The sequence below is a fragment of the Gopherus evgoodei genome, chromosome 5 (assembly GCF_007399415.2).
Source record: "Gopherus evgoodei ecotype Sinaloan lineage chromosome 5, rGopEvg1_v1.p, whole genome shotgun sequence".
In the NCBI taxonomy this organism is placed as follows: Eukaryota; Metazoa; Chordata; order Testudines; family Testudinidae; genus Gopherus; species Gopherus evgoodei.
In genome coordinates, this window is record NC_044326.1 from 79,002,848 (window position 1) to 79,074,936 (window position 72,089).

Below are 72,089 nucleotides of genomic sequence, written 5' to 3' on the forward strand. Positions count from 1 at the left end.
TGCTCCATGATTTTTCCAGGGACTGAGGTGAAGCTGACTGGCCTGTAGTTCCCCAGATCCTCCTCCTTCCCTTTTTTAAAGATGGGAACTACATAAGCCTTTTTCCAGTCATCCAGGACCTCTCCTGATTGCCATGAATTTTCAAAGATAATGGCCAATGACTCTGCAATCGCATCCGCCAACTCCTTTAGCACCCTTGGATACAGTGTATCTGGCCACATGGACTTGTCCTCATCCAACTTTTCTAAGTAGTCCTGAACCACTTCTTTCTCCACAGAAGGCTGGTCTCCTCCCCATACTGTGCTGATCAGTGCAGTAGTCTGGGAGATGACCTTGTTTCTGAAGACAGAGGCAAAAAAAGCATTGAAAGCATCAGCTTTTTCCACATCCTCTATCACTACATTGTCTCCCCCATTCAGTAAGGGGCCCACACTTTCCCTGACCATCTTCTTGTTGCTTACACACCTGTAGAAACCCTTCTTGTTACTCTTAAGATCGCTTGCTAGCTGCAATTCCAAGTGTGATTTGACCTTCCTGATTTCACTCCTGCATGCCTGAGAAATATTTGTATACTCCTCCCTAGTCATTTGTCCAATCTTCCGCTTCTTGTAAACTTCTTTTTGTGTTTAAGGTCAGCAAGGATTTCACTGTTAAGCCAAGCTGGTCGCCTGCCATGTTTACCATTCTTGCTGCACATCGAGATGGTTTGTTCCTGCAACATCAATAAGAATTCTTTAAAATACAGCCAGCTTTCCTGGACTTCTTTCCCCCTCATGTTATTTTCCTAGGGGATCCTGCCCATCAGTTCCCTGAGGGAGTCAAAGTCTGCTTTTCTAGAGTCCAGGATCCTTGTTCTGCTGCTCTCCTTTCTTTCTTGTGTCAGGATTCTGAACTCGACCATCTCATGGTCACTGCCTCCCAAGTTGCAATCTGTGGAGAACAAAGGGAGAAAATTTTTCTCCCTATCCATGAAACAAAGGGAGAAAAGTTTTTGCCGGGGTGTGGGGTTTAGGCAGATTGCCTGGCAGCCAATTTTGAGCAGCCAGACAACAGGGCAATAAGAAGAGCACAGCAAAGGGCTGTGCATCTCGGTGAGGCTTTGAAAACCAGTTTCAGCAATGAGATAGAGTAATGTGACACTTATATGTGTTGTTCCTTACCAAGCTGTCCCCTCCATTGTATATTCTCCCCTGTAAACTCCACCCCTACCAACCACCCTCTGTTGAAAGAATAAAGAATCTTTTCTCTTCCATCCATTAAGTTTTATCATGCACACAAACACACAGAGATAGCAAACAAAAGTAAGATAACCTGGGGCAAAAGGGCTGATAACCACTGTGGGGAGAGAAACAAGGAAAGCTTGCTTACAGATGCACTGTGTAGAGGTGCGGACACACCCTTGCAGCACCTCCTGTTGGTGACTTCTGGGAATTAGCTCAATTTCCAGCCTGGAGCGCCCTCTGCAGGCCGGTGATCCACCTGTCTTCTGGTCTCCATGTCCCTCCCTGGACCCTGTTGCCTTTTTCCCTGGGGTGCTGCCCCCTGGCTGCAACCCCTCTGTCTTAGGGTCTCCCCTTCCCAGGGGAACCCCCAACTCACTATCCCCACTTTGCCCCAGTTTTTACTACTGCCCAGTCTCCATCTAGCCCCTTTTCACTGGGGCAGACTGCAGTGTCAGACACTCATCATAGGCAAAGGGGTTTGGACCTGTTGCTTTTGCCTACCCCTTGCGCTGCCCCTTGCAACCCGCAGTACTTCTTGGCCTTATGCTAGGCCGGCGGCCTGGGGCTTTCCAGGATGGAGTTCCCCAGCTCCTCTGCCTTTCCCCTTCACTGCTCCACTCAGGTACCCTGTGTCTAGCTCCCTGCAGCCAGGCCCTTCTCCCTCTACAGGCAGAGGGAGACTGACTGGGCTCCTGGCTCACCGCCTCTTATAGGGGCCAGCTGGGCCTGACTGGGGCTTGGCCCCACTTCCCCCAGTCAGCCCAGACTTTTAGAGCTGCAGCCTTCTGCAGGGTTGCTTTTAAACCCCTCAGGGCAGGAGCGGGTAACCACCCCGCTACACACTGCAATAACTATCAAAGGTATGGGAATGGGTGCCTTCTGGTCCTTGTACCCTCCCCTGGTGTTGATTGCAAGGGACACCAAATTCACCCCCACCGCCTCATTTGAGGGTGGAGGATTTAGACCTGGGCAACAATGGCAGCAGGTTCAACAGAGACTGCAGAGGAATTCTAGGATCCAACTGCCTTTCTTTAATCTCAACCAGATGCCTCAATGTGTCTGACTGCACCTTCATTATCCACAGCATCTCTTCCTGCATGGCATGCTCTTGTTCCCTGCATGCTCTCCTGTCTTCCCTGTCCATGTCCAGGTTCTCGGATAGTGTAATTCTCTATGCTCTGAGTTCCATCTTGTCACTCTCGGAGTTGCATTAGTTCACTGAACACGTCCTCCTGAGTCTTCATTTTCCACCTTCTAATCTGGGAAAGTCTCTATACCAGTGCGGAGGATACACAGACAGACAAGATTTCATCTGCAAGGAATTCAAAGCACAGGGATAGATTGATAGTGCATTCATTGTTTCTGGTGAAAGGTATATTTTTTTAAATTAAAAAATTTCTCAATATATTTCACTGCAAGTCACAATGTAATCACAACCACTGGCTATTGCAAGAGTCGGTTTGCTGCTCCAGCCATGGTGAGTAAGGCCAGAGGCATGGGCGAGAGATCTTCTGCTGCTGCTTTGGTGAAGACATCCTTGAGATCACAAGTTGGAACTTGAGAAAAGTCCTCTTTCCCCTAGCAACCTGGATGGTGCTTGAGGAGAGACACCAGTGTAAAGCCCTCTAAATAGTTTGTTTTTTATAAAAGTGGCACTGAGTTGTGGGGGAAGGGACACAAACAGGAAGCTGTCATTCCATTCCCCACCCGCTTTTTTTTTTATGCAATGCTGGTTGCAATATACAATGATCCCTTCCAACCACTTCCCTGGTATGTTTGAGAGGGCATGGTTGTGAGACCCAGATTTCACCAAATGGGGAGAATTACTTGTTGAATTATTTGAGATTTAAGGGTCAGTATTGAAAACTTCCCCTGTTCCCCTTAGGTGACCCTATGCGATATCACTCTCCTGAGGGTATCAGAGGCGAGCAAATGCTGCAAGCGTCTGAGTACTAATGCTGCAATGCTGTGTGCTGCAATGATGCCAGCAGAGTTAATAATGTAGTGGCCCAGGAAAGTGTCCTACTGTGATGGATGAAATAAGGCAGCACTTCCCAGAAACCTCTTTCAAAGAATTGCAGAGTAGCTCCATGAATAGAGGCCTGCATGGATACAAATTTATATCCATGGATGCTGATATAATTTGGTATCCATTGAACCGCAGGGCTCTCTCGCAAACCGCAGCAGCAACAGGAGCAGAACATGGGACTGCCATTCCCAGGAGCCAGCATCCAACACTGGCAGCTCCTCTGGTATAGCTGTACCATTCCAGCCTTGCCTCTGCCCGCCCCCTTCCATGCAGCCCTCTGCATCTCCTGTTTAGGGTGTGTACAGCCGTGCCGGAGGAGCTGCCAGGATGAGGCACTGGCTCCTGGGAGTGATGGCCCCACGTTCTGCTTCTTTCACTGCTGCAGTTCCCTGCAGTTCAGCGGATATCGATTTATATCCATGGATATAAATTTGTATCTGTGCAGGGCTCTATACATGAAAGCTTCCTAGAGATTTCACTGGAGGATTCAGAGGTCACATAAACAGTCTTTTTGGGAGACCACCTCTGAGTTTCTGGAGTGCCCACCAATACCCACTACGCCTATTTTTTTGATCAGATTAAACTTAAAAAATAATAATATGTAACCCCTACAGTTTGATTGGAAATGTATACTTGCCAGGGGTGCCTTCTCTGGCATCTTGCTCCACTGCCAACTAGTCCTGTGAAGGGATGGTCTTCAGCGTTAAAAACAGTTCTTGGCTGTCAGGGAGAATGGATCTTCCTCTTGCCTTCCTCACATTCTCCTCCTCTTCTTCAACAATGTCCTCTTCATTGTTGCTCGAGGTCACCTGTGGCTCTTGGGAGGTATCCACAGAGTGTTTTGTGATAGTGGTGGCATCACCGCCAAAAATTGCATGCAGTTTGTCATAAACACCGCATATTTGTGGGGCAATGGACTGTTCACCTCTCTTGTCTTCTGGTTCGCTTGCCAAAGCTCCTTTATTTTCACACAGCTCTGCTGCATGCCCTGGGTGTAGCCCTTCTCCCCCATGTCCCATGCAATCTTGACCTAGATGTCAGCATTTCTTCTGCTGGATTGGAGCTCTGCCTGCACAGACATTTCTCCATACACTGCAATAAGATCCACTACCTCCTGTGTACTCCATGCTGGAGCGCACTTGCAGCCCTGAGTCTCCATGATCAGCTGTGCTGTCGAGCTCTCCATGATGATCAAACAGGAAATGAAAATTGAAAACTCCCTGGGGCTTTAACAGGGGAGCAACTTTTTTCCTGCGTACCTGGCTGACATGCATTGCAGGTGAAAATGCTCTCCAGAGCAGTCACAGCAGAGCACTGTGGGACATCTCCTGGAGGCCAATTCATTCAAATTACACAACACAGTGTCTAAACTATCCCCATGTCCACCCATGGATGTCGATCAAACACTATGTCTGTTGCAGAGGTGGAGTACAGAGGTTGACTTTACAGGCCACTTAGGGTGGAAGGGACTCAGTAGTGTATACATATACATTATTAGATATACTTAACGTGGCTTATGTTGACCTAAGTTTGTAGTGTAGACCAGGCCTAAGTTGTATCAAAACACTCAGTGCCTCAGGTTATGTTGGAAGAAAATTTATCTTAATTACTCCAAAGCAGGCCTTTTAGATGACTAGTCACATTTAAATGGTGTCCATACATCTTTAAACCATGATCTTTGTGAATCCATGGATCCTAAAGGGAACTGCAATGTCATAACTTTTTAGAGGCGAATCAAAACTAAAGCTTACTTTAATTTGTGCTTGCTATTTGACCAAGAGTTTCCTTTTAGTTTGGTTATTGTTTCAGTATTGTAGCTAGAAAGCTAGATTTTTATCTCCATTTGCAATACATAACTACTACAACCACACTCTTAAAATTTCTATCCTCTCTTTTTAACCTTGTCCCTCCTTTTAAAGTGCTGTCTAAAGGTGTTAATGACATCCCCAAAATCTATGGCCTTTTGCTTATCCATGGTGCAAATACAATATGGATTATAGCAATGTAAACTTTCCTACAATGCTCCACCAAAGTAACTCAAAACTGCCCAGGAGAGTCCAATTTTCCATAAGCAGGGAATGAATTCTCTTTACCTAGTCAGTATTTGAGTTCCTTGCTAGCACTGTAAACAAGACTGTAATGTTTTAGACTGACATCTTATCATATTTCACTCACTTTAACTAAGAAAGACTAAGACTAAGATTGGAGGTGTCGCCATGAGAATGGAATTGCTGAACTTTAACTGCTGCGCCTTTCAAAGAGGTTGCTTCACTTCAGTCATTAGTGATTTAACACCTACATGCCTATTGCATGGAGTCAGAAAGTTTTTCAGGCTGTTTGGGATCCTTCAGGATTAAGGATGCTGTATAAACATTAATAAGGGCTGCCATTGTGCCCAGACCTTGCATAGGCATCAGGTGAGTGGGATGTAGCCATTATTTTAAATTGAATGAATTGGCAAATTATAGTGAGTCTGGCTTTTGTTTAAAGGATGGAGATTTGGAGGCTTTAGGATCACACAAAGAATGAGGACAGTAACCACAAACACAATTACAAGTAAAAAATCTTGTTTGTATTATAAGCTAAAAGTTTACACTCATATACCCATTTACACAACCTGAGATAACAGATGCACTAGCCGATGCCATATCCATACTCACATACTCAAAGATTTCATAGGGTCGATTGGATCTCTCAACAGGTGGCCATCGAGAGGGGTGGTTCCTGCTGGTGTGGTCCCAATGAGGTCTTCCATGGGCATTTCTCACTTCGGATCTTTCCACTTTTACCCAACCACGGAACCTCTTTTATACTGGTGCTCTGCCCACACCTTACACCTTATGCATCTGCATGAAGATTTCAACCCTCTTTTCCTTATCTGTACTTCCATACCCCATGAACATCGAGGTTCCCCATTTTTATAGGTTGTTTCTTACTTCCCCTTATTCTCATTAGCAGCTGTGCACAACATATGTCCATGGTAACCTGCATTCAAAGCAGGACATTCCATGATGTTACAATCAGGTGTTTTGTGGTTTTGGACTGTACTTTGAGGTCTATTACAATCAAATTTTCCATAACATCATCTATCGGCACATCTTTTACAGTAATCTGCTAACCTTATTGGTATGGGGTTTTTCCTAGGTCACCCACTCATGTCAAGTGTTCTAAAGCCTATAGCCTAGTATGGCTAAGATAAAACCTTACAGGCCTCAGCCTGTAGTCCTTGCATTACAGCCAGACTTTACATATATACCTAATTCACAGTCATCACTCCTAAACACTTGTCAGTCTTATATGTCTATAATCCTACAACTTAAATCTATTTAGCATACATATGCTATCTTATATATAATCAATGAGTTGACCATAACACTAAATAACGCAACAATAATTGATGATATGGCCAAATACAATCAGCACTTAGTAAGTTATTATCTTTGGAGCCATTATATGTTCTTTGGTTTCTATTTTAAAAGCATAAGGATTTAAATACAGAATTGTACTACCAAAATTACTTTTTCTCTTGAGACTCATTCAGCAATAATTCATTTAAACAGGAAATGCTACCACATCAAACCTTTTTTAAATCAATGTTATGTTTAACTCCCTTATTAATTGAGATACCATTGCCCAGATTTCCCCATATTTTTAAGGAGTGAAGACGTGCACATACTTGTTAAATCTTGAGTTAAGAAAACAGCTTTGGATCTCCAAGAAGTCTCTGAAATTGCTATTTTTCACTATACAGCTAAGCCAAGCCATTAAACATTGACTGCTGTTGCGGCTATTTGAGAGTGAAAGTTGAATGAATTCATAATAAAAGTAATTTTATCTGGATGTGGAGAAAATGGAAATTATTAAGTGAAGAGTAATGAACACTTTGCCATCTGAAGATGGATGATAAGCAACAATAGTCAATACCCCATTAGCAAGTCCATTATAACCTTGGAATAGAAACATACTTTATTTTAGAAACCTAGAACAATTGTAAGTGAATGTTAACAGCTGAATAAATGTATACACTAATCTATGGTTACAGAAGTTAAATAAATTAGTCATATCACCATTCCTATCGGGAAAAAAAAAGTTAGTGAGTCATTATCAGAACCACTATCAAACCTATCATTACAATTCTATGCACTTTATGGTTAATGTTGCATCAGCATTTCCTTTACAAATCCCTGTTTTAAGAGGTTTCAAATTCAGTCATAAGGCTGAAACTTTTCACTGGAAACTGCAGATCTGCAGCACATTTTTAATAGCAGTTTTTAAAAAATGTTAAATAACTCCTGTAAAAAATTATAGTAGTGCAAAAATAGTAGTAATTAATCAATAATGTCTTCTAGGTTAGGCATTTCCTGGCAGTTAAAGTCACTCAAGGCCTTAATCTGATCACTCATTAACTTCCAGGAAATGCCCAACCCATACATCATTCTATTGCTATTGCAGACTGTGAAATTATAAGAATATAAAAAGATTGTGAAAAACTGGCCTTTTTTGTATAGAAAATTTAAATGTTTTCAATGCAATTGCCGTGGATATGGTGTTCTATACAGAATACTGATATATATCTTGCACTTAAAGTTAAATGTATTAACCAACAAGAGAGCTGGACTACATTCTTGTCAGTCCATTAGATTTACAGCTCCTGATTTAGATCTCACATACACCACCTTAATTCTACTGATTTAGACTGAGTTACTTCCAATTTACAATGGTGTAATTGATCTGAAACATGTCCCTGGTAATCTTTATCATTATCTAAGCTCAAAGTCCCCTGTGCATATTAACAAAATGTAAATAAAACACTTCACAGAAGCAGAACAAAATATTTTAGTTTATCCCAAGAACAAGACAGAGAAAATGTAATTATCAACAGCACCATCCTGCCATCCATCACCATCCCCAGTTATTATACAGTAATTTGCACTAAGCATTATGTCCATCCCATCCACACACAGTTTATGTATTCTGGCAGGCTACTCTTGCCTCTGGGCTGGATTAGCAGCTGCAGTGCTTCTATACCAGTTGCATTTAGGATCACTGGGTTCACATAAATGTGGATTCCATAGCCCTTCCTTTTCCCTGGCCTACACCAATCACAGCCTTCTGCACTATTCTATATGGGCCCAGTGCAGAGACACTTTCTACAATATGCTAGGAGTAATCAGTCACCCTTCCACAGCCTTTTTGCTTGTAGCCTCCCTACACAGCCTTTATCTGGGATGTAAATAGTTCAGTGGGGGTTATGCTAATTTGTAAGCAAATTCTATCACTCATTGCATAGGGGGAAAACAATATACCCCCAATAGGATGATCAAGAAAGACCCCTGTGATAGGATCCTCATGAAGATGTCTTCTTTGTAGCTTCCTCTTGAGGGTTTTACCTTGTGATAAGGGATCTGGCTGCTTGTTTCAAGAGCCAAAATATATAACCAAATTCTACATCCTCTCACATACTCATAAAAGTGAGTTGGGAAGTAGATAACCTATGCAGAGTGATTTCATGAGTGCCCTTGCCTTATTCTGGAAGATACATAGTAAGTGAGGCAGAGCATACACACACATGTAATGCGTGCACTCAAAAGGATGGAGTTAAAACTATGCATTCAGCTTTAACTTTGGCTTTTCCTAATTTAGCTTAACTGTGCAAACTGTAATATTCTTACAAAGTGTTTCAGTGAAATACTGAACGTTATATGGGAGCACCAACTCCAGTACAGTTCAGGTTGAGTCACACTTTCTATTTAAAGGACAATTTATCTAAGTGTTATAAAATTCTCATGCTTGCTGAGATTATCTTGAAATTTACGGTGCCCCATGAGGTTGCTGGATAGTTTTAGTGGTCCAAATCTGGAGTTATTTCAGCAAGATACAGGCCCTTGGGGGGTGGAGGGACAGCATTTTACAAAATCACTAGGTCTTTATATCTTGATTTGTAGACAGCTGGGGCTCAAACCAAGGCTCTAATCATCCCCCACACGATCTGAGTCATTCAACATGTTTCTTAGCTAGTGCACAGCACTCACTGCCCCTTTGGGAAAGCAACATTGGCTTGTGAGTGTTTGGCATGTGCTTTTCCAGAGAACCAGACTTCCTTATATAACATTGCCAATGAGATGGATATGCTCATGTGCAGCAAGACAAGGTTTAGAAGGCAGCCCATTGTCCCATTACTTAGATATTTCAAGGGGACACACTATGGTATTTGAACCTGAGCTATATACATGTACTGTAAGTTTGAACCCTATCTTTAGTAGAAATCTGAGATTGATTTGTGGCCAGGTTGCTATCATCTGCCTCTGTTATGGGTTGTTTTGGGTTTTCCCTCCTTTACTTTTGGGAAACATACCTTGCTAATTTGTACAGCTAATTGAAAAGGCACACTAAATGTTTTCTGAAAGCTTTGCAGTTATGAGAGAATGATTGCTGGCCCTGTGCTACTTTTCCATCTTGAGCATTATTATAGCAGAGCTTCTGCATTGAACTTTCACCAGTTTAGCCACCCATACAGTTGTTCGCAATTTTTAAAAAACCCTCCTGCTACCAAGTTGACATGAAGAGGAGTGAGGCTATTAACTGAGCTTTTTCTTAACTATTCCAACTGGTCTACTACTGCTGGTACAGCTGCACTGGAAATAGCAGTGTTAGAAACTCTAACATAGACAAAGAGCCAGCATTCTTACTATCATGTCTTTGAACACTGCTCATAACCAGTCCATATGCCATGGTGTCCTTTCTGCACTAGAACTTCCACAAGGGGAGCTACATTAGTGGGAAATTTCACGGAAAAAAATGAGTGTGTTAAATGAGTAAGTGATTAAATGAGTTAAAACCTCAAAGCAATCCAAGGCTAAGATTACTGTCAGTTACTAGAGTAATTCATAACTGCTTGGCAAGCTGAGGTCTCTCATGTCTTGAAACTTTCTTGCTTTAAATCTGTTCAAAGTTTCTTAAGGTATTCAAATATTTAGTAGAATATTTTATTGGGGAAAAATCATTCAATCTTCAGCTGTGGAAGCTGATTTTGATTCTATTGAATACAATAATTTAATTGTTTGCTTTTCTTATTTTGCTTTTATCCTGTTTACAGCTTCTTCCATCATTGTGGAAACACGTATCTTGAGTATACATATGTTAAACTCCATAATCAGGAAAACCGCTCTTACATAACAGAAACAAAAAGCAAAAAAACCGAGAGTAAACCCACAGCCTTTTCTCCACCCAATTCACACAGGAAAGCTACCAAAATAAATAGATCTATCATCACACAAAGAAGTAAATATGTTCTATACTGTGTAATTTGAGAACTTGCATTCCTTAGCATACTGAGTCATGGAGGCAATAATACAAATAAGCATGTATTCTGCTCACAGGGAGAAGTTAACTAGTAAAGGACAAGCTCCTCAGTGGGTAAAAATTGGCACAGCTTCATAGGAGATAAGCAGATTTGAGCCAAATGAGGATCTGGCCCAAAGCCTTTTGTGGGTGAAAGGAAGAAATGCAGTGCCATACATACATACTAGTGATTTTATATATAATATATATACATTTATTTATATTATATATATATATATATATATATATATATATATAGTGATTTTATATATAATATATATACATTTATTTATATTATATATATATATATATATACATTTTATATATATATAAAATTGATAGATGTTATCTTTACCCACACTATATCAAATGAATCAATTTAGGTGTATGTTCTACTGGAGAATGAAATAGTGTACACGAGAAAGAACTGCTGTCTTTCTGTGTTTCAGATCATATACAACTCTGCTTTATAGCACTAGGAAATTTTAAAGAGGTGGGTCAAGATCAATGTAATTATCTAGAAGGCATTACTGAAATAGATTTTAAAACCTTTGATGTAATTGCTTGCTGAGTTTGCCATTAGAGCAGCTCCATCATTTTTGACTCATTGAGGGTCATTAGTTGCTCAAGTTTTACTAAGTCTGCCAAGTTATCCATAGTATCTGAAGATAGATACTCTTTGTTTCATTTAACTAATATAGCACATTCAGAATCAAACAAATATTAAAACATAATGCTAGCAGGAAGGTGAGAGGGGAGCAACACAGTTAATCTATTTGCGTTAGCGCTTGGCCTCATTTTCATTGGAGTCATCAATGTGAACTCACACTGGAGAGCCTAGAAACAGTTTAGTTTGGCTCTCTTGAGGAGAAAACGTTCCCCAGTTGCTCCATTCCCCTAGCCATTCAGGAGACTCTCTGATGAGAAAAAGAAAAGCTCCTGTCCCTTCTCTGGAAGAGAACAATATGCTCTCTTTCCAAGCATCTGCTGCCTTCATGGCTTCCCCTATTTAGTCAGCACAGATCTTAGCTCTATCTCCCAACCACCTAATAAGCCACCGCTGCCATCTCGTCTCAACCAGTAAGGCAGATGAGGTGGTCTCTAAGGACTGTTTTCTGCAGGATAAAAGGCTTTATTTCCTTCCTGCCTCACAGGGACATACTCCTTGTGGTACCGATAGGAATTAAAAATCACCACTCCATACGAAATAATGACAGTTGCCATGCTGGCAGCATTCACAGGAGCTATTAATATAGCAAACCAAGTCCTTAGCAATGAACGCAATGTCCTTAAAAAATTCCATTGAAAAACTGAAGAGATCAAACATGGGTCAAGTAATCTGAAAGAAGACGAAGAAAATAGAGAAAACTTGGAACAGGAATAAAATAAATGAATAGATTTGAAGCACCAGGCTCATTTTGCATATCCAAAGAGGATATGAAGATATTATGCAACAATATTTCATTTGGTGTAATAATAAAAAAAAGTAAGACATATTTTCCTTTTAAAGGGTTCTTTTAACCAAGGACCAAAAAATATTCTATTAATGTCCACTAGGAGCCCAATCTACCTTTTACTGACTTGTGTGGGGGTTGCATCAGCTCCTGTTTGAGGTTCACAGCTATGCAATACTTAGAGAACTTGCCCTGGAAAAGAAAAAACAGGCAGCCAGTAGAGAGAAAGAGAAATAAAAGAGTAATTATAGGCACAAAAAGCTATCTGTGAGCACTAATTATGGTGAACAATGGCCTATCATAGGTTCTCAAGTTTCAGTACCAAGATGGCAATTCACCTTGAAGCTTTTTAGATTCCAGACTCCATAAGTTACAGATCATGGGCTAAATTCTATAATATAATATTCCAGAATATGTATTGACTTGAATATGATCTAACATATCCAAGTATGCTATCAGCATATAAATAAAATGAATCAATGTTTAATTACATGTATGAAGCAGATGGGTAATTTGTTAAATTGTGGAACTTGTTATTGACTTTGTGGTTTTAATTACTGTAAAAGCACCCAGGGCAACTTGGATGGGCTATTAATATTGTTCACAGTAGTATGGAACACCTAGATGACCCAATCAAGATCAGGGAGCTGTTTTGCTTGGCACAATAAAATAAAATTAAAATTAAATGTTAAAATAAAAATAAATGTATGCCATTTCAGATTCTAGCTGAAGAAATCTTGGAACCACTGGCAACAATATTTACAAACTCATGGATGACAGGAGGGGTGCCAGCAGACTGGAGAAGGGCTAATGTAGTGCCCACCTTTAAAAAGCATGGAAAGAAGTAGCCAAGGAACTATAGACCAGTCAGCCTGACTTCAATACCCAAGAAGCAACTAGAGCAATGGATAAAGCATTCAATTTGCAAATACCTGGAGGATGAACTGCAAATCACAAGCAGCCAACATGGCTTTACCAAGAACAAATCATGCCAAACCACCTTGATTCCCTTCTTTGACAGGGTAACTGACTTGGTGAATAGGGGGAATGTGGTGGACATAATACACCTGGACTTCAGCAAGATTTTTGACACAGTCCAACATGACATACTGATAAATAAGCTAGAGAAATGTAGGCTCAACAGAACTACGATTAAGTGAATACATAATTAGTTAAACAACCGTAGACTATTAATGGAATGATGGAGGTCTCATGTGGGGTTTCCCAAGGATCTGTTCTGGGTTCAGTGTTGTTTAACATCTTCATTACTGACCTAAATGTAGGTATAGAGAGCATACTGATCAAGTTTACAGATGACGCAAGGCAAGGGGTGAGAGGTGACAATACTTTGGAGGATAGAGCTAAAATTCAGAGGGATCTTGATAAACTGGAGAACTGGGCTATAGACAACAAAATGAAATTCAACAATGACAAATGTAAGGTGCCACACTTAGGGAAGAAAAAACAAATGCACAAATACAGAATGGGGGAAAACTTGCTTGATAGCAGCATTGCTGAGAAGGATCTGAGAGCTGTGGTGGATCACAACCTCTACATGAGTCATCAATGTGTTACTGTTGCAAAAAAAAAAAAAAGCAAATGCAATTTTAGGTTGCATTAACAGAGGCAGGGCATGCAAGTCATGGGAAGTGACAGTACCACTCTACTCAGTGCTGGTTAGGCCTCAGCTGAAGTACTGTCCAATTTTGATCACCAATGTATAGAAAGGATGTAGAGAAACTGGAAAGGATCCAGAGGCGAATGACACAGCTAATTAAAGGGATGGAATGAAAGCCATGTGAGCAAAGGCTGAAGGAACTGGGTATGTTTAGTCTGGAAAAGAGGAGATTAAAGGTGAATGCGATAGCTGTCTTCAAATACTTGAAAGGCTGTCATGAAAAAGATGGAGAAAAGGTGTTCTCTTTTGCCATAGAGGGCAGGACAAGAGGTATTGGGTTCAAACTACAACGTAGTAGATTTAGTTTAAATCTCAATAAAAATTTCCTAACTATAAGAACAGTAGGACAATAGAACAGACTGCCCAAAGAGGTCATGGAATCTTCATCTGTCTTGGATGGTTTAGACACAACAAATCCTGCATCTTGGCTGAAAGTTGTGCTAGATTATCCTTATGGTCCCTTCTAACCCTATGATCTCTGCTTCTGCTCAGAACTAGATAATTCTGAAAAAAAAAAAAAAAAAGTAAATTCCACATGCCATTAGATAAAATTTATGGATTGACCTAGTCAGTTACTGAAGATGCAAGATCAATGAAATCAATGACAACATTCACCTGAACTTGAATGGTTGCAGGATTGAGAGATGGAAATTTGGCCCTTTAAATTTTAAGGAAGTAAGGAGGCAAAAAAAAAAAGCCAAGTTAAAGAAAGAAATATGCTACTTAACATATTACTAGGTTTTTATTATGGGCCAAATTCTCCCCATCAACGCACACATGCAACTCTTACTGTCTATTTTTGAAGTACTTATTTATATTTCAAATGACACTAGGGCTAAAGGAAGTTCTATATTATGGAATTAACTAGTCTAAGGATGATCATGTCCTTTAAACTTGGCATTCAAAGCATTAAGATAAACTTTGACATTACTGGTGGAAGTGAATAAAGTGCCTTTGTGCAATCCAAATCCATGTAGGAATCTCAAAAATGTATATGCCCCAGATGTGTTAGCTGAGCTAAGAGCCATCTTCTGGTCATCTGCATAATTTACATTCATTTAAATTTAATACATCTGAAAACTAAATTAAATTTAATTAATAAGACAGGTGTGAAAAAATCCCATAAAGTACCCAAAATCTATAAAGTGTGAGGTACTCTGCAAAATACTGAAAGCCCTCAATTCTCACTGAACTCAGTGACAATTGAAGGTGCTCAGCACCTGTATGATGAGCCTTATGTTTTATACTGTAAGGACAACTATTGCACACTGTTTCTGTCAATTGCTAGTTTCCTCTACTGGTCCTAGTTTCTCTTCACCTTCATGTGTTTGCTCTCAAAGACAGGAGAGAACTACAGATAGGCACAGTAATTTCACAGCTAAGTAAAGCTGCAAACAGATTTGCACCTCAAAAGAACAACTTTGGCTTATATACAAAATTTAATATTCTCAATTTAACATCAGAGTTTTCTTGAAGGGTGATATTACAGGTGCTGTACAGTTTTTCTAAAGTGCCTTGATTATTTCATGTTAAAAGTCTGAAAACAATCCCAAACTAATTTAGCTAATAGTGAAAGTGCAGGGGAAGTATGATGCAATTTTTAATATAAATTCTGGTTATAAATGTCCCTGTTGTTTTAACATTAATAAATAATTTGTTAATAAATACTATTCAATCATTTCCCCCTCTTTGGAAATGTTTACAAAGTTTACAAAGGTTTCCATTTTATTTCCCAATATTGAGCAAAGATGTTGACTTGCACAGCTCAAAAAAGTAATAATTGTATTTATTTACTTATTTCTATTGCTAAAGCTATTAAGACAGGATATCCTAGTCTAATTCTGTTTTCACACCAGTTTTGCCTCATCGACTATGGCCTGCAACAGAGTTACTCCTGATTTACACTGCTGAAAGAGACAAATCGGGCTCAATTTTCTTGGGAGCATGTCTGCTCCTATTCTTTTTTCCTCACTGATGACATAGCCTATAATGTGATGTCACAGTTGCATCCATAGCAGCTAATTTTCCTCACAATCAGTCTAGCTTAATATAATATTTTCTGTATTCGTCTCTCATCCTTCATTAGTAAGAATTACTTTTAAACAGATTGTTCTTCTCAGTTTTCCAGAAAGAAAATTAGTTCTAGCAAAAAGAAAACAAAAACATTAACAATACACAGTAAACAACAATGATCTTAGGACATAATTAACACCAGTCAAAATACTAAATAGCAATGTTTCTGTTCATTAGTAACAAATGGTCTTGTTAACTGATCTGACTTTAAAATAACATCGGCAGAAAGATGGTGATAAAAAAATTCAAAGATGATATGACTTACAAGAGTAGCCTACATAAAATCTAATACTTAATGGAGTCCTTGAACTCCAAAGAGTGAATAATGTGAAAAGGTCAAGAATGGATTTGGGAACAACAAGGATAAGTATTCAAAAGGAGAAATATTTTCTTCATAGGATTCTTATTTATCTCTGTCAATGACCATCAGAAAAGGACTCTTTGCTCCTGTGAAGTGATTAAAGACTTGGTGTGAAATCTTTACTCAGTGAAGTCAATGGAGTTTGCCATTGACTTCAATGGAATTAATATTTCAATCTCACGTTTCCCTTCATTTTAAACTATCAGATTTTTTATTATTGCTTTTTTTATTTTTAACCTTTATTTTCTTTGTTCTCAAGCCAGAGGACCAAATTTTGCTCTCACTAGCTCCAGGCATAAATCCATTGAATTCAAGTGCTTTTTATGGATTTACACCAAAGTAACAGAGCAGAACTTGGCCCCTGGCATTCTATCGAACATAAAGGTTTTAAGTATCAGAGGGGTAGTCGTGTTAGTCTGGAGGTTTGAAGGTTATTTCCAAGCACAGATTAACTTGATGGTATTGTACCTTTTAGATGTGCTTCAGTGTAAATCCTGCTTTCATAAATTTCAAACCATTATTCAGCCAGAAATTCTGAACTCTTTCTGGCAAATGCCAATTAACAAGACACTCCTGACTTCATTGTTGTTTCCCTGTTCTGGAAACTTAACAAGTCTGTTCTGCAAACTGTCTCTTATACTGAGATTTCTGTCCCTTTCCCTTACCCTCTTTTGTTCTTCCTTCTTCTTTCACAGGAGATGTTCCTTCCACGTGTTCATTTTAAACATGGCTCTGTTTTTACCATTGTGTTTCCCACAGCAATTTATTGTCATTCTAGAAATGTGGCCAAGAATGGATTTTCCTTTCCTTGTATCTCTTTTTCAGATCTCAGATCAACTACTTTGTTGTGAAAGAGAGTCTTAAGACTACAACTGAAAAATCAAATTCAGCAATACATATGAATGGTCGATCAGTTAAAAAAAAACATGTAACACAAGGACAAATATTGTGGGTTTAATGCTAGATTGTGGCTTTTCCAGAAGCATTGTGTATTGGGCAACATATAGATGCACCACCCTAAGAGCACTGCAGGGAGGGAACTGCACACTGAAGATGCTCAGTTTCTTAAATGCTTCCCTCCTTGCTCTGTGGGAAGAGGTCTATATCAACAGGAAATTAGGACACCTCCCTTGTTAGCTCAGTTTTACTAGTCAGTATGTTGTAGAGTGAGAGGCTCCAGCCATATCCCACCTACTCCTCACTCACCTAGTCAAGATCTGGTTAGCATATATAGGAGCATAGCAGGCAAGGGATAATCTAGCCTTAATCAATTAATGTTTATGAAGCTTCTGACAATCCTGAATCTAGTATGTAGCTTTATATTTAATATACCAACAACAATGATCTACTAATATTATTATGTATTACTATGTCTAACATAGGACCCAGTTTTGTCACCATAACTCATGTTAAGTTGTTACTTGTTAACTCCACAAGTAGTCCTACTGACACTGAAAGGACTATTCAGAGTAAAGCTCTACTTAGTGTGAGGCCATGTCTACACTAGAGATCTTACAGTAGACAGCTGTATCGATAAGCTGCACCACTGTAAGATCTCCTGTGTAGCTGCTCTATGTTGGCAGGAGAGAGCTCTCTCTTCACATAATTAAACCACCTAGAAAGAGCAGTGGGGATGATGAACCAGAGGGGGAAAGTCTGAGTGTCTAGCAGTTAAGAATTTAGGATCAAGGGATTTGGGGAGACTCGGGACTGGAAGAGCTCTTGGTGTCACTCTCCAGGAAGTAACTGGGCTAGTGGAAGCTATAGTGAGATATTATGCTTGTGGGCAGGCTACTGGCATCAGGGCTCTGATCCAGAGCAGCATAGTGTTAAGGCACCCAAAGTTACAAGGCACTCATTACTGGTCATAGCCCCCTACAAAGAAATCCCACCTCCAACTGCCTGAGCTCCCCCTCCCATGCTCACACAAGAATTGGATTTGTAGCATGTTTTGCAGATCAGCAGATTTGGACTATTTGTACCAGAGTGCTGGGAAGGAAGAGGGAGGCACACAGTGCTCTATCATCTTGTTGTTAAGTAATAGGAACATGACGTGAGTTGTTAAAGATGAAAAACTGTTGTAGGGAAAATGAACAAACATTTCAGCTGGCTTCATGAACATCATTCATTATCAAATGCACATATTCTATGAAAGACTGTTGCATCAGCCAGAGTGACTATGCTTAATGACATTGCATCAAGCATCTTAGAGTGAAGGTGTGGCTCAATCCTACAGATACACAAGTCTCCATGCTGGCACTGTGAACGACACCAGGTAAAGTCAAGACACCCTTTTGTGTGTTGTGATGGAGACTTTGAGAGCATAGTGTGCTGGAGTGTTTTTGTCCTTCCGTGCAACAAAGCCAAAGAGAATATAATAATGCTGTTAAATTTAATGAGTGCTTGGAGGAATGCCAGGTCGCTCTGGGATTATGACATTTTGCACAAAGTCAAAATACTTTATGCTCAGGATTTGGCCCTGACAGCACATAGACGGTCCAGACTTCAGACCTGTATAACAATACAGGTATTACAGAGATTTGATAGATCATGAACTTTGTTTCTACACAGAGATGTTTTTGCATCCATAAGCAAGACATGGGCTTCATGAAGGAGGCAGCAAGACCCATTCATCAGAGGACATCTGGTTTGCTGTGACCATTTGAACTCTGCTTTGAGCCTAGGTATATAAATTCATTAACACTCTCCATTGTGTTCAACTCCATCTGCACCAGGGATTGTGGTGGCCCGTGTCTGAGATTCTGGACCTTGGTCTTCTGCCATAAGGCATTCAACCTCACTGTGTGGACAGCATCATGGAAACCTTGAAGGATCATGCTGAAATTCTCTGGCTTCCCCACAAGCAAGGCAGTATTGTCAGAACACTTGTGGTTGGTAAATACTTCTTGACCAACCTTGATTGTGATGTCTGGAATGGCAAGTCCTAATATCCAGCTGATAACTCAACAGAACAGTGGCCTACCCTGGGATTATACAGTTGAAACTAGAGGGGAAAAAAAACAGCTGAGAAATTATTTTGGTTGCATGTACTTATTTCACCTAGAGATAACTTCTGAACCAAAATAACCTCCTTGAAATTGGCACCCCATATAAGGCAACATAAAAGGAAGTGAAGTTATAGACTGACTCATGCACTAAAGTGTCTCTCACAGGAGGGCTCCTGGAATACTGAGCAGCACTGTTTGAACTCAGCTGTTGTAAAAGTATCTAGAACTAAAGTCTGTACAAGGTCAGGCTGTCTAAAAAAAAAAAAGAAGTCTGATGAAAAGATCAACTGCAACAAGAGCAGCTTACCAACAAAAACCAAATCAAAAAGAACACTGGCCCAAAGAGTAACAGCATGTTAAAACTTGGGTATGTCAGAAGCTCATCACTACTCTGTGAGTTTACAGTACTAGGGATAGGTCACATCATGTATGCTTCACAGAACTACCTGCTTCCCCCCCCCCCCCCGTATTTATAGCATGACAATATGTAGTGTACATGATCCTAGAGCTTCAGTCCAAGGTTCTGTGTAGAGACAGCTGGAATTTTTTGACAGAAAATTCCAGTTTCTACATAACTTTTGTCAGAAATATTTCTTATATCTGAATGGAATTTGTGGCAAGAGACCAGCCCATCCCAGAAGAGTCTGGTGGTTAGGGCACCTGAGATGTGGGAGATCTAGTTTCAAGTTCTTGCTCTGCTGATGAGGAATAAAAACAAATCTTGAAAAATTGAGTTTTTTCACAAAACAGAATTCTTGTTTTCCAGTCCTCAACATGGGTTTCTCCAAAGATAAATAATAAAATCATGCATATTTTTCCTTTAGACCCTCCAATAGCATGAAATAAAAATGATCACAAATTATTAGAGACAAGGTGGGTGAGTAATATCTTTTTTGGGCCAACTTCTGTTGGTGAGAGAGACAAATGCTCTTCTTCCAAAATCCAATGATGTGTCAATGAAGGCACCCTTTCTTGGTTCCCCTCTTGGTTCTCAAATCAATGCATGCATTCCCAGGAGATTTAGTATATTGTTTCCCCACTTGGGGCTAATTTAGTAAGACCTTAGAGAGCAATCAGAGTTCCTTTGCCCCTTTCAGACTCAAACCTTGAAGAGGAGCTCTGTTTAAGCTCAAAAGCTTGTCTCCCTCACCAACTGAAATTGGTCCAATAAAAGATATTACTTCTTCCACCTTGTCTCTCCAATATCCTGGGACTGACACGACTACAGCAACACTACATATCACAATTTGTGTCCTATTTGGAAAATGGCCACTGTGTATTGGACACAAAGATTTACTGCACAGATTCTGGGTTAGAGCCTCAGTTTATGTAAATCAGCATAGTTCTATTGACTTCTGATTGACATCAAAATGCTATTTATTCACCTGAGGATCTGGCCCTCCGTTTATTGACTGAATGTGGGGTGTGTTCTGAGCAAAGGAGCAAAAAAAAAACTGTTAATCAAAAATCAGTAGAACAAGAGAGACATGGTAACAAGTAAATGAATAATTTCCCATAATTTCCCTTAAACTTCATGTTGAATAGGTTGGAGTATTTTCCTCATTTCAGAATCAGTCTGTATTAAATCAGATATTTGTAGGATGTCCCTGATGTACAATACAGTACAGCAACAACTATAAAATAATCTCATATTCCTTATTCCATAGTGATTACAATTTGAATAATCAGGAGCATATACCTCTAGTAGTTTACATTCATGTTTGAATATCATTTAAGCAAATTAACGAGTTTTGGCTAAATTAAGGGCAACTGGTTATGTTCAAAGTCTTTCCTAGGAGGCTCAGTAGGTTATAATCAAACGAAAAAAGGAAAAAATCTTGATTTCAGAAGCGGCATTGTATAAGAATTCCAAAAATCATTCTTGTTTGTCATTTATCTTCAATACTAATCAAGTACTCATCTTTCAGAAAGTTTTCCATCAAATGTCAGATCTGTACTTTTATAAATCAGACAAAAATATAACTGAATAAACTCATTTTAATGAGGAATTAAGGTCAATACAGATGGATATTACAGTTCCATATAACTGAAAAATTAGTAACAAGCAGCAAAGAATCCTGTGGCACCTTATGAGGCTCCCTGATTGAACTGACCTCGTTATCTCTAGCTTGCTTGCTAGCATATATATACCTGCCCCTGGATATTTCCACTACATGCATCTGAGGAAGTGGGTATTCACCCACGAAAGCTCATGCTCCAAAACGTCTGTTAGTCTATAAGGTGCCACAGGATTCTTTGCTGCTTTTACAGATCCAGACTAACACGGCTACCCCTCTGATACTTGAAAAATTAGTAAGATTCAAAAAAGTGACCCTTGCTAACAGTGAGAATTTATTGTTTATACATTGCTTGAACATCTCAGTCACCGTTTTGATGTGCAAGGAGCTGTAAAAGCTACACTGTGAATGGCCAAGCTGGTGAAGCTTATTCCTAAATTGAAGAGTAAAATTCTTAATTACAGCAAACCTGCTGGAAGTGGCTTCTGTGCTGCCACATAATGCTTGTGCTCACGAGTATCATGTGTTCTTCCCTCAGTGCTGATTACAAATGAAATTGTTCTGGGTCACAGCAGAATAGATGGGGCCATTCCTCAGTAATCAGAAATTCAGATTGCCAAAGGGTATACAAAGAAGCTGTCCATCTTTTCATCATCTTTAGCCCTGTTGTAGGCTGAAGTCCCAAAGCATGCCCCATGATGTGGCAATGCAGACATTCTGTCTTGGTTCCCCTCTTGGTTCTCAAATCAATTCTCACATCCCCAGGAGATTTAACATAATTAATGTTCCGCCACTTGGGGCTAATTTAGTAAGCCCTCAGAAAACAGATTTCCTTTGTCCCTTTCAAACTCAAATCCTTAAGTCTTCAAGTCTTCAAATTTACCCTTGTTTCAGGTCCTCAGGCTTTGGCTTTTTCTCTCTCTCAGCTCCTTATGTGCAGGAAACTTCTGCCAGTTCCACTTTGAATGCTTAGTTTCTCTGAGAAAACATTCCCCCAGGTTTCTCCTTAGCCCATTCCCTAGGCTCAAACTCCTTCTGGCATTGGACAGGAACTCCACAGGCCTTCTTCTTGGGATCAGCATGAATGCAGGCAAGCTTCCCCAGCTCACCATAATCCTGGTTTTACCTTAGTAGAGCCTTCATACAGGACTTTTCCAACTCTAGGCTCAACTTAACTAAATGTCACTTACAGGTAGACATGTGAGTCAGGCACTTGGCCCCCATTCACAGTCTTCCTCTCTTTCTTTTTGCGTTTTCAGGCTTCTATTCAAGTGCGGTATTTGGTAAGCACTCTTTTTCCATTCTCAGCACATGACACAGCCACTGATGTCTTCGTCTGTAGATTTGTGAGAGAATGCCATGCCAGGAATTTTTCTGACTTCATCATTTGTCTTCCTATCTTTCTGTTATTCCCAATATTCTTCTCAGACATTTGCGGTGAAATGCATCTAGCATTCACATATCTTTCTTAGTAAGTTGCCATGTCTCACTGCTATATGTTATGATGGCGATAACAATTGCTTTGTACACATTCAGTTTTGTCTTGAGGGAGATGTTTTTGAGTTGCCAGATATTTTTGGAGTCTTCCAAATGCAGTGTTTGCCTTCCAGATTCTTCTTCTTATTTCTTCAGAATTAGGATCATCTTGGCTGATGGTACTTTCAAAATATGTAAAATTGTCCACCTTCTCCAGTTTCTCTTCAATTTTTATTTCTGTCCTTATAGTCTCAACTAACATGACTTTACATTTCTTTGCATTGTATCTCAAATCTGTCTTCTCCATTACTTCTTTTACTTGGTTTGTGCATTTTTGTAGTCCATTGGCATCTTCATTGATAAGAGCGATATCATCAGCAAAGTCTAGATGAAATAGCCTTGAACTGTTTCATTTTAGGCCACATGTATCACTGTCACATTCTTTTCATCCATAGTAGATGAGTGGCATAAACAAAAAAGGACAGGACTCACCCCTCAAACTACCTGTTTATAAATGGACCATGCCTTAGAACACTGTTTAAAAAAAAATAAAAAATGGAGATATACCTCTCTCAGAAGTGGAAGGGACCCTGAAAGGTCATCAAGTCCAGCCCCCTGCCTTCACTAGCAGGACCAAGTATGTTTTTTTGCCCCAGATCCCTAAGTGGCCCCCTTAAGGATTGAGCTCACAACCCTAAGTTTAGCAGACCAATGCTCAAACCACTGAGCTATGCCTCCCCCAGAATCCCACTGCCCTTAAAGGAGACTGAGGATCCTTGTAGAAGCCTGTATACACCTTGCAGCCAGTAGAAGATAGATATCAATGCAAAGGTCTTTGATTGATGCAGATTCTCAACTTCTTCCAATAAACATCATCCTAAGGCCAGATCTACACTACAAACCTATACATCACTCAGTGGTGTGAAAAATCCACACTCAGAGCAACATACATTACACCAACCTAATCCCCCATCTCCAGCATGTAGACAGTGCTATGTCTCCCATTAACATAGCTACTGCCTCTCAGGAAGGTGGATTAACTACCTTGACAAAAGAAGCTGTCCTGTCAGCATAGTAGCATCTTCACTAAAGGACTAGAGGGGTATAGCTGCATCAGTGCAGCTGCATCAGAGTAATACTGTAATTAAGGACAAACCCTTATTCAGAATTAAAGTAGATTTAATATGATTTAGTGTCCACACAGGGGTTTAATGTCAATTTAGCTAATTCACTTCAAAAGTTAATTCAGATTGAGTGTTCCCATGTAGACAAGCCATAAGGGTATGTCTATATTAAAAATGCTACAGGAGCACAGCTGCAGCTGTGCCACTGTAGCGTAGATACTTACTATACCGATGGAAGGGGTTCGTCCATTGTTGTCCTAAATCCACCTCTCTGAAAGGCAGTAGCTAGGTTGATGGAAAACTTCTTCCATCGACCTAGCAGCATCTACCCTGGACCTTAGGTTAGCTTAATTACATTGCATAGGGCATGAACATTTTCACAGCCCTGAGAGATGTAGTTAAGTCAAACAAACTTTGTGGAGAAGACCAGCTCTAAGTAACAAGCAGTGAGTACACTCTGTCAAACTGGAAACTGATATAATCTCTATGACTTCTGATGGACTCCTCAACCATTCTAACATTACTTTAGTCTTGTTTGGATTGAGCCGCAGAGAGCTATCCCTGATCCAAGCCCCAACCCCATTTAAACATTGAATAAATTGTTGAACTTCACTAGCTGTTTCAATAGCAATAGATCTGGATGTCACCCATAGAGCTGGGTGAATTTTTTTGCAGAAAAATGCAGTTTGGTTGATCCAAAACTATCTGTGTCCAACTCACCGATACTTTTCACCTTACTGAAACACTTTGATTTTTCAGTTGTGTCAAAACAAACCATTCATGTCAACATTATTGCCAGAGGAGGAGATAGTGCTTCTGCTCACCTTATACCATTTAGCCTAGTAATTAGGCATTCATCTGGGATATGAAAGTCAAGTTCAAAACTCCCACTTTGCCTGGTGTGGAGAAGGGATTTGAATTTGTGTGTGGCAGTAGGGTGCCCTAACCACTGGGCTATGAATATTCCGGTGAGGGTCTTTCTTAATCTCTCTAGTTGAAGCTGTTCCACTCTGTATAAATAAATAAGTAGTCACTGGAACAGGACTTGAACTTGGTTCTCCCCTATGCTATGCACAGTCCAATGCACCAGACTATATAGAATCATTCACTCAGTCTTTCCCTGTACCAAGAACTATTCATTCCCATTCATAGTGGCAATCCATAGCCATTCATAATAGCTAGTTCAAATCCCTTCTCCACATCCAGGAGGAGAGAGATTGAAACCATGTCTCCCACATCCTAGGTGAATGCCCTAACCATTGGGCTAAAAGCTGTAAGGAGGGAGACATCACTACCTCCTCCTCCTCTTTCCTATAGTTAAAATGCCTGAAATCCAACTAAAATATTTTTGAGTAGAATCAAACTGAACACTTTACTCAACCCAAATTAAAATGCTTTCTGATTTTTTGATTTGCTGAAAATTTTCAAAAAACAATTGTTTTCAATTCAACCCAGAAAACGCTCTTTTTTTTTAAGTGCCAACAAACCAAAAAAAAGCCATTATTTGTTATTGTTAGTCATCAGTATGCTGAAGGCACTATAATCCATATGTTCTGACTTAGCCTTTTAACAGTTTCAAAATGCAATGAGCACAGGGAGAATAGTTGTACCCTACAAGAGAGAGCCCCCCCTTCTCCTATCTGAGAGTTCTCCAAAATAAAGCAGTGGAGCCACTCAAGAACTACCACCTGCAGACATGTCACCAAAACCTCATGCAACCTCAAAACCTTTGCAGTTTGTGTACACACACAAAGAAATACCTTTGATAATACCAAGAACTGTAAGAATGAAGCAGGACTGCCTTTAGGATAAAATTTTCTACTTGGCATCCAGCCTAAGTAAAATGGCTAAGTACTGGGGAGCTCAATGGTTAAAGGGGGTATAGGAATCCTTCACCCATACAGGCCCCAGAGCAGCAGCAGGTCTACTCCAACTTAGTGATTAGAATATCATCTGGTCTGCAGTCTTAGTAATGTCCCCAATGGGGTGGAAGTGTAGGAAAGGGATGAAGGCCCCATATTAGAAGCCAGCTATACACAGAGAAATGAAGTGTCTTAGATATTGTTTGAGGCCAAGTTAAGAACTGTAGCATTGCTCTAGGAAAGGGATACATTTCTCCAGGTATCACTGAGATGCTTCTGGCTTCCTGCATCTCAGAACCAGCTTCAGCCCAGGCATGAATTAGAGCTGTTTCCAGGCAGCTCTAACTTTTGTCACTGATGCAGGGCTGCTAATGGGCTCCTTGACAGTGAAGGATTGCCACAGCAAAACAGCCTCTCTTCCATTCACCTCCTTCTGTCCCCAATATGCTTCCTATATCAGGAAAGTGAGTGACAGAAACGTGGTGCCTGGATGTAACACTGATACCCTATACTATGGAAATTCTTTGCTGGGCATTTGCAACTAGATTATGCCTCCTTTATGCTACCTGTTACAGCCATTCTGTGGGCTCTGCTTGGAAACCAACATGTGAAGCTGATGATTTTACTAATTCATGATTCGTATCTCATCTACACTTTTTGGAGAAGTTGATTGACAAGGTTGCAAGCTCTGTCAGTTTCTTGAGTCCTCAGATATCTGTGACCCAGAACAATCTAGGAGTGTGTGTCTGTGCTTGGACACACACACACACACAGGCTTCCAGGCAATGAATAAGGATAAAGTAACTATGCTGATTCTACAAGAACTCTCAGCCACTTTTGATACCATGGACCACAAGGCTTTGCTGAGGTGTCCGTGGAACATAGAAGAAATGGCTCATGGGTGGCTCTGTTCTGATCTTACTGACAGAACCCCAAGAATGGTGGTGAACAATTGCCCATCTGCTCAAGGCTCTCTTGTGTGAGGCACTAATGAGGTCCCTTTTGTCACCCCTTTCCACTGAGTATGTGAGGATGTTAGGAAGGCTGTGATGTGTTAAATATGCTAATGAGACCCAGCTTCCACATCGCCATTATGTCTGACCCAATTTCTAAAATGAGAATAATAATAAATAATAATAAATAATAATAATAAATAATAATAATAAATAATAATAATAATAATAATAATAATAATAATAATAATAATATTCTTTTATAACCATCCTTCATTTGTTGTGTTGGTGTTAAATTATAAACTCTTTTGAGCAGGAACATTCTATTATGATGAGTATGTACAGCACCTAGTACAATAAGGTCCTAATCTTGGTCGGGGCCTATAAACATGACTGTAAAACAAATCATAAATAATAATGAATTCACAACCTCCACATCATGTAGGCTCACTGTGATTCCCTTTCGCCTGCCGTAACTTACCCCTTCCACCCACCCCCAAAACTTGAAAACAGAACTAAGCTGGCCTTTATATCCCAGTGGAATTTTGTCCAGTTGAATCTGAGTGCACCAAATCATAATCCCACCAAGTGACAACTGGCCTTAAAGCTGTAACGTGCTTCAGATTTCAATACTACAATCAAAACAATCAAGTTTTGCTGTGGTTTCCTTTGTTTAGTTTTTAAACAGTCAAGGAGGTTTCAATGTGCAGCACAACCAAGAGAAAAGATAAATTCAGCAATAATCCTATCATGCTATAACAAGACCTTTCCTGCTATCAGCAAGAACTTCTTGCACACTCCAAATGAAAACAGCCTTGAGATTTAAATATTTTCTCCTGTGCTGATTACCATCAGCTTCCTTAGCCGTTAGATGAAAAGAACCATAGTGCAATTATGACCCCAGGATCAGGAACAGGCAAAGTGAAACAAAGCTATTTTAAGGAAGAATAAGCGTTAGGTATCACAATAGCCAACCAATCTCAGCTTTCCATCTGTTAACCATTGTTGAACAATTAAACAAAACCTGCTGAGTTCATCAAAGAGAGAAGTACTTCACTGCTGCTTCGATCTCCGGATCACTGTAAATCTAATCACAACAGGGAAATGAAAGAATGATTTAATGAATTAGTAGGAAAAGGGACAACTTTTCGCTCATTTTTTATCTCTCTAGTGGCATATAAATCTGAATAAAATACAATAGAATCTCGGTATTAGCCTAAGAATTGGAAGCAGACTGTGTACACAGAGTCAGATTTAATTGTTAATGGTTTAGATAAATACTGTATATACTTGTTCATAAGCCGAATTTTTTAGTAAAAAAGGGAAGCGCCAGAGAAGGGGGTCGGCTTGTGAACAAGTATAGAGAGGGAGAGATGGGACAGAGTCCCTCCCCCCAACAGAGGGAGCAAGGAGAAGCAGCACAGCCAGAAGAGAAGAGGCAGGGCCAGAGTCTCTCCACTTCTGGCCACATTGTTCTCCCTCCAGTCTCGGAAGCAGCTGCAGCTCGGGGCTGGCAGGCTGCAGCCATGCCACTTGGCCCCGCCCACCAGAGCATGCTGCGGCCGTGCTGCCCAGCCCAGCCCACTGGAATATGCTGTGGCCGTGCTGCCCAGCCTACCGGAGCAGCTCCAGCCAAGCCAGAGACATCCTCCCCTGGTCCTTCCCAGATAGAATGGGAAGGGATAGGATGGGGAGAGTGCAGAGGGCATGGGGTAGGTCATGTGGGGGGTGGTCATAGGGGTTACTCCCCTGACACCCAGCTTCTCCCCACAAAAAACATTTCCGCACCAGTTGCTGTCCCAGCCTGTCAGGGTAAGCAGCTGGCGCATCAGGACACTTAGGTTTACCTCCGTGCCTGCGGACTCTCAAGGTACAACAAACCATCTCAGCCCAGCAGCGGCTCATCCTGATGGCTCAGGAGCCAAAAGTTTGCTGACCGTTTTATGAATGAGTCATAAAAATTTTCCATTTTTACTTATCCATCTTGGGAGTATCAGCTTATAAACGAACCGGCTTATGATCGAGTATATGCAGTACATACAAAATGAGCAGCAGCAAATATGATTGCATTATCAAGTATATGTAACCATGACTGGCATGCTACTCTAGATATAGAATAATCTAATTATTGTAACTATAAAATTGGATTATATTCATGCTAGTTTGCCTGTCAGGCTATATAGTGTGATGTTTATTATTTTTTCCTCATTAGTTCCAAAATATAGCTCTCTCCTTTCAGGGGTGGCTCCAGGCACCAGCACAGCATGCCTTGGCGGCATGCTTACGGGAGGTCCGCCGGTCCCTCAGTTTCGGCGGTAATTTGTCGGTGGGTAAACCGAAGGTGCAGGCCCGATGGACCTCCCCAAGGCATGCCACCGAATCCGCATTACCAGCGGACCTCCCGCAGGCACACCGCCGAAAGCCGCCTGACTGCAGTGCTTGGGCAGCAAAATACATAGAGCAGCCCCTGGTCCTTTATACAGAGAGTCTGATTTATTCATCTTTTTAAAAACATTGCTGGGGGAATATCTATTTCTGGAAAGTTTCAGAAAAAGTTTTAACCTCTGACAAATAGCTATTAATATTGCATGAGGTTTCATAGTCCCATCTAGTGGTCAGAAAATACCACCACTGCATGGAAAAGACATATACAGTACATCAGCAATAGTTCCAACAGAATGGCAGATTTATTATCTGTTTAAACACAACAGTCATATCATTATTTTCAACACTACCTCAAGGCCCACTAGGATCTTGGCAAACATCAACCTAAACATTCGATGTTAAGCATCAGTCATACGCTGAGCATGCCCGTTCCCAGTAGTACTTCTTTAGAAACTGATGCATTCCTTCTCTACACTGGACTCAGCTAAGGAATACTATTATTTTGTAGCTGACTTTGCTTCTTGAGAATATTTTCTTGTAGTAAATATCATTCTGTAATGGTATTCTGTAAAGTGCCAGGTGAAAGTAGCAGCATAAACAGAATTTTACAGATATTGTGGGACATATTAAGATTGATATCATGTTAAAACCAAACAAGATAATTCTATTTTCCTCTCCTAAAGCAACATCTGCTGCATAGAGTTTTGAGACAAGCTGATTCCTACTGTTAGAATGGGTGGTTTCTTCCACATGGGTATGTGCTTTATTGCCAAGATAAATAGTACTTAAATTATTAAGACATTCAATGTTTCAACATTCATAATTTGCTAAAAATAACCAGGAAAAGGATAACACATTACACTGCTCTACAGTCAAAATGCTTCTGAAATAAATATAGTCCAACTTTACTAATTCTGGGTCACTGAGAACGAAAATGATGCTTAAAATTGTTGAATGGCTCTAGTTTTCAAGATATGCTATTGGGTCAGTATATATGACCCTTGACTTGGGAATGGCGGAGGATAAGTGAGTTATAAAGGGAAGGGATCTCAATTTAAACCAGAAATGACTAAAATACATCTTTGACTGGATCTATGAATAAATCTATGACTGGGTTTGGACAGTACTTGCTTTTTAGGCAAAACAATGAATGATGCAATCTGAAGTGGTATTGCATCATACATTATATGAATTGCATCATGTTATTCCTAGAAGTCATGGATGATGCAATTATAACGAAGCTTACATCACTCTGCTGAACAAATTGCCTTATATCAGCTCTAGAAATCATATAGTGTTGTGCTGTCCTATTTGTCAGTGTTTGATTTTACAAAGGGACACATTTCTGTTTAGCCAAAGTGAACAGAGATGCCTGGTACTTGTGTGAACAGTGCAGATAACTTCTGCTATGTTTGTGGTGAAGTGACTTTTGCATCACAAAAGCGCAGTATAACCACTATGGTTAAGAAAGCCTATCACCTTTCTTTTGGCTGCAAAATTGGAGATCAGGACAAGAGGTGGGCCCCACAAATATGCTGCAACACTGGTGCAACAAATCTTCGCCAGTGGTTGAACAGGAAAAGGAAATCTATGCCTTTTGCAGTGCCAAAGATTTGGAGAGAGCCAACAAGATCATACCAGCAATTGTTACTTCTGCATGGTGCCTCCAGTTGGGAAAGGTGTGTCAAAGAAGAAAAAGTGGACTGTGTATTATCCAAACATTCCATCAGCTATACGCCCAGTACCCCATGGAGAAGGACTGCTGGTTCCTGATGCACCAGAATCATTCTCACTTGAGACAGACGAGGAAGAGGAAGAGGATGAAACTTCTGGTCCTGAACCATCAATGTCACAGGACCCACATTTTCTCCCATCCTCCTCCTCTGAACCACTCCTCATAACACAAGGTGAACTGAATGACCTTGTCAGGGATTTGGAACTACCCAAGAGTAAGGAAGAGCTGTTGGGCTCCAGATTACAGCAGTGGAATCTTCTGGCAGGCTATCAGGGCAAATGGAGCCCGTCAATGCTTGCAGACTATTGCTGGACAGTGACAAGAGATGCACCATTTAATGAATACAAGAGACAAGCCAAGAAGCGCCGAGTAGGCCCTGAATAGGACTAAAGTATGTACATAATAGTTTTTTGCCATTTGTTTCATAATCAATTTTATTTATATAACTCTTTGGCTGATTTTTTAAGTGTTACATAAACAGGACAGGTGAAATATTATCATGTAAAGCAACCATAAACACATGAAAAGACCTAGGTTTAAAATTTATGATTAAAACTCTACTATCCACACAATATACATAGACATAAAATGTAAAAACTTTAATATCTTAGAAACAGTAGCCAATCAGTTGTTTTAATTGTCATATTTGAATTCAGCACATCAAAATGCATAATAAATATCACATTTTATCTCTGAAGCAGACGACTTCTCAAAAATTGTAGACCAGTGTTATTAATGTGGAAAAATAATTCTCAGAAACTCCCATTTCAATGAGCTAATGTTACATATTACTTCCTAACAGCATGTACACAAAGCAATTGGCTGCCATGCCATAGCATGGCTTCCCTATAGGAAACAAGAACATTGATTTTAATCATTTTAGGCTAGATTTTTACTTTACACATGGTGCTAAAAGCAAAGGATGGTGCATAAACTGCATCCCCTCAGAAGTAAGACTACTTGGTGGCTTGATTCAGCAGCACAACTTCTGAGTACAGTTACTCAATTACCTATACTAGCAGCAAATTACAATGTTTCCTGCACCAGCTCAACTGCACTGGCCGGTAAATAGAGCTAAGGCTGCACCCATTCCCTGCCTATTCATGCTTGTTTTCTGCTCACCTGTTCTGAGGACAGGATGCTCACTCACTCCTGCATGCCCAAACCAGAGGTCCTAGTAATCCATTCCTGCTTATTCACTTTGTGTGGGTGTATGGTCCAAGTCACAATTTAACCAGTTGTTAAAAGCCTAATTCAATTACTTTTCTAATGTAACTGTTTCCTTCACAACTTTCAGCACAAGGTGTCTCTTTGAACCATGAAAATGCAGAATGAACATCAGTTCTTTTCGAAAATTATATTTATTTCATATTACGCTATGGATTTGCTCAGTAAGAGAACATGGAAACGTTAAATGCATAACATAACTGCAAAATAAAAAAGAGTGGTATATTTTACCTCAGAGACCTCTACCACCTTCCTAAGTGCCAACTCCTTTTGATCTCACACTCAAGGCATCTGGCTGGAAGGTTGTGCCCAGGAGACAAGCCTGCTTTCTATTCCAGTCAAAACTGAATATAAATATTTCATGCACTGACAACATGCAGAGCTCTTTAACATAAGAACATAAAATTGGGCAAACGGAGTCAGACCAATGGTCCATCTAGCCCAACATCTTGTTTTCTGACAGTGGCCAGTTCCAGATAGTTTAGAGGGAATGACCAGAACAAGGCAACCATCAAATCATTCATCCCATATTGTCCAGTCCCAGTTTCTGGCAGCCAGAGGTTTAGGGACACCCAGAGCATGGGTTGCAACCCTGACCACCTTGGCTAAAAGCCACTGATGGACCTATCCTCCATGAATTATCTAATTCTTTTTTCAACTCAGTTATGTTCTGGCCTTCACAACATCCCCTACGTGATGCCTGTGTATCCAGTTACAATAAGTCCCAAATAAAATAAAAGACCCAAAAGCACAGTCGCAACCGGCTCATGTCAGCTGACTTGGGCTTGTGGGGCTCAGGCTGTGAGGCTAAAAATTGCTGTGTAGACATTTGGGCTAGGGCTGGAGCCCTGAGTCTGGGACCCTCCCCCTTCACTGATTCCCAGAACTGAGACCAAACATCTACAAAGCAATTTTACAACTCCACAGGAGCTCAAGTCAGCTGACCCAGGCTACCCACGGGTGTTTACCTGCTGCATAGACATACCCTTACAGACTGGAATACTTACTTTTTGGAAATACATTAGTCATTAGGAAATAGCTTTTAAAAATGCTGTTTCTTATTTAGATATTCCGCATCAAAACTTAATTAAAGATTAAAGTAGTAGAAGATAGGAATAAAGCTGCAGAATGCACATTAAGCTTTAATACACTCTAGGTTCATCAAAGACTTAGAACTGACATGCATAACTGAAATTACATTTAGGTCAGGGAGATCACTGTATTATTACATTGGCTAGCCAAATTGTATCGAGTCAGAGAGAGACTAACGTCTGAAGTTACATTACACAAGAAGCACAAATTTATTCTACAACTCCCTCATTATTTAGCTTCCTCTGACATATCAAAGCAAACTTGACTGAAATTTTTCTTCAGCTGTATTCAGAATACAAATGTAATTTTTTAAAAAGAAAGATAATCTGCCTGGGAAAAAATACTCTGGCACATTGCACAGAATAAAGAAACCCGAATGTCTGCTGGTAAAAAGATACTGGTAATGACCTATATTAGTAGCAGACAAATGCTCGAACGTTTATTACAGAACATTAAAACCTGACATACATATCAAGAGTTGAGTCAAGGATTATTTATCTATATTGAACTAACATAGTTTCACTATAAGATGGACATGTTAATGAGATATATTTAGCTGATTAAGGCTTTGGGGTTTGCATGTGGAGGTGGGATGTATTTTTCACCTTCTTGTGAATAAATCATGTCCGTAAAGTAGTAGTATGGCTTCTTTGGAAGTGTGGTTTAACATCTCTGATGCTGGATGCATTCTTTTTAAAGGCCACTGCTTTACTTTACCTGTGCCATGCCAATTAATATAGTAATTGAATATATCAGTAAGTGTACTACTGGGGTCTGGTCTTCTTTTTTTCTGGAAAGAGATGTTCTCAGTGACACATGAACCAGCAACAGTGGATTGATCTATTGCTACTGTTGATAGAACCAGCACCTTGGCTCTGCAATCCCATGACCAGAGATTTTCCCAAACAAACCCTCCTTATGGTCTTAACTGAACTGCTCATGCAATAGCACTCGATAGCTGTGTTTACCACTATGGAATTCTACCAAAAAAAAATTCCAGCAGCTCTAACACTGGATGAATATTGATCAATGTTAGCACTAGTAAGACCCATTGTGTGCACTCACACTGATGGCTTACAGCATTTTTAACAGCTTGTTAGTTATACCCACTGGAAAGCAAGCTTGACTGACATGGTGGTAAACATAGATCTGTCCACAGGAGCCTTAGTTACATTCCTGTTGCACCACAGATTGAAAACTGGTTGGAATTTTTCTATAAAATTCCTTGGAGTAGTCAAGAACAGTTTTACAGAAATAGTTCTCATTGAGTAAAATACTGTCGTGAGTTCCATGTAACCAAGAAAGTTATGATTCCGGCAGTCCTTGTGGAGTGAAAGTGAGTGAATACACACATGGGATAATTATTATTATTATTATGCTTTTATTTACAGTTTGTGCAAACAATATACAGGAATATAATCTTGAACAGGAATATGAAATAAAAACAGCAAAGCATGGTTTACAGGCCTCTGAGCTTTAGAGCGCAGCTGTTATATCATTATAAAGTCAGATTTTTTTCTGTACTATTTTAGCACATCATTGTTTTTACCCCATCCACTAGAAAATCATTCATGTTGTCACCATATTCTATATTTGTCAATCAATGTTAGATACGGGCATCAATGAAAACCACCCTATATGCTGATAATATTGTCTTGCCTTTAGTCTGCCTACATCATGCAGCTCAAAAAAAGTATTCATTCTACGCATCAGTTAGCATGGATAGGTTTTTCAGAACCAAGTCATCTAACTTTGCTGGAACAAATATAATTGTCATTGATGCCGACAACAGTGTCAGCAGGCAGAACCCCAATTATGTTAGGATTCTTAACTTTGCTATCTGCTGAACCCAGTGTTGTTAACAATGGGAACATGTTCAAAAAGTTTTTCTGGTGTAGACAGGGATTTTTGTTTTATCACCCATATGCTCAATAAATAATAGCAATTCCTTAGGATTTGAAGGAACTTCAGCTCTTCAGGCAAAAAGTGATGAAAGCGTTCCATCAGATGAATCATCAGCATTAATTGCCCAAATTCCTCACTTCAGCAACCACTACTGGGCTGGAATGGTCTGTAGTGGATGTTAACCCTTTCAAATGGATTTTTTCTGAACACTTCCAATGGAAGTTTTTTATAAGAAGTCTGTGTGTTTCACCCTATATCTTAGCCACAGTGTTAGTTTATGACCCATGAACTTCCACAGCTAACATGGCTATTTCAGTTTTGGTCCTCTTTAACTTGCAGGTGGGCTGATTTAGCTGAATGAACTCTAACCCCTGAGAAAGGCAAAACTATCATCTGTGCATCTATTATACTAATCTTCCCTGTTATATTTCTTTGATTCTCCTCTTCTCTACCTCCCGTACATCTCCCATGCCACTTTCTGTGTTTTCTACTCCCTCCTTCTCCTTCTCATTCTCTCCCCTGATTATTTGTTTCATGCCCTTCCTATTCTTAACCACTAATTCCTCCCTATTTCTCCAATTCACTTACGATTTCTTGTCTCCCTTCCCTGCTGCCATTTTCCACCCAAACTTCAACTGCTCTGGTAGTTCTGTGGCCAAGCGGAAAAAAAAAACTTATAAGATCTTGCTCTCTAAAAAATGTTGACATCCTCACATAGTTAACTGAGCGGGGGATGAAATGATATAGCCAAAAAAAGGCACCTGCATCATACTGTACCATGTACGTGCAGCCCAGTTCTAATTAAGGTATAATTTACCTGATAATCCAAAACAACTCCTTTGGAGAGATTGTGGTTCCTTGAGTAAGTACATCTTCAATTTGCATGCTAATCTTGAGATCTCATAGTAATTACCCAATAGACTTTAATGGCTCCTTCCCAGCTGTTACGTTCTATCATTCACCATAATCTGTCTTTTGGCAGTTTTTAAATATGAATTTTTGACCTAAAAAGACAATGAAGATTCTTGAGCAGTTGTTTATAAATTACTATGCAAATCATTCTAAGTGCACATGTTTTTGAACTCACTGTAATAGCTCCGTCAAAATGACTGTGGTCTGTAGTGCTAATCAGTCTACTGGGTTTAACACACACATTGTATGCACTACAAATTGTTATTTATGATCTCAGAAATTAAAATAAAGTAGTCTTTATAAATAAAATGATCTTTGGAGCTACATCCTCATATGCTATGTTCTTTTAGAACTAGTTTTTGATTGGTTTTTTTTTACCAAGTTGTAAACCATGGATAACTAGGATTTATAATGGAACTATCAGGCAAAGAGAGACAGACTTGTGATTAAAGCCCTGTATGAGAACTTTAGCATTATGGGATCCATTCTTGGTTCTGCTTTAAACATCTTGTGTGACCTTGGACAAGTCACTTAAAGAAATGAGATGCAGAGGGACTATCTGTAAAATGTGAGTACTAATACTTCCTTTCTTATGCCATGCCTGTCTTGTTTATTTAGACTGTAAGCTCTTGAGGCAAGGACAGTCTCTTACTACATATATACAAAAGGGGGACCTGATCTTGTTTGGGGGCTCTTAGTACTACAATAATACAAATAAAGAATAATAATATAAATGCTGACACATCCATCCTGTTGTTCAATTTGTCCATTTAAATTGCTAAACATTTTCTAGAAATCAGGCTGGGAATCTTGGAAGTTCAGGCTTTCCTTCAAGATCTCCAGTACTGCCTACTGTCAGCCAGTTTGGAAGTACAACACCAGCACCAGTATATTGGTACTTCTGCTTCTACTCCTGACTGAAACCTGAAATAATTGTAGAAAGATAATCATAGTAAGACTTATCACATCAAAACAGCATCTCATCTTCAATGTAAAGGCAAATGATAACTAATATCACCTCTGTAAGTTAAACAAGTGTTCTTATCCGCATTTTGCAAATTTTTGTCACAATTTAAAATAGAAAGAATTTCTCTGTACCAGCTCATGTGCAGAAATATCTGCTTTGATTCAGTTGGTGAGTGGAAGGATGAATGACTGGATGTACAATATTAGCACACTTCTCAAAGAAGTTCCTAAATCACCTAGAATTAGCAAACAAATCTACATTTAGTGATACTTAAGGTTGTGGTAGGATACACCTCATCCACCCCAAACCTTAAAAGCATGGTAATAAGCAAAGAAGGGGAAAGACATATGCATTTTTTTCCACTTTCACATTGCCTACAACACAGTTGATAACACATTCCAGTTCTCCATGAGGCTGTCACTTCCATCTCCAACAGATACCCACAAGCAATATATACCACAGTTTCAACAAATTTTCTCTCTAACAAAAAGCCTTAACAGTGACTTCAGACTTTTTAAATCCATTATATCAACAGGTCAATATATCTGACTGTCACGTATTCCATGCATGATCCCACCTCTGACTGGTGAGTTTCATATCCTGCACTTAGTGGCCTCTCCTCTTCCAGAAATGGGGCAGCCTCTTTCCTGTTGCACTCATCCCTATACTATTTAACCACTTGACCCTCCAGACTGCTTCTATCTAAATGCCAGTCACTAGCTTCTTTACCTAGTGCTCCCACCTCCAAATATTGACTCCACTCATCTCACCTTGGGCTCCCCATTCTTTCTCCAGTTGTATTCTTGTGTACAAATGATAGCCTTTTGAACTGTTTCTCCTGCTGCTCAGCCCTGTTTCCTCAGAGTCAGGCCACTTTAAGCCTTCCCATTCTTTCCTTTCCAAAGTAGACCTTATTCTGGCAGCTGCTCCATCACTTCTGTCAAGGTTCCTTCCCCACTCTGAACTATAGGGTACAGATATGGGGACCTGTATGGATACTTCTAAGCTTAGCTACTAGCTTAGATCTAGTATCGCTGCCACCACCCCAAAGGACCCCCTTTTTCCCTGGGTAGTCTTGAGAAACTTCACCAATTCCCTGGTGAACACAGATCCAAACCCCTTGGATCTTAAAACAAGGAGAAATTAACCATCCTCCCTCCTTTCCCCCCACCAATCCCTGGTGAGTCCAGATCCAATCCCTGTGGATCTAAAAAACAAGGAAAAATCAATCAAGCATTAAGAAAAAAGGCTTTTAATTAAAGAAAAGAAACGTAAAAGAAAACCCTCTGGGAGAGATTAGCATACCAGTTACTCTCACAGACAACAGATTCAAAACACAGAGGATGTTCCCCTGGCACAAATTTAGTTACACAAAAAAAAAATACTCAAATACCCAATTTGATTCTACCTCAATTTGCATAAGACAGGCCACAAAGAAATAAATGTAAACCTATTTATTCCTTTCTAAAACTTACTACTCTGATAAGAGGCTGGTTCCTTAATCTTTTTCACTCCGGCTGAAACTGAAACTCTAAACAAAGGAAAAACTTCCCTCCTTCCTTTTGAACATCTTGTTCCCCCATTGGTTCCTCTGGTCAGGTGTTAGCTAGGCTAGGTGAACTTTTTAACCCTTTACAGGTAAAAGAGGCATTAACCCTTAACCATCTGTTTATGATAACTTCCGACCCAATTCTTACTCAACTTACTCTCTTATCTCTGAAAACCATAAAAAGTAATCTTATGTATGCCATCTCTTTTTAGAATTCAGTAATAAGAGGGTTAAACCATTTCTACCAACTCTCCCTTATTCACTTCCAGGAACTCCACAATACAGTATGTTAACTTCAGTGTTGTTCTAACCAAGAGATGTACAGCTAATAGTCTGTGTACCTTCAAGGTACTTGGTCTAATGGTTCCTTTTACAGAATATACAAACACTTCTGGTGTAAATCTACTTTTCAAGCCAATAGTCTGAAAGGTTGAGCAATTTACTGTATATTGCCCTCTTACAGTTCAGTGCTGGGGAAATTAATTTAATCTTGTCAAGTCTTGAAGCAAGTGTTTGACTAAATGCAGTTAGTTTCCTGATACATGAACAAAGCCAGGACAAGATTTAATTACATTTGTAGAAACATGATCTAATGCAAAAGGCTGATTTTACTTCCAATATCTAAGGGACCTTGCCAGAATCATTATAGCTAAATCACCCAACATACTAGAGTAATTACTCTATATTTCTTTCAAAGATACAATATGTTTCCTAGAGTGTTTTCAAATTTACCGCTGGATAACTATGAAAATTTTGTGGAACCCCTTTTGTGAAAATGTTTCTATATAATATGACTATCAGCACAGCATTTGCCAGACTGAGCAGATCAATAGTTCTAGTTAATCTTATCTCTGACAGCGGACAGTACTATATGCTTCAAATGAAGCTGAAAAAGATGCTATAATGGATAATTATGGAATATCCTGTTAAAACAGAAAACTTCTTTCTACCCCCATCATTTAGGATTTTGTTTATTTCACTGAAAGAAGAGGGATTATATCCTTTCTAATTATCTATCTAATGTAACTATAGATGTCCTCATTATTATTATAATGTCTAATCCTTTTTTGAACCCCACTGAGCTCATGGCTTCAATTATATTCTGTGGTAGTAAATTCCACATGTTATTATGTGTTGTGGGGAAATCTCTCTCGGGAGTTTTACATTATTGCCTTTCAATTTCATTGAATTTGTTCTTTTATATGAGAAAGGGCAAAGAGGAGTGCCAAATCTATCTTCTCTGTATCATTATTTTATATGACTATCATGTCCCCTTTATTTGTTCTTGTCTAAACAGTCCAAATCACTCCTTATTAGTTTAGTCTCTCTCCTTGCTTCTAACCATTTTATTCCACCTTCTATGCCCGCCATAGTTTATGCTTCTTTAAATTAATGGTTAGTCTACACTAGAAGCGCTACATCTGGTGAAGATGCTCTGTGCCAGTGGGAGAGCTGTCTCCTGTCGGCATAATTACTCCATCTCTGTCAGAAGCAGAAGCTTTGTCAACAGAGAGCGTTTCCTGCCAGCATAGTGCTGGTGTGGACAGTGCTTAGGTCGCTGTAACTTGCATCACTCATGGGGGTGACTATTCACACCCCTGAATGATGTAAGTTATATCAATTTAAGCAGTAGTGTGGACCTGTCCTTAATTTCACTAGGATTGGATTTCCATTTGCTGAAGGATAACATTTTGACCCAAATAACCTTTTGAACTTTATCATATATAATTGTAATTATTTTATCATTAGAATTTCTATTCCCAAAGCAGAACAGAAAACAAATCACATACAAGTAAAACTATCTAATCCACAATAATTTAGTAATTTCAAAATTAGCTACATAGTAATATTATATAAATCCAGTCAAAAAATGGTACTAACATGGAAGAGGATAAAATGGCAAAGTGTAGTCAAGTACCCAGGACTAAGGATTTCAAGATTAGAACTAGAAAGGTAGTATGTTAATAGTGAGAGATTCCTCTTATTTAGATTATAGTTATTAAAGGATCAACATTGCAATCTAAATACAATGGGCCAAAATAATCCCTTTAACTTCGTTGACTTCAACAGAACTTGATTAAGTGGAGTTATACTAGGAATACATTAGGCCCAGTAGTTTTTGGTCATAGGGTATGTCTACATCTACAATTTTGCAGCGCTGGTTGTTACAGCTGTCTTAGTACAGCTGTATAGGGCCAGCGCTGCAGAGTGGCCACACTTACAGCAACCAGCGCTGCAAGTGGTGTTAGATGTGGCCACACTGCAGCGCTGTTGGGCGGCTTCAAGGGGGGTTCGGGGAACGCGAGAGCAAACCGCGGCGAAGCTGGTCTACTTCCCCGGTTTGCTCTCGCGTTCCCCGAACCCCCCTGCAAACCGCAGGGAAGGAGACCTGCTTGCTCGGGGATTCGGGGAACGCAAGAGCAAACCGCAGGGAAGGAGACCTGCTTGCACGGAGGTTCGGGGAACGCGAGAGCAAACGGGGAAGGAGACCAGCTTCGCTGCGGTTTTGCTCTCGCGTTCCCCGAACCCCCCTACAAACCGCAGGGAAGGAGACCTGCTTGCCACGGAGGTTCGGGGAACGCGAGAGCAAACCGGGAAAGGAGACCAGCTTCGCCGCGGTTTGCTCTCGCGTTCCCCGAACCCCCCTGCAAACCGCAGGGAAGGAGACCTGCTTGCACGGAGGTTCGGGGAACGCGAGAGCAAACCGGGAAAGGAGACCAGCTTCCCCGCGGTTTGCTCTCGCGTACCCCGAACCCCCCTGCAAACCGGGGAAGGAGACCTGCTTGATTACCAGATGCTTCCTCAGGTATGCTGGGATACCTGCTTATTCCACGGAGGTCAAGAAGTGGTAAGTGTCTACACTTGATTACCAGCGCTGGATCCTCTACACCGGAGACAAAACGGGAGTACGGCCAGCGCTGCAAACAGGGAGTTGCAGCGCTGGTGATGCCCTGCAGATGTGTTCACCTACTAAGTTGCAGCACTGTAACCCCCTCACCAGCACTGCAACTTTGTGATGTAGACAAGCCCATAGTTTTTCATTAATATAAATGCAAACTCAAGAGAATGAGCTGAAAACTCTAGATCTGGCTGAAGTGTCAGTGTAAATATACAGAAGCATTTATTTTGGTCAAAATATTCTGGTTTTCCAAGGGAAAAAACAAACTGAAAATTATTTCTTTTTGGAAAATATTTATGGTTTCAATAAAAAAAATTGGCTTTCAATTTCTGATAACTCAAAAATATTACAGAAAGCCAAAAAATTGTCCTGAAAATGGTTTTAGAAAACTGATTTTTTTTCCATGGGAAATTTCAAACATCCAATTTCCCTCACACCCACCAAAAAAAAAAAAAAAGAAAAAAAAAGGGGCAGGGAGCATTTTTTCACCAGCCCTATTCTAAAATTATCTCTCATTGAGTTTTTCCTAGTATCTCTCAACAAAGGATATAAGGCATAAAGGAAAAACAACCTTATTCTTTACAACAAGAATTCATATCTTAGGAATTCAAACATGCTCTCTCTGACTATTTTTGGCCTGTATCTTCTCCCACTGAAATCAATGGAGGCATAAACTGGACCCTTGTGCCATTAATATAACAGTAATTAGTCATAACATATCATGGTAGGTCACAAGAATACTGTGTTTTCTCCCAGAGACAGCCTGCCTATAGTGTCATGTTGATTATATACCCAGCCAATTAATCTATTGAGCTTCCTCTTCCTAAGATATCTTGATAAACAACTATTCTTTATATATTACAATTTAAAAAAAATCAAGCATCATCTATCCTTCCCATATGATTTAGTCTCTCAAATTATTGAGTGTTTCCCATTCTGTGCCAGAAAAGTAGCAGACAAAAGTTCCGAAGTCAGTCTGCATTCTTTCTTTCCCTTAAATTATTTTAGTGCAGCTTTGTATTCTAGACAAAGTTTTGTTCTCCAACCATTCATGAGCAGTGAAGGCCAAGATGTCACTCTTTCAAAAGATTTATGAGTTGAATGAACAGAAGCTGACTGAATGGAAGAAATGGATAGGCCATTCTGGCAGATATGTCTTGGAAGAAAATCAAAGCAAAAAATAAAATAAAGCAATATTTTGGAAACTAAGAACCAATATTTTGAGAGACTAAATTGCTTGGGAAGCAGAGGTGACATTTGATTTTATTAATTTAGAGAGAGAAAGGCTTACACAGAAAAACTGATTGGCTAGGTCAGGTGATGCATGTACGAGCTCATCTTTGCCACATTCACCGTCATTTGCATTTTGTCAGTGTCTCAAAATCAATATTATTATTGCACTTTGCACTTAATGCAACACTTACTTAAGACTCTTGAATAGATTTAATAAAGATGGTCATATATAATTAGCTGAAATTTACCCAGGAGAAATATAAGGATAAAGTCTGTGATTAGAACACAGTGGGCAGATTATCAGATGGTGTGAATTCTCATAGCACCATATTATTTTTCATTAAAAAAAGAGTTTTGAACAAAAAAAATTGACTAGCTTTATTCAGAACAAATCTGAGGACATACCATGAAAGCAGCATTTTACACTGAGAATTCAATTCTTGCTGGCTGTGTCTGAATATTAAAATCTGGAAAGCATGGTGCATCTATGGAGCTATGAGAATTTCCACCAGCTGAGGATCTGTCCCTGGTGTCTAGGTCCCCTGACCTAACTACAAGGCAGAAAAAGAACCAGATTTAGATAAATGAGTAGATGCACTGAAACAACACCAGGAGGCAGATCATCAGCTGGTGTAAATTCCCATAGCTCCATGAAAATGCCAATATTTTTGTGTGCTCAGACACGGCGAAAAAATAAATTTCATTCTTTGACGAAATTATAACTTTGGTTGATAAAGGTAACTGCACCAAAATAATATATTTAGACTTTTGTAAAGCATTTGACTTAGAACCACACAACATTCTGATTTTAAAAATTGGCACTAAACAATATCAATAAAATACATGCCAAATGGATTAAGAGCTGGCTTAGTGACAGATCTCAAGGTCATGTCAATAAGGAATCCTCATCAAAGAGGGGTGATTCCAGTGGGGTTCTGAAGGGATCAGTGTTAGGCCCAACGTTATTCAATATTTTCATCAATCATCTGGAAGAAAATATAAAACTGCAGATAAAATTTGCAAATATCACAAGGATTGGCAGAGTGGTAAACAGTGAGGAGGACAGGACACTCAAAAAGAGCAATCTGGATCACTTGGTAACCTGGGCCCACTGAAACAAAACATATTTTAATAAAACCAAATGCCAAGTTATACATCTAGGAACAAGGAACTCAGACCATTTCTACAAAATTGTATCCTGGAAAGCAGTGACTCTGAAAAGGATTTAGAGGTCAGGGCAGATAAGCAACTCAACATGAGCTCCCACTGTGATACTGTGGTGAAAAAAGCTAATGCAGTCCTTGGGTCCATAAACAGGGATGGAATGAGCAGGAGTAGGGAGGTGATTTTATCTACGTATCCAGCACTGATGAGACGAATAGTATAATGCTGTCACAGTTCAGGGGCAAGTTCCACCTGTGATTTCTCCTCCAATCTTCCATGGGTACTCTCTCCAAGTGACAGATCTTTACCTGGACTTCACCTTCATTTAGACTGGATCACCAGGCTACCAAATTCTCTGTTTCACCAATCATTCTATCGTGATTTCAGCGAAACTGTACCTTGGATTCCTTTGCAGTTCCTAATGGGGCCACCCCTCAGGTGGAATCCTGCAGTTCTACCAATCTTTGACTGGATGCCAGGGCGGCAGCCCCCATTTTTCAATTAACATGACAGGCCCAGCTGAATTTGGCATCTACAAGAAACTTCTCTCCAGAAGCCTGTGATCAGCAGCTGATTAAAGTGACTCAAAACAGCTCCTTCCAAACATATTCTCTGTTCATCCAAGAGTATATAACAAGCAGCGGAAAGGTTAAAGCCACAAAAGATCTAAACATCTGGGTCTTAGCTACAGCTTATATTTCTCTCAAAGTTTGGGCAAACCTAGCTACCACAGACCCATCCCATCAGGCCCTGCTTATGCCTGACCACCTTCCACGAACGGCGTCTGACAACTGAACACCCTTTCCTCTCTTTAAAAAAAGAAAAAAAAGAAAAAGTTTTTAAACCTGTGAGTGCCCTTTTGATCTCAGGCCCTCAATCTTTGCGAACCAGGTGTGTAACTTTGCCTGGAAGCAACATCTTCCCTTGTAGTGGCCCAGTTATCGTTAACTTAAATGCCATGAAACTGTCTATGCACAGATGTCTTTGACCATTCTTGTGTTTCCTGCTTGGCTGTTCTTAACATCCCCTTTAGGTAGTAAGACAGAACAATATCAATAAGGTAAATTGAGGCACAGATAATTGTCATAAAAAATAATACAGATTGTGACACTACACCCCATATTCATCATAGTAATATTATTATATATGATATGATTATGGCATAATTATGATGCATTTTGTACAAGATGGGTCATGTAAGGTGTAATTGGAAAAGTTATGATTTGCTGAATATGATTATCCTATATGCATGTATCATTTTTGTATCTGAAGTTATAAATATTGACTATGGATCTGTATTTCAAATGCACTTACTCTGGAAAACACCCACAGAGAGCCTTTCAGGTACAAGAAGGAAAAAGCCAGACAGTAGCTAATGGCTCATCAACAAAGATAATAGTCTGTGGAATAGCTTAGCCTTCCTGAAACATTTTGGCCAGCCTGTAAGTAATGACTGCTGTGACTCTTCAAGGGCATGTGACCAGACCACATGACTCTGAACCTCCAGTTTGTGTAGCTGTATTTTTTCCGCAAAGTGGTCTGGCAACTAAGTTGGAAACCAAGCATTCCTGCCATATGGAAAAGCTATATAAGGCAGGGAGTGACCTCATCTGTTGTTCTTCCCTTCCCCACCTGAGAGAAGCTCTGAAATAAAAGGACTTGGAATGGGGGTGGGGAACTCAAGCTGCAAAGCAAATGCAGCTTGTGTTTTGAGAATTTGCAAGCCTACTTGTATCATCAGTCAGGGTGAGAAATTGCTAATTCATATCCAATCTTCTCTAATATTTTAGGCTTAGTTTTCAGTTTTGTTTATTTATTAGGTAATCTGCTTTGATCTGTTTGCTATCACTTATAATCACTTAAGTTTATTAACTACAAAAAGATAGCTTTTGTTTTTGCTTTATCTAAACCAGTGTACCTTTGAGTGAAGTATCTGGGGGAAAATCTCAGCTTGGTTAACACAAGCATATTGTGCATATCCTCCCACATCAAGGGGAGGGCAACTTTATGAGCTTACATTGTACAGGTCCCTGGCGGTGCAAGACAGTACAATTCTGGGTATATACTCCATCAAGGGTGCAGGGTGGAGGATCTGGGAAACTGGCTGTTGTCTCCTGCCTGTCTTTGAGTAAGGCACACCAATTTGAGTGTGTGGCACCACTTGCTGTCATGCTGGGTGAACATAGGGCCTGAAGAGGCTGTGAGTCATCAATAGAGAAATGTAGGAAAGGCCAGCCCAGCTGCGAGGTTAAAAGGGCATAGCGGTTCCCACAGCTCCCAAACTGCACCCCAGAGTTGACAGCCCATCGAACAGATATCCCCATGTTCTCCACAATTATGTACAGTTCTGGTGTTCATATTTTTAAAAGGATGTTGAATGATTGGAAATGATACAGAAAGATCCACAAAGATTATTCAAAGGCTAGAGAAAATGCCTTACAGTGAGAAATTTGAAGGGCTCAGTCTATTTACAGTATCAAAAGGAAGACTGAAAGGTGACTTTATTACAATGCATAAGTATCTTCATGGGAAGAAAATACTGGGCACTGAAGGACATAACAAGAACTGATGATTGAAAGATAAAGGCAGACAAATTTAAATGAGAAATTATGCATATGTTTTTAACAGTGAGAGTGGCTGAACATTGGAGGTTTCTCGGGTCCAGGATGGCATTTCTGGTCAATACCAAAGATATCTCACATCACAGGTAAATGATCTATATGTGAGGCTACTGGCAGGGGTGCTGGATGGCTCTCTCATTTTTCACAGAAATTTTCAAAACATCTTGGTTTCTCCCAATAGGAAACAGGGGGAAAAAAGAAATCTCAAATAGTTTCACACCTTGGAAAACTATTTCCCACACATCTCTAGTGGCTAGGTGCTTTACTTCATTAGTATTTATTAATGGATTGTTACACTGATTGATTGCTGCATTTTCCCCCTTTTCCTTAATGCTTCTAGTATTTCTCTTAAGCTAATGAAAAAAGTATGCAAGCTGGTGCATTCATCCTTTTCTTCTGGAGGAAAAAAAAGGAGGAGATCCATTAATTTTTATTAAAAAATAAAGGTTTTATCATGGTAAGACACTAAAAGGATGATGCTTTGTTCTAATATAAAGCTCTATTAATGAGAATCTTGTAACTGTTTTCAGTATAAATACTGTGCTTCAAATCACAAATCTTCAAAAAAAAATTAATTAGGTTTCTAAAAATCATGATGACTGGGTCTTTAACTGCCCCTTCCTACTCAAGATGTAAGACCTAATTCTGAACTCACTCACACTAGTGTAAATCAAGAATAACTTCACTGAAGTCAACCCAGTATAAATCATTATCTGTCCTGCATTGTCTCAGTACTCCTTTTAACATAGAGAAAGAAACACTTAAATTCACATTCAAATTAATTGATATTTGGAAGAGATTACATACCCTTGGAACTGATTTTAGATTTTATTCCCACAGGCACTCTTCATACTGCAGACTTGCTTTTTCTTTAAACTGATATTTCTCAGACTGAAAATGAAAGTAATTGTGATAAATGCTACATAGCATTACTATATTTGACTATGGTGATGTTTCATATGTAACTTATCCCATGATCCAATTAGTTTTCCATTGACATTTATAATTAAATTGTACTGAGTTTGAGGAGTTATTTAGCATCCAATTCTTCAACACTGACTCATATTAAATAGCAGTTACTCATGTGAGTGGCCTCATTCAAGTCCATGGAAATACTTGTGTGAGACAGTGTTAATATATGAGTAAAGAATGAAGAATCATTTAATGCATATATGCTCTAAATGTTATACATGTCATCTTGATAATATAGGAAGTAATTAAATAATTCTCAGATGAAACCAGATTTTCCGCTCCGGGAGGACAAAACAACAGAAAAGCAATAAAAATTAGCTAACTAGGATATAGGATATAGCTCTATTGGACAACAATAAGTTTTGACCCTTCCATACAACTAGCTTAACTGATTCAGAGGTAAAGTTATTTTTCTCTTGTTGAAATTTAACACATTCATAATTAAATGTATTAGTTTACAAGAAATTCAGGAAGAGCTCTGTGTAAGCACAAAAGCTTTTCTCTCTCACCAACAGAAGTTGGTCCAATAAAAGATATTACCTCATCCACCTAGTCCCTCTAATATCCTGGGGCCAGCACAGCTACACTATATACCTAATATAATCAATAAGATTTTAGCTTTTAGCTTATGAAATTAAGGCGCATGATGGAACTAATTATTGTACTTAAATAGAGAAAAGCTGCAAATTCATCTTTCATATATTAGGACTGCTTTCTTAGAATTTTATTCACAGTTATATTCTATGGATTCCACACCCACTCAATTAACTTTTGAGGACTATTTACAGACAATTTAGGTTGGGATTTTCCACTGAAATGCTATACGATTTAGGTGCCTGATTCCCTTAGAACTTGGAAAATCCCAGCTGTAATTACATATTATGAGCCAACCTGAATAACACAACTGACTTCAACCAGAATTTCACCAGAATTTAAACTGGCTCTTGACCCGAGTAGAATCAACTCATGCTACCATCACTCAGATTCTAAGCAGCTCCCTCCAAATAAAAGTATCCAGACCAAATGGGACCAGGAACAATACCATAACACATCATCTCTTACATTGCTAATTAGCTTGACCAGATGTCTCTCTCAACCATTAATTGTCTTCATCCCAGTAGGATACAGCTACAGATATAGCTCTCAAAACCTTGCATACCAGCAAAGATGTTTGGATCTTATCATCCAATATACTTTTTAAAGCTCAGCTTTTTATTTTCAGATATGGCAAAGTTTAGCTTTGATGCCTAATATACAGAGAACAAAGGGCCTCCTGATCCTGTACCATAGAAGTCAATGGGAGTTTTGCTCAGGCTGTAGGATCAGAAGCTGAAAAACAATAGACACTAGACCATAAACAAGGTACATTCATTGACAGTTGGCCCTTTTATATTAGAGATATGGCAAGTTTGTTCTCTTGCTTTTTGCAATGGTTATTGAACCTCTAGCTGCGGGCATAACAGACTAACTGACAATCAAGAGTGATGGGATCATTAACAGAACAAAAAAATTCCTGTATATACCAATGAAATATTATTTCTCTTATCTCCCAGCTCCTTTATTCCCTGCATTAATTAATTCTCCTGACAGATCTGGATAATTCTATGGTTATAAAATTAATTACAACAAATCTGAAGCTATGCTATTAGCATTCTCCAAACAACTAAAAGACAAAATTTCTGTTTTCCATTTTGATGTAGCCTTTTGGGACACAAATACTTGGAAATTCCTAACATATCTTATCTCTTCACACAAAACTTTCTCTGTATCCTTGTAAAAAGTTTAAGCACCAAAGCATATATTCTTCACAATGCTAGGCCATATTAACACAATTAAAATTAGCTAACCATGCCCAGGCTACATAACTTATTTTTATGCTATTCACAATTATTTCCATTTTTAAAATGCTACATTATTTATTTTCTGTGTATTTGGGAAGACAAACTCAGGAATATGCTTTAAAAACTTGTTGAGTTGAGATTCCCTAACTTTTAGTTGCTTTATCAAGCTACCCAGCCTCATCCCTTAGTTTGTTAGATGGCAAAACCCAAATCCATTGCCTCAGGGTAAATAGAGGAGGGGCATGTAGGTAAATTTAGTCCAAAAATGTGTCCCACACAAGAACTCCCTTTAAAGTCAATGGAAAGACTTCTGTTTTCTTCATGATGTAGCCTCATAGCTTCAGAAATTATTCTATAAAGTGCAGACATGATTAAGTTAAAAAGTACTCTGAGGATTTGGAGATCTGTCCAGTTCAGAGCTGGTATTAAAGATAAAATAATCTCAAATATATCTCAAAAATAAACTACCCCTCTGTAGGATATCAGTTTTATAGTGCAACTGATAAAAGTTTGGTCCACACACTAAAAATGAATGATTTATTATTCTTTTCTCAGTTTATCTAATTCTTACATAAGAATGGCCATACTGGGTCAGACTAAAAGTCCATCTAGCCCAGTATCTTGTCTTCCAACAGTGGCCAATGGCAGGTGCCCCAGAGGGAATGAACACAACAGGTAATCATCAAGTGATCCATTCCCTATTGCCCATTCCCAGCTTCTGGCAAACAGATGCTAGGGACACCATGCCTGCCCATCCTGGCTAATAGCCATTAATGGACCTATCCTCCATGAACTTAGCTAGTGTTTTTTTTAACCCTGCTATATTCTTGGCCTTCACAACATCCTCTGGCAAGGAGTTCCACAGGTTGACTATGTGTTCTGTGAAAAAATGCCTCCTTTTGTTTGTTTTAAACCTGCTGCCTATTAATTTCATTGTTGACCTAAGTTCTTGTGTTATGAGAAGGAATAAAAAACACTTCCTTATGTACTTTCTCCACACAAGTAATGATTTTATAGATTTCTATCATATCTCTTCTTAGTTGTCTCTTTTCCAAGCTGAAAAATCCCAGTCTTATTAATCTCTACTCATATAGCAGCCATTCCATACCCCTAATCATTTTTGTTGCCCTTTTCTGAAGCTTTTCTAATTCCAATACATCTTTTTTGAGATGAGGCGAACACATCTGCATGCATATTCAAGATGTGGCCATACTATGGATTTATATAGAGGCAATATGATATTTTCTGTCTTACCTAGCACTTTCTTAATGACTCCCAACATTTTGTTTCCTATTTTGACTGCCACTGCACGTTTTCAGAGAACTATCCACAACGACTCCAAGATCTCTCTCTTGAGTGAAAACGGCTAATTTAGACCCCATCATTTTATGTTTTCCATGTGTATTACCTTGCATTTATCAGCATCAAATTTCATCCGCCATTTTGTTGCCCAGTCATCCAGTTTTGTGAGATCCTTTTGTGCTCTTTGCAGTCTGCTTAACTTACATATATTGAATAGTTTTGTATAATCTTCAAATCTTGCCATTTCATTGTTTACTCCTTTTTCCAGATCATTTATGAATATGTTGAATAATAAGAATGGCCTCTGAGCATATGTACACTTTGGGTTCTGTAGACAAGAGAACAGCTAGTGGTGAATCCTATTGGGGCTTGCTCAGGTGCTGAGCTGCTTGTTGGTGTCAGAATGAGGCCCACCAGCAGAAATTTAGGCATGCAAGGAACTTTACTAGTGGAAATTTAGTCACCTAGGGAATTTAAGGCAGCAGCTAAGCAGGGGTTTGTAGGATCTAATTTTGGACTTTGGCGCCTAAAGTGGAAAACAAACACCTAAGTAAGACTTGTGAAGCTCACACAAAGATAGGCTACAGTGGCTGTCTGAGCACCTTCAGGCCTGGTGGACACACAGAATTGTACCGATGTAAGCTATTTTGGTTAGATTTGGGGAGGGGGATTACCAAAATAGTTATACCTGTACAAAGCTTCACAGTGTAACCCATTTTCTTGAGGTATATCTCTGCCTCTTATCGCTAATTAGCAAATGGCACTGTTTGGAAGAAGTCTCTTCCATCTCATTAACAAATTCTTTTTAAAGCAGAAATACTTTCTTTTCTAAGCCTGAGAGCCTAATTGTTAATATCATGTTCATAAGATTTATTTGGAAAAATTCTAAAGCGTCCTTCATTTACTTTCCCAATTGGAAAAAAAATTCTAAACTTGTAAACCATACTTAATAATTTTCCTAAATAAACCAAACTATATTTTGGTAGTTGAGTTGAGATGAGGATGGCCTTTTCCAGATAAGTGAAAAGGAACATTTTTTGCCCCCAATCTCCTTGTAAAAAGCACTCTATATGATCTGCAATGAGTCATTAGAGGTCAAACCTAATTCTTAAGTTCTAAGCATGAGAAAGTTCAAGAACCAGTAGTACAAACAAAAATTAGAGGAAGTTGAAACATCTATTGAAAGAAATGGGGAAGATGTGAGAAAACATAATCAGGTTGTGAAAAGTGTCCCAAGATCATTTATGAGTTAAGACTGCAGTGCTGGGAGAATAGGAAATCACACTCATTCTGCTTTGGGGTGAAAAACAGTATTGAGAAGCACTCACATCCAATCACATAATTCAGATACTGAGGCAAAGATCAAACTAATATTTTGAACAAAGTGGGCCAGCTTGTACTGGGACAGTTCTATTTAGTGCAAGAAAAAGTGGGAGATATATCATGGGACCATAACACATCACATGGTAATGTTGGTGCTTTCCACGAGAAGTAATAATTAGCTATAATAGTGATATAAAATACTATTCTCTGTTACCATAAGGACAGGCATTGTAGTCCAGCAGATAGGGCATTAGATGTAGACTCAGGGTACCTTGGTTCTTTTCCTGGCTCTATTATTGACCTTCTATGTGACCTGGAGTGAGTCACTTCATCTCTCCAGGCTTCTCTCCAGGCTTCCATTTCCTCTGCCACTCCGTCAGTTTTGCCTATTTAAATGGTTAGTCCTTCACAGCAGGGACTGTCCTGTTCAATATGAGCAAACAATGCCCAGCACAATGGGGCTCTGATCTCATCTGGGGCTTCTGTGTGATACTGTAATAAAAGTTAACAATAGTAATAGCCTAACATTGGACCAAATCCTCAGCCCTTCTACCTAAACTAAACCAAAACTATTTTAATGGTTCAGAATCTCCACTTGTCCATCTTGGGTTTACCGTTACATTCTTAGTTAATTTGTTAGACTTTTCTGGGCTTGTACTATTCAAATCTTGAGAGTTCCTGAGCTTCCCCAGTTCGGAGGCATGTAATGAATGGTTGGGCTTCCACTAGCCAGGGAACCCAGAGATCATGCATGATGGTATTAAAGCAAATAATTCAGACCTGACAGCCAGGCAGCTCTGCAGCTGAAAGTCTGTCTGACTTCCATCTTGACCCCAATGGAAATAATGATGTTGGGGTCATATTGGGGACAGAACATTGCGGGAGAAAAAGACAAGGAGAAGACGACAATGACTGGACTGTACTAAGAGGAAAATGATGAAGTCAGAACTTACAAAGAATGGCTTTCAGAGAAGAGAGAAGGATTTGTTTGAGAGAGAAGAAGAAAGAAAGCAGCATGCATCACAAAGGAGAGGAAAGGAGAAAGAATTCAAAAAGTTAAGCTAAGAAGGAATAATCTTCAGGTCAGCATCCAAGTAGATTCTTTGAACTGCTGAACAATTTGAGGTGTGAAGCCTCCACTACTCAGATCAACAGCAGTGCTGTGAAAGCTTTCCCTGAACCCCAGCCCTGTCTGGCTGGGCATGGACAAAGAGGAAATGCTACCCTCTCCACTTCCCGGAGCCCGAAGAGTGAGCAGGAAATCTCAACCCTATTTGCTGCTGTCGCTCTCTACCATTACTAGGAGAGGACATGTGCTGCTGCTGCAGAGATACAGGAGGCCCAAACAGAGCCTGAGTTCAAGTCTGGGACTGGCCTAAGGGGCAGCCCATGTTTGTGTGGTGCCTCTGACGCTGCACTTAAGAACTGACCACTACCCAAAGGAAAGGAATTGCGTTAGTTAGGGGGAAAGGAACCATGGCTGAAGGGACAGATGAGACAGTAACTGACGGTGGAAGAGTTCCTTTTAGGCATCGTTAGGCATTAATGTCATATCACCACTGACATCTTGTTGTTTTCCTCCAGTGAAATTGGGGTTTGCCTGTACTAATAAAGGAATTGGGATAAATCGGAGTGATTTTTGGGTCAATTCCAGACTCTCCAAAGGTTGTAAGAATTTTAAACAACCTACCAAAAGGGGAGCTCCCACCATAGACATTTACTCTTCAGTACAGCAGATGGAAACTATATCTGTATACTAAAACTAGTCTATAGCATTTTGAAATGTATGCTTGACAATATCAGGGTTGGTTTTACAATGTCAGAGGTCCCACTTGTGACTCAGAGATCCCCCCATACTGTTTTGTCACCGGTATTACCACCAAGAAACCATTCCTCATTCAAGACAAGAGAGAGACTGTATGTTTTGTTAAATGGTAGAATCATCTTGACATACACGTATTACTGATTAGTTCACATTTTGAAGTCTTGCTCCGGCATAATTTTATTTATTTATTTTCTGGCTCCCTGTCCCATGACACAGGTCAAGTTACAAAAGTTTAATAATACCCCTGTCCCATGACAGAGGTCAGCATCCACTGATTCCAGAGGCTGCTGTAACAGAGAATCAAAGAAAAGAAAAGAAACAAAAAGGCTGCCTCAAATAGAAGGAGAAGCAGAGAAGCGCTATTGGTGCTATTTCAGATTTTGTTGGGCGGGGGAAACTTTAAACATAGTTCCAGGGGCTACTTAGGCACTTGAAAACTCTAGGTTTTTGTTTGTTTGTTTTCCAGATAACTTAGAAATTAGCTGATAGAGCACTTTAGTCTTCTTGATATTAAAAGTGAAACCAAGACATGCGTAAGCATCAGCAAACACATTCAAGATAGTTTGAAGATCTTTCTCAGACTGGGCAAAGTTTGCATTGTCATCAGCATACTGAAGTTCCACAATAAATGTTGTGGAAATCTTACTCTTGGCTTTCAGCCTGCTAAGCCTGAACAGCTTTCCATCCATTCTGTAAATGATTTCAACACCAGCTGTAAACTTCTCAGCAATTAGGTAAAGAATGACGGCAATAAAAACTACAAACATGGTTGGAGCAACGATACAGCCCTGTTTGACTCCTGTTTGTACTCTGAAAGCCAGTGCTGCTGAGAATAGTCACTTTCATGTTAGCATGAAGCAATTTTAGGACATTGATGTATTTATCAGGACAGCCAATCTTAGAAAGTACAATCCAGAGGACACGGTGATTCACTGAATCAAAGGCTTTAATTATATCAATAAAAGCCATGTACAGTGGTCAGTTTTGCTCCCAACACTTTTCTTGCGGCTGTCATGCTGTGAAGATCATATCCAGAGTTCCATGACATGGTCAGAATCCACTCTGTGACTCCAGTAAAATTTCTTCTGACAGGAGCAGAAGATGGGTTGCAGGGATCTACTCCAGAACTTTGCCTGCAATGGCTAGGAGATAGATACCATGATCATTTGCACAATCCACTTTATTCCCTTTCTTGAAGAGGGTGACAATCAGGGCAACCCTCATTTCACTGGGTATCTTCTCCTTTATCCAGATTTTAAGGATAAGCAAGTAAAGCAGCTGAATTAGCTCTGGTCCATCATCTTTAAAGATTTCAGTGGGGATCCCATCTAGACCTGCTGCCTTGTTGTTCTTCATCTGCTTGGTGGCATTGTGTACCTCATACAAATTGGGAGGGGCTCTGAGCTCATCCCTAAATGATCATTGAGGGATTTGCTCAAGGACTCCATCTGCAGCCATAGAATTACAGTTAAGGAGAACTTCAAAATATTCTTTCCAGTGAGAATTGATGGCTTCAGTGTACTTCAGAAGTGTGGTTCGATCCTTAGAGCAAAGAGGATTCATACCATGACAAATTGGTCCATAAACAACCTTGGTGGCTCTAAAGAAACCACATGTATTGTGGAAGTCTGCTGGATGTTGGAGTTCTTGCGCTTTCTCAGTGCATTTGTTCTTAAGTTATCTGGCTTTAAACTGGACTTCCACCCTCGCCTTGGCATGGGCTTTTCTCTTTCTATTACAATTATTGTTGTTCTGCCAAGCACAAAATGCCATTATCTTCTCACTGATGTGTTGCTCAATTTCAGCATCATTCTCATCAAGCCAGTCCTGATGTTTTCTGGTTTGGTAGCCTATGGTTTCCTCACAGGCATTGATGATTACTGCTTTCAACTAGCTCCAATGTTCCTCTATTTCTTCCGGAAACTCTGATGAGAGCTTTTCTTCTAAGACTGCTTGGAAATGGACATGCCTAATAGGATCCTTCAAATCTTGAACCTTCAACTTGTGCCTGACCTGCTTTCTTTGCAGCCTCCATTTTGAGAGTGTTCTTAATTTTCATTGTAGATCGAATAAGGTGGTGATCAGTCCAACAGTCATCAGCACTTGTCATTGCTTTTGTGAGAAGTACATCACTACAATCTTGGGCACAAACTATGATGCAGTCGAGGAGATGCCAGTGCTTTGACCGTGGGTGACTCCAAGATGTTTTGAACTTTTCCTTTTGTCAGAAAAGTGTTTGTAATAAGTAGTTCATGTTCAGCACACTTGGTCAGGAGCAGAATTCCATTTGAATTGCTTTTGCCAACTCCTTCTTTCCTGATTGTTCCTTTCCACAGGTCTGAGTCTCATCCAACATGTGCTTTGAAATCCCCCAAAAGGATGATCTTGTCTTCTGTACGGGTCTCCAAAAAAATGATTTCCAACTGAGAATAAAAATCTTCCTTTACATTTTCATCGGCATCCAGTGTTGGTCCATAGGTGCTCACAATAGTTGCCTGTTGATTTTTGGTGAGTCTCAATCGGAGTGTCATAAACCACTCATTGATGCCAACGGGTACCTCAAAGAAGCACCTTATGAGCTTGTTCTTTTATAGCAAAGCCATATAAAGGGGTTCATCTATAGATTTTCCCTTCCAGTAGATGTATCCTCCTTTCTCCTCCCTCACCTGCCCTTCACGAGCTCTTCTAGTTTCAGACAAAGCAGCAATATTGATGTTAAACTGACTCAATTCACAAGCAATAATGGCTATACGTTGCTCTGGTTGGTTGCTGTTTGAGTTGTCCATCAAGGTACATACATTCCAAGTTCCAAAGTTGAAAAGTTTCTTACATTTGTTGCATCTAATTCCTATATAAAGAAAGAAAATTAAATAAATATTAGACCCACTCAGCTCTAATACTAACGTGCTCTGACATCTTGTGTCAAGTTACTGAGGGGACACTGGTTAAATTTAAAATTTTAATGTATATTCCTACTTTGTTACTAACTCTTGAATACAACAATTAAAACAATTGTAGAAAAAATTTAGATTACTCTCTATCATTCTTTTTGCAGCTCACCAACTTGGAATAGATCATTTAACTTTTGGAAACATCCTACTAGGGCAAGGCCCCGTGAGTTCATACTAAACCTGCCTGGGGCTCTATTGGTTTTACTCCACTACAAATAATGGACTAGAAATTGACTTTAAACAGGAGGGAAAGTGATGCTTTTAAGTCACTTTACAGTATTGTCAACCCCAAATATTCAAAAATCATGAATCAGGCTCATAAAAAATCATGAGGTTGGCTTTAAAATCATGAGATTATGTAAAAATAATAGATTTTATGTTCTTTTTATTTGCCTTCTGCTTTTTGAGCCTTTAGGGTGCACTTGGATCACATTTTGAAGCTTTCTCCACAAGGACTAGAAACTTCATTTTTCTTTAAGAATGAAGGCTGAAATCATCACATATTCACTTGACTCCAGGAGCTGGGGCTTTAAGGGAAACAATTATCATGAGGCTCATGACAAAATCATAAGAGTTGGCAACACTGCTTTCACTTCTGTTTAAAAGCTAGTTACTTTACAAAAGTAAACAAACACAACACTGCAGTGATTGAGATGTGGTTCTCACAGGAGAATATTTAAAAACCAAACTCCAAGAAAATTCAACATTTTAAAGTTGAAAACAAAATTGACACTTTGTGGTATATCAGGGCCACAGTAGGCAGGAAAGGAAAATAAACAGGCACAATAGCTGTGGGGATCTCTTCCTCTTAATAAAAGTCGGAAGGTCAAATCTTCTAGTCCTTAATCAAGTAAAACTTCTATTGCCATCAGCGCCTCCACTCATAGATATGAATATGTGCTCAATAACTATATACTTCATATTTAAAAATCTGAGTCAGGCTATGCATTTTATATACATTGTCTTAGGGACAACATTTTCTGGTATATTCTGAACAGTGCTGAGCACACAGATGGGGCCCAGTGAATAATAGAAATCATAACAATAATTGTCGACTTTATAGATGCAATTCTGTTCTTTGTTCTGGAATTGGCCTGAATACAGCTGAAACCCTAAGAATCTGAGGCATAAACACATCTGATATTCATATGACACTCTCATTCCTTCCTTTTCTCAAACTCAGAACAAAATATGACAAAACAAAATGGTTTTCAGTTAAAATGTAAAATTTCACAGCGGCCATTGCTATACTACCCAGCCTGGGGCAGAACATGCCACCTCTTGGTGATCTCCTCTCACCTGATTCATTCGTTCTTTCTTCTGCTCTTGCACCAACAATCTTTGTCATCTGATTGGGTCACAACTTGTTACCCTGTAGCGTGATTATTGTGCAGCAGAGGGATTTGAGTTACTGCAAAAATGGCACACATTCACTTCAGGGGAGTAGGACATTCAGCTAACTATGGTTAAATACTATTTGTATTAACCCTTTCAATATTGGGATCCAGCCCATTGTCTTCAAGTTTTACTCGAATAAGGACTTCAGAACTTGGCCTATTGAAATTAACCACGAGAATCAACCGACTGTATGTAAATATTTCAACTATACTAGTTCCCAATATAGTTTAGACCAAGGTTCATTTTTTTCTTGTTATTGATTGATTTCTTATCCAAAATCCTGCTCATCCTGCATTGTGAATATTCGGCATTGAGTAGAAATAGAGTGAACTTTTGCATATTTATAACACAAATTCAGAATACAGATTCATAATTCAACATGTTACAAAATATCAAAATAAGTAACAAACTTAGACTGAGTTCCTTCAAGAGAGCTATGCCATGAAAAATTATAGAATGTGGTTACTAACCTAATTAATTTATTTCCATATAATTGTCAGATAATATAGGACACTGTAGCCAAATTATCTAAAGTATTTGCTTCTAGTAATTGTATCTGCATTTTGTTTTTCCATTTCTCTTTCAGTTTCTTTTGTTTATTTTCTTCTTCTATCATCTGTTTTCATTTTCCTTCAGCAATAACCAGTTTTCCTTCATCTGTCTTTCTATTTCAAAGTTTTATAAGCATATAGCAGGTTGTTAGTCATCAACTGTAATTAGAAATAGCAGCAGACAGCCAAATTCACTCACATTTAATGAGGCACAGAATACTCCTGTTAGGGAAGGGACTGGAGTTTACAGCATGACCTACTTTCTCCTTCACCATTATTCAAGTGCACTTCTCTTTACCATTTACACAGATTATTTCTGGCTAAATAATCATTCCCCTTCAATTCTAAAGAAGATACTTAATAGCTTCTTATCATGAAAGAACATTTTAAGTTAGTCCATAAATCTTCTTGCAACTTACATTAATAGTTTCAAATGCATCTTTTGAGGGCTTATTTAAAAGATGTTCTGGTGAAATAAAGAAATCTACTAACTTGATTTAACAATTAGAGTAGCCAGATGTATTTTGGCAAAAAGGTTTTGGGAAAAAGGTTTTAATGCCCATAATTTTTGTTCATCCTCAAGAAAAACTAAATCTCACTCTTGCAAGTCCTGGTGAGATAGATGGTTGAAAATCTATATTTAATTCACTCCAAATCCTTGAAAGGTGCCGATATGGCCTGTCAAAATTCCCTCACCTAAAATATCGGTAGTCTAAAGCCTTGCAAAAAATATATAACAGGAAGTGTGTTGCAATACTGCCACTCAGTGGTGACGGTGGATGAAAGAAATGACAAGAAGATGGAGGACAGGTATCTGGGTCCTTTTGATATTCATACTCACATTTGGGTGGCTGATATTCAAATTTATCCAAGTAGCGTGATTTTAAATTCAATAAAGTCCAATGGATCTTAGAAAGAGGATGATAGTGCAGTGAGAGAGTTTAAAAAGAGCTTATTACAGGATGTATGAAGTGACCATTTCTCTACATCAAATATGAGCCCATGTTTTACCCCAGGTCTATACTATTAAGGCCACTTAATAGAGTTGCTTGGCAACATTTGACAAAAAGTTAGAAAGCAGTAAGAAAATGGGGGAAAGTAGGTTTTTCCATATTTCCTTCGTTTTCAAATTTTCCTGAGAGAAAATCATAATTTGCTGACTGGACAATTTTGAACCAGGATTTTTCCTATGAAAATTCCCATAGGAAAAATTCCAATTTTCCATCCTGCCATAATCAAAGAAAAATCATAAAATCAGTCTGAAAATTTGTGTAGGTTACAGAGCACAGATTTAATTTGAACAAGAAAATAAATCACTTAACAGACCAAATTCTGCACCAGCTGCAGTTTCCAGATGATTTATGTTGATTTAATGTACAGTACATTGAATAGTCTAGTCTTGAGGTGACAGAGGCACAGCTGATAGCTGCAAGGTCTAAGAGAAAATGGTAGCAGTCTCCTAGCTATCCCCAGAGGGGAAAAAAAGCTGACTCGGTTGTAGCTGGTACCTACTTTTCTAATAGCATGTAAGAGTCTCACCAGATGCAAACCTGAACAAAAGGCAGACGCATACACCTTCACTCAAAGGGGAAGAAATTGCTTCCACTATCTCTTCTACTTCTTTCAGCCAACCACCACCACCTCAGTTTTACATGAACTTAAGCTCAGCCATGCCCCAACTTCTCCCAACTACTGAGTAATACAATTATTGACTACAGGCGGGTCAGTAGAGATAGAGATTTAAATCTGGATGCTGTAACCCATGTTTCATCACACAAACATGAGAACAGCTACAATGAAACGTAACAGATTCCTCATTTTCAAAGGAAAAATGTGTGGCAGATTCCATCCTCTCCTAGTTAATTTGGGCAAAGTAAAGAATAAACCACATCATGTTTATATGTTATTTGTGTGCATGTTTACACCCACCTGTAAAATCAGGAAAATACTGTTTTAACTATGATGCTTCTGTAAGGCTGTATTAGGAAAAAGACCTTTACTGAAGGATTAAAATTTGAAATCCCACATGCACAGAGGGTAGGAATACACCATAATTTCTATTTGGACCTTTTGATAGATTACTGTTTCTCTTTCCCCCTAGGTTTCTGTCACACAGGCTCTGTCAAGTACATTGTAAGCCTTCAGGCCTTAATTCCTCTCTTGTATTATATACCTCCTCATCCCCTGAGCCATTAAATAGCTCCAGGGCTATGCCTCCAGGGTACTTATTTTATTGCTAACTTTTTTTTCCTCTTCAATATTCTAAAAGCCAGATGGTGAGGGTAACATTCACTTCCTTGGATTTAATCTGCTTGGACAGGAATAACCTTCAGTCTGGATAATTTTTAACAGTAAATAATGAATTTATTCAGTGTTATAGACAAACCAGACTGACTTCTAGACAGAATCAACAACTATTTCAAAACTTTCCCATAGTTACAAAGCATTTGCAATTCAGCCTGGCTGCAATGAACAGCTATAAAATGTCGAACTGTCATTTAAAATGCAATACACCGCCGATGCTCCTGACAATACAAAGGAAGGCATTTTTACCTCTAATATTATTACTAATATTTCTGTTAGGGCCCTCACGGCCTTAAGTCCCATATCCACTCAAGACAAAGGGGTATGTCAATTCTCAATGTGCCTGAAGATTTAGCCCCACTGTCTGGACAGCCACCAGACCGCCAGGAGACACTAGATGGAGAATCCAAATAATGAGCTCAGTAAAACATCTTGGGTTCATCTCAGATGAAGTATAGTTTACTAGAAGAGAGAGCTTCATGGGAGTCTGATTTAGTTTTTGCCCATATGGAAAGATGACAATGCAAATATCAAATGGAAAGCTGCAGACAAAGCCAAATGTTGCACTGCAACAGACCTGCAGAACTGCAATTGTCATCATGTAAAAAGTCACTCACATTGCAAATGGAAACATGGCACAGCATGGAACCTGGCTAAGAGTAGTTACCTGAGCCAGGAGCTTGGTGAAGCACCTACAATGGAGAGTGAATGTTACTAGGCAGCTGGTCTATTAAGAAATATACTTAAAGGGCAGGATTCTAGTAAGCTTGTATAACTTTCCGTGATGTGCTATACGTTTTGACCAGGGAGCTGCTTTTCTCTTGTTATTTAGTAAGTCTACTTCTGTACCAGGCCAACCTGTCCTCTGAATATGTCAATCTGCTATGACTTTCAGGATAATCAGACAACATATTTGCCTACGAGTAAATAAAGCAAACAACTGAACTTGTATAGTTACTAAGAACTGCCTAGCAGGAACAGCTTTCACCTCCCGGATTTCCAGCTCCATCCAGGCAGCATGGCATCCCTTCTTCTATAATCCACACCACCTCATGTGTGAAGTTATGAGCACACATATGGCCACCCAACTCACAGGTGCAGTTGCAAAAATTTCACACATGTTAGTGTCCTGAGGTGCTCATTTACCGCAGGTGGCACCTCCTCCCAGCTGTTCTGGAGATTAGCTCTTTTCCAGATCTAATGCCTCCCCTTGCAGACTCTCCACCTGTTGTCCTCTATCTCACTTTGCAGCCCCTCTCTCACTTCAGATGCTACAACTTCCTCTTCATGACTCGGCCCTCTGACCAGGTCACTATGTGGTGTTCCCTTCCAGGATACAGAGTCTCTCTTGACCTGCTGTCCAGTCAATGCCATTCTGTCAGTGGCTGATGGGGGAACCCAGGCCTGCTCACATCTCTGGATTCCAGCTCAGGGACCCTACAACATGCAGCCAAGGTCTGTGCAGTCCTGTGCACAGAAGGTGGCTGCAGACTTCCTCACTGCCTATTTCTTACCAGCTTCCTGGCTCTGTACTAGCCTAACACACACCTGCTTAGCTGAGCTTCATCTTCCAATCAGGGGCTGCTTCTCCAGCCTAAGCCCTTCATGCATGGCCTATTACACTATTTGGCCCTTTCTCAGCTTCCTTACTCTTTCAGGGCTGTTGTGGGGCGAAGACCTCATCAAAATTAGGTACCACAATTTCACACAACTCATACCTAGCATCTTTGTAAATCTACCCAATACTACTTACTTAAAAAAATGCAAAAGAATACCTGGGCAAAATTCTGGTTTCGTTTGCTCTGTGGTTTCACTGCACTGGGTGGCTGGCTGGCATGCAGAGAAGTCAAGCAAGGAGACTCCACAGTTCCCTATGCAATGCATAAAGGGGGATTGTAGCATTGTGGACCATGAAGGCAGACCAGTCATAAAAACATCTTTCAGTCACAAAACAATTTTATTTTAGGTGGTTTCTAACTATTTCCATGACAAGATGAATATTTTACTTAACAAGATGGCATGGATATACCCAAGGAATCAGGATACATGACATGGATTTAAATTGACCATAAACTGACAAGGTTTGAACTGAAGGACAGCAATTTGCAGGCAATGAATACAGAATGACTCCTAGATTGTGTGTTGGATTCTGTATATTCCATCTTTGCCATTTAAGATTAATCCTCTGAAAAATGGAGGAGTGGCTTAGAATTGGATTACAAGCACCTAGACTTGCTGTAGCCAGAAGTTGAGAATAAGGCTGGATCAGTGCGTCCTTTCAGAATAAATTGGGTATCATAGAGTATATTCTGCAGCTGAGATTTTGCCTGCTGTACATAAACTTTAAAGATGCTAGAGCATTTTTCTTAAGAGAAAGGGTTTGCTCCCAATGTTTTCTCAATACCCCATAGTGCCTTTGTTGTGCAGGTATCACTCTCCATTCCAGAAAAGGCTGAATTTTACCGGTACCCAAAAGTTTATATTTTGCAAAGTGAGTGAAAGGCAATTGTAAATGTAAATATTATATCATGATATAAGCTGTAGTATGTTTTGAAATTTTCCTTTACAGAGCAAACAAAATTGAAAGATGAATAATATTGACTTGAATTGTTTTTACAACCTTATATGGGAGTTTATAATCCCATCAAGATTTTTCTCCCATCTCTTTGATTTAGTGTAAAGAAGGTTCTCACGGCACGACTTTAGAAGAAGAATGTGATAAGAAAGTTTTTAAAAATATTCTTTCCCTTTCCCCGAGAGATTTGTCAGAATTACAATCACAACTACTTGCTGGAAGCATTTTAAAAAGCCCATTGCATGTGTATTACAAGATATAGGCTTGCCATTTCGTTGAGATTTTATAGATTATATAGAATCATATTAATGACTCCCGGAATATATGACTTCTAGAATAGTTTACAAAACAATCAGCTTCCTATATTATCAAACTTTATGCCAAGTTAGAATTTTCCCTTACATAGTATCATATCTATTACGAAAGTTTCAAGAAAAGCAGATCTTATCTTCACATCCTACAATCTTCATGTAGCTTGCCAGAAGACACTGCAGACCAGTGGAGTATGATGATGTTGGCCTTGAATTCCAACCCTAAAAGGAGACAGAGACACACTATCAAATAAACCTGAATGAATAGGCTTTATCAGACTTTATCTGTTTTTAAAAGTCAGCATAATTTTCAAATGCAGGCCAGTAAAATCAAGATGAAATCTGTATAATGCCCACAAACAAGACAGTGTATTATTCTTTCTCATACAGATACCTGTATTCCTTAGATTTATAGTGTAATTTATAGAAATGAAAAATGCAACCCATCCTAACACATAAAATACATTTCATACCCCCAACATACATAGTTTTAAAATAAGCCAATAGGAAAAACCACTCCATTTCACTTACAAAAGTGAACCAAGCTATTGTTTACATATACTTTTGATTGCATACTATCAGTGTCCCTATGTTCCCTCTGCGCACCAAGTCCATGAACATGCATAGATTGCATACTGACATTTTTCTTGCCTCTAGTCACAAAAAAATGAGTCTAAGAATACTGTAGAGGACTCGATGTTTCCAGTTTTCTGTGGAAACTATTCCTACAAAAATGTAGCAGATACAATTGGAAATCTATGAGATGTTTGTCTGCATAAGAATGACATTTGAAAGGTATATCATGTAGCACTTAACTTACATTAGTGACAAGATTAAAAGTACATCTACACTACGAAAATAGGTCGATTTTATAGAAGTCAATTTTATACAATCTATTGCATATGTCCACACTAAGCGCATTAAGTCAGTAAAGTGAGTCCTCACTACCATGGCTAGCATCGACTTACAGAGCATTGCACTGTGGGTAGCGATCCCATAGTTCCTGCAGTCTCTGCTGCCCATTGGAATTCTGGGTTAAACTCCTAAAGCCTGATGGGGCAAAAACTTTGTTGCAGGTGATTTTGGGTACATGTCGTCAGCCCCCCACCCCCTCTCCTTCTATGAAAGCAATGGCAGACAATCATTTCGCATCTATTTTGGGGGGGGTCCCTTCCACCGGACCTGCTCAGCCTGCTGCCTGCCTGGATGATCAGAATCCCAGGCAGGCAGCTGGCTGAGCGGGGCTGATGGACGGAGCCTGGCTCAGCCCACTGCTGATCTGGGGCTCCGTCCACCAACTTCTGCCAGCCAGGGTCCCGCTCAGCTGGGAGACTTCCGTGAGGTTGATCAGGGTGCCTGGACAGACATGGCTATCCTCCTCTTAGAGAACCAAATGGGAGTGACTCCAGGTCATTCTCTTCTTTAAGTTTCATCTCATGGAGATTCAGTCCTGCTTGGAATATCATGTGAGCTAGAGGCTTCTGCCTCAGGCTGCTCTCCCAGCCGGCATTACCATGCAGTTGCACCTACCCCAGCCTGTCCCTTGCTTCCATGGCTCATGAAGCCTGGACAGTAGTAAGGAACAGTCCAACTTATGGAATGACAAATCCAGAACAAAGGATTGCACTCTATGGGCCACATTAAGATTATTTCAAAGTCCTAGATAGCATTTAGTCCCTATAAAGGGCTTCCTGCAACTTTTCCCTCACCCCTAACAAAAATGTTAATTTATCAGAGCAGCTGAAAGGGTAAGGAACTCGAGACTATAACTTAGAGAGAGCATCCATATTATTTAACTCATAACTTATATAATTCAAAGTAAAATGTCACAGCATGGTCTATTCTAAGACAAAAAATGCAGGAGGGGAGTCAGAAAAAGGAACAGTGACCTCTTCTGAACCTGAGATGTTTTGCATGTTAGGTGAACATGATAACCACTACACTACAGGACTTCTTTTTTTGCCACAGATTTTGCCAAATGCACTGGAATGTTTTCTCTAGCTATAGAAGCTACCTAATGCAATCTATGGCCTTCCTGCTCACAAAGCAGTCATGCCCCCGCCCAATGCTGACACAGCACAGAGTGCATGTGACACAGCAACCTGACTCGGGCAGGATCGCTAGTGAGGCATGACACTTTTGCCATTAAGCAAACACAGTGATTCTTTCCTGGCCTCTGCCACTGAATGCCTCCATGCATTATGCTGTGCCCTGTCAGTGCGGGAGGACTGCATGAGCTCGGAAAACATGTCATCGCAAGAGCGTTTTTTTCGCCTTCTAATCTGTAATAACCTCAGGGACGGAGATGATAGGGGAAACGTAGAAACATTCTGGGGTGACTGCATGATCACCTGTGCTGCTGAGTGCTGCTGAGTTTGTCATGCTGGCCAAACAGGAAATGAAATTCAGAAGTTCCCAGGGCTTTTCCTGTGTACCTGGCTAGTGCATATGAGTTCAAAGTGCTGTCCAGAGCTGCCACAATGGAGTACTCTGGAATAGCTCCTGGAGGCCAATACCATCAAATTGCGTCCACACTACCTAAATTCGACCCAGCAGTGTTGGTTTCAGTGCTAATACCCTCGTTGGGGAGGAGTACAGAAATCAATTTTAAGAGCCCTTTAAGTCAACAAAAATGACTTCATCGGTTGATGGGTGCAGGTTTAAATCAATCTAACGCTGCTAAATTTGACCTAAACTCATAGTGTAGACCAGGGCTAAGTCTACATAATGTAATTATCAGATCTAAAATAATATATTCAATAGCTGCCATTTTTCCCAATGATAATAATGGCTCAAGATACCCTCCATTTCGTTTAATTCAAAGTAGAAATTTCAGAAGTGTCTAAATAACTTAGGATCCCAAAGTCCCATTTTCAAAAGTGACTTATGCATTGGAGATAGGCTTCTAACATGTTTAGGCACATTTTGAAAATCCTATTAGGTGCTAGATTTTTACAAATATGAAGGTACCTAACTCCCAGTGATTTTAATGCAATTTAGACACCTAAATACCATTACAAATCTGTCCCTTAGGAGCCTAATCTCACTGAAAGTCAATGGGACTTAAGCTCTTAAATGCCTAACTCACTTTTAAAAGTGAAACTTCAGAGCTTTTGAAAATGTTACCCTAGATTTCATGACAAAACTTCCTCATGTCACAACAGTAGAATACAGTGAGCATGTAATTCACCCCTCTAAATGTAACTGGTTATACCTGTGCAATTCATGAGAATAGTAGACAAGTCAATGATTACTTAGAAGCAAGTTGCCTCACAATAATAAAACAATAAATAACAGTTAAAAACAATAATACTTCATCCAGGTATTTCATTCCAAAATATCATGCTTTTTTATCTCATAATACCAAGCCAAATTTATCCCTGATGCTATGCCATTATAGTCATAGTATATTAGAGATGAATTTGGCTCATTGAGTCTGATATGAAGCAGCAGCTTCTGTCTTTACAGGTTAATTATGGGCAGGTGTGAGTCATAGCACTTACATATCTAACTAATTTGCAGGCACAATCAGGCAGATGTATATTGCTCTCCATTAGGCCTGCAGAAGTTATTACTATTATGAATTGTTTGTATTGCAACAACACCCAAAGGCCTCAATCTGGATCAGTCCCCATTGTGCTAGGCACAAAAAGACCTGGTTCCAGTCCAAAGAGCTTACAAACTATAAAGAATAAGATGAGATGACACTTTTGAAAAGCAAAACCCCTCTGTATTAGGGCTGTGGTGGCAAATATGATCAGAGTTGGACATGGGTGGGTGTCCTGGACCTCTGCCTAATAGGTCAAAAACTAGGAGCTAGTGTTGGTAGTTATACTGAGTATTTATCCCTAGTTGTTTCCTTCTGGAAAGCTACAATTTTGGTCTTCAATGGGGTGCAGTATACACACCAGATGACCATGCAAATTACTAGTACATAACAAAACAATAAATAAATAATTCTAACATAGACTACCCTAGCCTCAAGATACTTGTCCAGGAATACTGTAATTATTATGATGATGTATAATTATCTGTATAATCAGTTTGGATAATTTGCTACTATATTAAGATGACACTTACGTCATCTGGCCCGTTTTATCCCTATATTTATTTTTTTCTAAAACATGATAGAAGTGTTTTCATTATTTTTTTTTTTGCATGTAAACATTCTCCTGCATTGTTCGCACTCCAGACACTGCAGCCTTGGGCTAGCTTGAGACCCAGAAAGTGACACAGACTAGAAGATTATTGAAAGCAAAGTGAAATTGACTGGAGTTTTTTTCATTGTCCAAGATAAAGGTAGTGTAAAAAATGGGGGGGAAAATACACAGCACTGGCGGAGATGAGCAAATTAGATTTTTAATGTTTCAGTTTGACTAATCTGAGGGGTGATTAGGAACACAGGTAAGGAAATGGATTTTGCAAAATATAACAGTGTCATTAAGTTCTAAATATGCTTTCCTAAAATTCTTTCACAGTCCCTCTCAACCAACAGGAAAAGACAGAGAAAATGCTAGTTGAGACTGCTAGCAGATCAACAAATATAGAAAGTAGTTCAACAAGGTCATGCCCACCTTCTCATGATGTGTTTTCTTCAATCAGCAACAAAGTTCAAGATTTTTGTTTTTCAACACATGTTGTATTCATCAAATGTGGTACATTTCACACAATTGCCTCAATTTCAATGGTTTGTGCTGCAGTCAGGCAAATAAAGAAAGTGGGATACTAGAGGAAAGAGAGAATGGCTTCTGGAGCAAAAGAACCTTAAAGGTTATTTACCTACAGTATTTTTATAGCTATTGATTAGAGATTTAACACCTTTATTTGGAATAATACTTTGGGCAGAATGTGTGACTGAACAGAATGTGGAAAGACAAATAGTTATGGATCTAGGAACTAGACTAGGACTCAGGAAATGTGGGTTAAATTCCCACCTCTGGAACAGAATTCCCATGTGACCTTGAGCTAATCACTTAGGCCTGGCTCAAAGCCTATTGAGGTCAGTGAGAAGATTTCAGTCATGGACATAATAAACAGGGAGTCATCATCTTCACCCAATTCCTCAAAAAGGAGAAAATGTAAGTAAGCAAGATAATAACCTCCACTGTACAGATCAGAGGTGGCTCTAGGTATTTTGCTGCCCCAAGCACAGTAGGCAGACTGCCTTTGACGGCTTGCCTGTGGGAGATCCCTGGTCCAGCAGATTCGGCGGCACGCCTGTGGGAAGTCCACCGAAGCCGCGGGACCAGTGGACCCTCTTCAGGCATGCTGCCAAAGGCAACCTGCCTGATGCCCTTGCGGTGACCGGCAGAGTGTCCCCCATGGCTTGCCGCCCCAGGCACGCGCTTGGCATGCTGGTGCCTGGAGCCGCCCCTGGTACAGATGATACAAATTTACCACCACAAGGAAAAAAGAAAGATTACAGACTGACTTGTTAACCTGGTAAATTTGTGGAACTACATTTTGGGCAGTAATTGACTCACTGAAGCAGATACACAGTATGCCAAACTCTCTCTTCAGTATTCATCCAGAAAGTCTCTTTTGGAATCTGCTATATGCAGACAGACCCCTGAGCTTGTCCAGAACCCCACTGCAGTCAATGGGGCTCGACATGGACAGAGGATTCTACCTGGCTGAAGCAACTTGCCGAAGCGGAATCTTAGTTTGCAACTGGAAAGACATGTAAAGGCTCTCTTCTAGTCATTTAAAATAATGAAAGAATTTTAAACATTCCACTAATCAACAAAAATACCTACAAAGAAAACTTTACTTACCATACATCTCTAATGAACGTGTATCAATTCAAGCAAAGCTGAACAAAACTTTACTTAAAAAAAAAAAGAATTCAAATGCAGTCAGACATATGCTATTCCTGTCTGGAGAGGTCAGTTAAATGCCAAACGTGTGACTAAAAGCTGAGTACATATTATTTAACATTTAATAGTTATACCCTGTAAGCTGACATATATTATATCTAACTGATGTACTTCATAACCACCATAGAAAGAGAATTAATAAAATATTTACTAAACAACCATGGTACATTAAGTTATAACTAGTTTTTTAAAAATACACTTACAGAAATAGCACAAATTGGAACTAGATTCCTCTTATTTAAACATGTTTTGATGTGAATGAATAAAGCATCAGCAGATAAAATACCTCTAAAGCTCTGGGATACACATTGAAGCTTGACAGAATATTACCATATGAATGAATTAGAAAAAAAATATTGTATATTTAAATGATTTTTTTTATCTTTGTCTAGTAATGTCTGATACTACATGAGTTGAGTTCAGAATTGTACATGAGTTCCTTTGAGATCTACTTCATAAAAATAAAATAGCACCTTTTGAAAGCTTTGGTGTAGCTTCTGGCAGATAGACTGTAAACTCAACAGAGTTCATCACAGGCCACCTGATGTCTGCTGAATAGTGGCTAATAATAAAGTAAGTACATGAAAGACTGTGTCTCCAGTGCTTTTCTACTTGAAAATCCCCTGCTGAATCATAAAAAGTGTGTGTTTTATAGGCACAAATCCTTCTTTACAGTATATATACACACCATGCAGAGCATTCTACCTACTATAAGAGGGCCAGACTCTGATATCCTCATTGATGGTGAATAACACCTTATTTCTTAAGTGGTCCCATTGAAGTAAATGGAACTATTCTTGGAACAAGACGATACTTGAACATGAAGTAAGAATCTCAGAATCTGGCCCAAAATAAATAATATACCTGAAAGCAACTCCAGCATTAGATAGTTATGTAAGCCAATAAAAAACAGCAATAACAAAACAAGGTACAGTGTAAATTACTGTATTGATGTAATGGTAATCAGATTTTCATCAAGTAATTAAAATATGGTTCCAAAGGCTATTCAGTGTATTTACATTTACCTCTAAATGGGTTTTTTCCCCACACTGAATTTTTGACAAAGGAACCTGTCTATTGTACTTTTATGAATTTATTAAAAGCATAAGCAAACAGATATGTTTCTAGAGGTGTCATAAACAGATAGCTAAGGGTTAATGTCTCTTTCACCTGGAAAGAAGTAACCTGAAATACCTGACCAGAGGACAAATCAGGAAACAAGACTTTTAAAATCTGGGTGGAGGGAAGTTTGTGTCTGAGTTCTTTGTCCTGTGCCTGTCTCTCTCTCGGCTATGAGAGGATTTCTGTCTCTTGCTTTCTAATCTTCTGTTTCCAAATTGTAAAATATAGTAAGGCAGTAAGGTTTATATTTTTTCTTTTGTATTTACATGTGTGTAGTTGCTGGAGTGTTTGGAATTGTGTTCTTTTGAATAAGGCTGTTTATTCAATATTTCTTTTAAGCAATTGACCCTGTACTTGTCACCTTAATACAGAGAGACCATTTTTATGTATTTTTTCTTTCTTTTTACATAAAATTTTCTTTTTAAGACCTGTTGGAGTTTTTCTTTAGTGGGGAACTCCAGGGAATTGAGTCTGTGCTCACCAGGGAATTGGTGGGAGGAAGAAGTCAGGGGGAAATCTGTGTGTGTTAGATTTACTAGCCTGACTTTGCATTCCCTCTGGGTGAAGACGGAAGCACTTCTGTTTCCAGGACTGGAAATAGGGAGGGAACACCTGGAGGAGGGAAGGGAAATTGTTTTATTCCCCTTTGTTGTGGGATTCAAGGAATTTGGGTCTTGGGGTCCCCAGGGAAGGTTTTTTGAGGGGACCAGAGTGCCCCAAAACACTCTAAGTTTTTGGGTGGTGGCAGCTTTACCAGGTCCAAGCTGGTAACTAAGCTTGGAGGTTTTCATGCTAACCCCCATATTTTGGATGCTAAGGTCCAAATCTGGGAATAGGTTATGACATGGTGGCAGTGGTGGGATAGATAGAATCCAGAAGCCAGTAGGAATATTATATTTTTCTTTTCTCTGCTAGGGGCTTTTTAGCAGAGAGGGTTTGGTTTTAAAAGGAACCAGAGAGAATTTTTTTTTCTGCTCTCTCTGGCAGTTGTGGCTTGCATATTAAGCAAGGAACCATTAAGGAGCTATTAAGGGTCTTTTGTGACAATAGCACTCCCATTGAGAGTCATTACCAGCACAATACACATGCAAATAAAGTGGTTTTTCTGGTTTACTTTACATTGAAAAATTAGCTAGAGGAAGAAAGGGAAAAAGGCTCTGTTGCTAGGCAGACTCCAGGAGGCAACAGAGCCTGCAGTTCAGACAATAAACACCAGAGGGCACCCCAACACAAGAAAACAGGAACCATGACTTCCAAGGAAAAAAGGAAGGCAGAAGAACAAATCAAAGAAGCTGAACACAGGCACAACTGGAAAAAAGACAAAAAGAGGTGGAGAAGAAAACATCAAACTGGCAGCCTACAAAAGAGAACAAGCAGCCAAAGAGGCAGCCCACAAAAGGAAACTAGAAGAAGAAGAGGTGGCCCACAGAAGGAAACAAGAAGAAGAAG